Below are 65,379 nucleotides of genomic sequence, written 5' to 3' on the forward strand. Positions count from 1 at the left end.
CACCACCCTACAGAGTTTTCCAATGTGTTAAATATTCAAATGGTCTCCAGGGCTGTGTTCACCTGGAAGTGGAGGGTGGGACACAAGTTCAAATCTAAGTCCAAGAGCTTCAGCAGGAGAGTTTGAGGGACTCATCCCAGAATAGCCAATACATTGGTGATTCGGATACTCAGATGGGGGAACTCAGGCTGGGTTCAAGCCCTCCTCTGAAGGTCTCTGCCATCCCAGGTGAGTGCCTTCATCACTGCCTAGAAGTCCTGAGGTGGGCAGCATTTCTTACCCTCAGTTATTTGCCTATGTTCTCTCCCACGGGCTGTGTCTCCTAAGCCTGCAGTGAATGCGGCAGGGTTGTGCAGAAGCCCTTCTGTTGCTGAGTGCACATCTTACCAGGTGTGGTGGGAGCAAATGCTCCCCAGCTGCATAGCCATCCAGGTACAAGCGTTGAGAGACATTACCCGAGGTCTTCATGGTTGCTAGCCTAGCACTGCTACCTCAATTCAGCCCAGCCCTTCAACCTACAAAGGCCTTTTCTGAAAAATCTACATTGCCAGGATCATTATTTGTCTATAAAATACTCAGAAAACATGTCTCCTTCTATATGTCAGGAGGAAACCCAGAGAAGAATCCATATCTCCTCCCTGGACTCCTGGTGACTGCAGGCTTCAGTTTGCTCCTAGTCCTCCTGTTGCTGGTCTTCTGCTTCAGATGGCATATGGGTAAGTGGTCTTCCTTCCACACCTCACTCACTGCTGGCAATGCTTTCGATTCTGCAAAAATATTTTCTAATGAACAAATCCAAGTGACCCTCCCATTACATCATGTCCAGAAAAGTGCAAGATGCTACTGATCATTTGAGAGACCATGGGGAAGTTGTCACAAGACAACCCGAGGAACATGCATTTATGTAGGATTATCTTCCACACTGTCAAGATTGAGATTGACAGCATGGCTCCATGGCATCTGTAGATAAAAACATTCTGCTGGGGCCATGTAACGTTGTCTCCATGCAGTGACTCAAGATGCAAACTTTGGAGGGTTGCAGCTCAGTGGGGCTCTGCAATCATATATTGTGCCTGTCATGATCATGAGAAATGGCCAGCAGCCTGGGGACTAAGGGGTTAACATACCTAAGCCAGGTAGAGTCGGCCAATAGGAATATAGGTAGGAATTTCAAACTGGGACAAAGGAATTTTGGAGTTTTTCCCTCCTTTGTCTCTGGGGGCAGTTTCTTTCCAGCAGGTAAGGGGAACAGACAGAATCTCTCCCTTCAAGAATAGATGCTGTAAGTAAGGTAAAGTTTAGCTACATCCATTAGGTTTTATTGTTTTATGGTTTGGAAATGGGAATCTGATGTCTGTGCATTAAAAAACGGTTTTTGCTCTCCTTTGTAATTAAGTCTTGGCCCATGGCGGGTTCCCCTCATGAGTATATTAATTTGTGACTTTTCCATCTAGTCATTGTACTTGCAACAGGAATATTGTGGTGATAATAAAAAATCTTTCTCCTTTCTTTTTATTAACCTGGTATTGGTTAAGTTTTGTGTCCTGGTTTGTATCGTAGGGGGTGAGATTTCCCAAGTGATCTCTCCCCTGGTTTCCTTATCATTACTTGGGTGGTGGCAACAGATTTTTTTTATCCCCAAAATCTAGGTTTTTAAGATTTTGGGGGGAAGTTTTATACCAAAGCCTGGAAAGATAAGGCTTTGGGGTACTTTTGCGGGCCCCACTTCTGCATTTATTGTGCCAGAGTGGGGATTTAGCCTATGATAGTCCCATATCACAGATAATAATCGGTGATGTGCCTAGGGCAATATGGAGCCTTTGAAAATGGTGGGATGGAAAGTTGTGAGCAACACTTCAGAACCTCCTCCAAAAGGAACTGGCACAGGGAGACACTCATTAAGCCAACTGATTAAATCGTAAAGCCCATTGAAAATTGGAGTAATCCCACTGATGTCACTAGAGATATGTAAAACTGGTTTTAGTGAGGGGAAAAAAATCAGTCCCATAACCCTTAAATACCTTCCCATGACTCTTTCAGGAATCTGAGGTTAATTATTTGTAAATCATTTTCCCCCTTTTGCTCCCAGAACACATATACAGAGAAATCTCTAACTCAAGAGACAATAATCCATTTCTCTTTGCGCCAGTGATGCATGTCTTCTGTTTCAAAAATACATTGGGACTATTGAGTTCAAGCACTAGAAAGATGCATAGATTTATGTAAATCACAGAATCCTACTGTGCCTGTAAATATTAACTGTGCAAACAACTTTAGCAGGTGAAGTTCAGCAGAGGAAGAGAAGAATCATGAAGCAACAAGAGGTACTGTAAATCAGAATAAAACATGGGGATCTGGTTTCCACGCACAAGTTGCACTTCAACTATTATCTGTTTTTGCGCTGAGTTAAATGAACTGACATCAGTTCCTTTGTGCACACTCTTAGATCAGTTTACAACTGGGTTATGTTACTTTAGATTAATTCATTAACTCATCAAATTACACTAAATCAGTTAAAAATTTGGTTGAGAGCAATGGAACAGTGTTATTTTTGACCAGCTAGGGATTTGGCTCGTAAGGAATTTTGGGAGAATATTTAAAGAAAGCAAATTTTTAACAAATAAAAAGGATTTGCTTTAGCAACCTGGTTCTATTTGTCATGATCAATGTATCCAATCAAGGATTTTGAATGTTTAGAAACAACTGCTTGTAAGTAGCAGATGCACACCCTAGAATGACTTCCTGACAATATACATCGTTCACAGACGTACCAGAAGACAAACTCTCACCTCAGGCTCACTTGTTTTAATCTTTTGCTGTAAGTGCTCTAAGTGCCACTACGTGGGACAATGCACCACGCTAGGTGTGTGGGTTACACTGCGCAGCCGGACAGCCATGCAGCTGCCTAACAAGCTCTGGGCAAGGGCTCAAGGTGGCCACACAGAGTGCCAGCTGTGCCTGCCGGGCCCAACATAGAACTGGTGCAGCAGAACTGCCCTCTCTGGAACTGGCAGAGAGGACACCTCTTCCCTGGCTGCAGTAGTTCCATGCCAGGGCTGATGACCCTCCCAAGTCTGTCTCGGACATGGCCGCTCTGTGGTGAGGGTAGGAGAGGGGCATCTGACCTAACACTATCATAGCAAAGCTCATTACCGACATTAAAACACCAAGAGCTGAGCAGATGCAGACTGAAACAATGACTATAATAAATGCAAAGGGGGTGGCTGTCTTTGATTTGCACCTTTCTGAGTCATTCTTGACCTGTTCTCCCCCCCCCCCCCCCCCACTGCTCCAGACATGGTGACTGATAGTGAGGGATGGGCCTTTGGGGAAGAGAAACACTTGACTTTCATGCATGCTATTACAACCTGGCGACTGCTGAAAGCGTGGGTTTTCTGGCCCCGGAGGCACCTTCAGCAAACCCTGCAGCTAGCTAGACACAGGGTCTGAGCTATGACACTTCTCCAAAACCATCCTCTGGTTTGTGGCAGCATTTCTCAGAGCAAGCGCAGGTGCATTCACTAGAGAAGAATGCAGATATTAAGGGGAACTAAAAATTTCGAAGGGGAAGGTGAGTGGTTAGTCTGAGAGGCTGGTCAAGTCTGTCGTCTTGTGCCTGAATAACGGTAGTGATCATGGCTTGTTATTTAGTGTTATACCCTGGTAGCACCTCTTGGCTATCCTGCCAGGGACCCAACGGCCAGTCTCTGTAAAAACCTCACCCATTAGGGGTCTCAGCATTTCAGGGGTTCCCCACCTCTCTCTTTCTGACTCTGAGCATGTTCCCCAGCAGGCATGCTCTTGCAGTCCCTGACATGGTCCTTCTGGGCGGTGGTTTCCCCGTGCTGAGGGTCCATGTGGTTTCATGAGTTTCTTGCTATAGCTCGGCACCGTGTGGTTTTCTGCGCTTCCCCCACATACACTGGTAACGCCTGTCTTTGCAAGATTAAGATGTCTCCTGCCGGGGATGGAGGAACCAGCTCCTTTTAAAACCAAACCTACCTGAACTTCCACCCCTGTGTTAAGCACAAACTTGCACAAAGCACAGGTCAGCGTGAATAGTGAATCTCCCAGCTCTCTCTGTCTGTCCTTGCCTGTTGCCAAGGTCTCTCTTGCTGACTCTCATTCATCCCTTTACCACCACTTTGCTCCCTGTGACATTCACTGTGGTCAGTGATGGGGTGTCCTAATAGTATCTCCCTCCAGCACATGTTGACAAACGTTTGCCTGTGTGTATGTTCCTCCTAGTGTCTTGCATTTGCTCTGTGCAGAGAACCAGCACAGCAGACTCCGCGAACTCCCAAACTCCACAACTTCAGATGAAGTGTGATGGCACAAGGCCACGATTACTGTCAAACGAAGCACCATCTCCTGCCATCTGATGGAGTGGGTTTTACCCATGAAAGCTAATAAATGTGTCATTCTCTAAGGGTATGTCTACACAGCAAAGTTATTTCGAAATAACTTTACTAGCATCTGCACAGCCAAACTATTTCGAATTAACTATTTCAAAATAACGCTGTAGTGGAGTCATACCCTAAGGTGCCCCAGGACTGCTCGTTGTTCTCACAGTTCTGCTAGTATATGTGTGCCCCCGACAATGGACCAGCTCAGTCAGTGGCTGGATTTTCCACTTCTCTCCAGACAGGACAAGAGTCTTATATACAAGTATAAACCAGTTACATAGCACTCCTGATGTATCAGGGTGACACCCTCTGATGTACCTGGATACCACCTATTATCTGGTGACTCAATCATCACTATGCATCATGTGGTCATCTTCGACCCTGCCCCTGCCCTGGGTTAGTTTGTCCCTTTTATCTATAGAGAGTGTGTTGGTACCAAGATATCTCCTAATGAGGTGTTCTGTTAGCTTCCTCTGGCATGTGATTAAGACCTGTGCTAGTACCCCTTAGGTAGGAGTGTTTTGGAAATATCAGCCCACTTGATGCCAGATCCTGCAAGCAGGACCTGCCTTTTGCTCATAAACCAACTTTGCTTTATATTAGCAAAGCCTTGGTCACTTTTACCTAGCTCACATCAGGCCTGTGATACATGGGCTTATGTCAGGTTTCTCCTTTCTACATCCACTGCAGAATCATGACTCCCCGAGATACCTGAACAGTTCCACTGACCCACCTACAGAACAGGCCTTGACTAGAGCTGTGTAAACGACTCATCTTGAGCCACAAATAAGTTTGGTGTCCGGCCAGAGCAGAGACTGCCTCAGCCAATCAGCAGTGATCTGAGCTGTCTGTAGTAGCTTCTGTGATCTCTCCTTCACAGGCTTTATGCAAATGTGGACCTCTCTCTGGATATTTGTACCTGTGCCGATCTGATGTGCTACACACATCCTGAGTCTTTAGGGACTGGTCCATGTGCTTATTTCTACCATGTGCTTTGAGCCATGTCTCTGACTGACGGAGATTTTTTGGCATACATTGCTGGGTCCAGGGCCCCAGATCACCATACTTTTGCAATATGTCACAATGTGATTCCTGGGGTGCCATAAACTTAATTAATCCCTGATGATGTTGTTCTCAGGTGCAGTCAGCAATTCCCGGACTGACTTTAAGCTCAAGCGAGAAGGATGGAAAAGGAACACCTGCTGAGCTAATTGCTGCTGCGTGGTGTCATAGGATAAATAAATAAAAATAGATAGATAATTAGATAGATAACTATAAAATCAAATCTCTTTTTAATCAAGGCTGATCCCCAGGAATAATTTTCTTATCTCACGGGATTGTTTTGTCTGCTTATATCTAGGTCTCAAATCAAGAGGAATCTCCCATGGAAAGTTCAATGCCAAAGACAGTATCAACAATTTATGCAAGGATAGGAGAAGATGTTGGGAACAGTCAGCCCACTTTGGGGTCACAGCCTGAATATGCCTCTATATGCTTCTCTTAGCAGCAGCCGGAACCCCAACGTGGACAGCTGGTTTTAGGCATGTTCAGCACATGCAGTTACTCTGGGAGTCGCACAGTTCAAGAGCTCTGCTGTAAATACTCCAAAACATCCGACTTGTTGGGAAAGCTCCAGCCGTGGCAATGTGGTTCAGATGGATTTTCCGGACGGTCCACCTCTCCAGATGAGTGCATTTTACAAATGTAAATGGATGATGGATTAAATCTCAAGTGTCTTTGTGAGCTCAGGACCCATCTGCTCTGAAAGCAGCTTGAGTCCCTGATCCTGTAGATTATCATTATTGTCTCTTCGTACAGGGGGAGAGCCTGGAGGCCCGAGTCAGGGATCCAGGATCCCATCATGTCAGGCAATGAACAGACACAACAACATACAGATGATTCCTATCTCCAGAGCATGTGGGACATACTAAGTGCTACTATGGGTTCCATTAACATGTACCCTGTGTGTCCCTGTTCTAGTAGCTCTCTGGGTGTCTGTGATACTCAGTATGTGTAGCATTTGGAGCCACGGGGTAGGATGCAGAATAAGAAACTGACTGTAGCTTGTTGTTGGCTCTGCCATGGATGGTGTGCTCTGTGAAGATCCTAGAATGAGATGCTCTTTATTCATTCTAAAGTAATTTTAAAAATATGAAGGCTATGTCTACACTGTAGGCTTTTTGGACAAGAACAGCTGTTCTTGCGCAAAAACTTGCAGAGCGTCTGCACTGCACGCACATTCTTGTGCAAGTAAATTTATAGTAAAGTGTCAGAAAAGAGGGCTTCTTGCACAAAAGTTATTCCTCTCCCCACAAGGAATAAGCCCTTTTGCACAAGAGCTCTTCTGCAAAAAAGCTAGTGTGGACGGGCAACAGGGCTTTCTTGTGGAAGAAACCCCTATGGCTAAAATGACCATCAGAGCTTTCTTACGCAAGAGAGTGTCCACGCTGCCATGGACGGCCCTGCGCAAAAGCACATCTCTTGCGCAAAGCATATGGTAGTATGGACACACTCTTGCACAAGAATTTTTGCACAGAAACTCTTGTGCAAAACAGTTCTTGCACTAGAAGCCTGCAGTGTAGACATAGCTGAAGTGAAGATAAAAGCAATTGGGTGAGTGGGGTGTGGAATTGCTACTGATGTGGGGAAGGTAGGATCTTCCTTTTTGTAACCCTTTAAATGTTTCATTAGGCAGGTAGCTCATGCCCTTGGGCTCCCCTTAATTTGGGAGCCTGGAAATGTAATGGAGAAACTGAGATTCTTCTCAAATTTCTTTCCCCTTTCACTGAGAAGATGCCTTTGCTACATTAAAACAATCTGTCCTGATTGCTAGTGCTGAAAGTTGGTTGATTATTTTTCCTGGCACGGCACCCTCTCCATGGTCCATCCTCGAGCCAAAGAGGCCTGGCTTAGGGATCCATGAAAAATGTGACAACAAAACCCTCCATGTAACATTTGGGTTGAAATTACCCCAAACATTTCAGTGAGAATCAGTGAAATTGTTTCCCTCTTGTGGCTCATTGTCTTATGGGAGTCCCAGGTCGAGCTCCCATTGTCTCCCATGCACTGTTCTCCTGAGCCGCACTACATCTCCCAGGGGCCTTTCCTCTCACTGAGTGTTGTGGTGCATCATGGGAGTCACACAGCTGCTGGTTTTATTATGGAGATGTACCAATCCCCGTGTAGCGGATAGAGTTTGCGGGTGCCCTGCTGGATGCAACCCAAACCAGAGTCTCTCTTCCCTAGCCCAGGCTCCTAGCAATAAAGGACATTATGGAACAGCTGCATTTACCCCCTATCATGACAGCCAGATATTGTATGAGACTGCTGGGCCACATCGCGGCATGCACATGTGTGGTGCAACATGGCAGACTTGAGCTACGCCCCCTACAGGCATGACTCACTTGTACTCACAAGCACACAACACCTGTTGGAATTTTTTTGCTAATTCTCTTAATTTCCCAAAGTCTGACCTCTTGCAATCATAAACAGACTGATAATGTATGTTCCAAAGGTGAGTCAAACAATTCTTGGTCCAAAATTCCATCCTCCAGGTTTCATGCATTTGTTAACATTGGATATAAACTACACAGGTAGAACTAATACTCAAGCATTATTAAAGTTAGATTGTTTTTCAGAGCAGGGACTGTCTTTTTGTACATAGCCTAGCACCTTAGCCATGGTTGCAGATATACATGTTGCTGTAATCCAAAATAGCTATAACAAAGTGTTACATGTTTAGATTTATTTAAGCACACATCTACTTCCTACTTTAGTGCAAGAATTATTTTACGTTATTGTCATTTCTATATTGTAGATATAATAGTGAAAGAAGGAAAAAGACAAATTGCCTAGGAAGCTGCTGTTTTCTAGACATAAAATAACCCATCAGACATTCCATTCTTTGCAAACAGAAGTAGAAAGTAACCATTGGTCAACTTACATTTCAATTGTACGCTAATCTAATCTAATGCAGTTGCATAGAACAGAGCTTTATACGTATACAATTCCCTTCTCATGTGCTACAACAGCACTCCACAATTTTTCAATGATCTAGTTCAATACACTCCTGTTAAAATTACAGATCATCTACATTAAATTCTCAAACAGTAGGTAAGTTCCTAAATAGGTAACAGTGAGAATTATTCTTACTTCCTAAAGTGTTTCTCCTAAAAAAAAAGTGCTATGTTTCTTCCTATTTTGTTCAGTCACCAAGGCTATCCCAGCTGTCTAACAAAGTGTAGCTGAATATGCTACAAAGCTGCGGATCATAGACAGAACTGGCTACTCTATTTGCTACTAGGAACATCCTCTAAGAACATGATCTCCATTTTAGTTAGCAAATCATTTGTGAACTGTTCCTGATTTCTGCATGTTCATTATTTGTAAGTATTCATCACGTCATTTCTATGACAAACTTTCAGCCTATCAGTTACTTGCAAAATGTTCAATTGGTGTATCTGGCATTCAGCATTGGTGTTATATGAGTGGTTGCCTAAGTTGTGTGACGTTACTTGTGTGCCTTGATTTGTTGATTGAACGATTTTAAAATTAACTTCTGTAATAGGTTTTTGGAGTAACCACCATGGAGACTAAATTTTGAGAAACTCTTGGTTCCTGCAAGTATTGCCAGAAATTCCCAGCAGTCAGCGAAGTATTTGCAAGTGGTGACTAACAGGACTTCACACACCATATTGACCTAAACTAGGCAAGGCTTTTTGCTAATCAGGATGTTGGGTTTTGTCTTTCTCCTGAAGGATTTGCCCAGCTTTACAGCTAGTGCAATTGGCAAACTCTTTGGACTGGAGAAAACAACTGCTTCTGAAAATATTCAGGAAAAAATAGTCAACAAATATGTTTCTTCACTTAAAGAGAATAAAAAAATTAAGAGCAAAGAAGTCCGTGTAAATGCTCTGCGTGAGCTCATTACATGCACATACACCTCTTTGCTATTCTGGAGAGCCCAGCCATTACCACATGTGCGCTGTCTACGAGCGGCTGCTTGTGTGTGGGCTGAATCTGTGGCATCTGTTACTATCACAACATATTTGTTATTGCATTGAACTGCATGTTGGTCACCTTCAGGCTGCCGCCCCAGAAACTGTATCTGTAGCCGAAGTTGCTGTTGTGTACAACTGAAAATATTTACAGCAATGTGGGGGGTGGGCGGAAGGCACAAGATGCACATTTCAGGAAGGAAGGGGGACGTTAACTGTTCAGAATACTCGCGGGAAGCAGCCCCGTGTCACTGGCCTAGTGCCTTGTTGGAAAAGAAGGTTCAATCATGTGTCAGTTTGCAGTGTGACACAATATGGTCCAGAATGAAGTTGTGACTTTTTTGTCATGGAGTTTCACAGGCAATGGGTGTATGGTCAGCTCAGCTCTGGTTAACATCCAACTAGCTGGTCTCATCATGGGATGAGACAGGAGAATGTGACAGAACATGGGCTTTGAAACCTTGTCCGGTAGCTCAGAGTTAATCCCTTTGATAACCCCAGTGCTATTTACTGCCTAGTGCTATTACGAATGTAGTGTGTTCTTCAGGAGAGAATATCCATTGACCTCCCTTGACAGGCTTCTTCATCATGGCCTTGTCTACAGTTGAGTATATTTTACTTCCAGTGCCAAGGGCAAGCAACCCCACCAATGGTAACAATGATGGAGGCTCCAGCATCAGCTATTTGCAGGTGTTTTTACCACCTTCCCTGAGCAGGTCTAAATGACACACTTGAGGTATGTCTAGACCGCATCCCTCTGTCGGCAGAGGGATGCAGATTAGGTAGGTCGACATTGCAAATGAGGCAGGGATTTAAATATCCCACGTCTAATTTGCATAAAAATGGCCACCGCGTTTTGCCAACTCAGCACTTTGTCGTCAAAAAGCAGCAGTCTAGAGTGGGATCTGTCAAGAAAGAAAGCCTTTCTCCCTTGCAGGAGGCATAAGGGATCTGTCAAAAAAGGCTTTCTTTCTCAACAGATCCCCCTCTAGACTGCTGCTTTTTCCCGACAAAGTGCTGAGTCGGCAAAACGCAGTGACCATTTTTATGCAAATTAGGCACGGGATATTTAAATCCCTGCCTCATTTGCAATGTCGGCCTGCCTAATCTGCATCCCTCTGCCGACAGAGGGATACAGTATAGACCTACCCTTGGAGAAAATGTATATGCCACCTCCAAATCCCACCTCTGCCACGGCCAGTCCATCTGTATCTACTGGGAATAATTATGGGTGAGACAAAAACTCAAATGCAGACACAACCTAGATGGGAACTAGTGGGGGATAAAACCCAGGCTTCCACCAATGCTACATGATGGCTCAATTTTGTCTTTGCTGTGCCCAGTTGGACATACGGAGGTTGAAGGCACTATTCTGTTCCCAGTACTCTGCAGCAATGCCGTGGGAGGCCATGGCATTACTCTGGGGGGATGTAAGAGCAGATCAGGACCTGAATCTGTTACTGAAATAATAAAGTATGCCTGTGTGCTGGATAACAGAATACGTCTCTGTGAGCCCTAGCATGAAGTAGCACAAACACATCATGAAGAGCAGGTTTGACTTAGCTGTGTCCACTGGCCACAGCAGTGACAGAGATTGGGGAAGGTGATAAGAGGCTTTCCTCTCTGTTTCAAACACGTGGTGGTCACAGCTCAGTGCAAACACCGGAAGAGAGAGCCCATCTTTTCTCCGTCTCACGGACAGTGAAGCAGGAAGCGGGAGCTACTTTAGCTAAAGCAGAGTTATCATTGTGGTTAGTGTGGGTGTGTGAAGGGCTGTGTCTGAGTGTGGGGGCAATCATTCTCCATAGGAGGTAGGTTTGCCTGTACAGAAGTTCACTGGAAATAGTCACTGTCTTTTAAATTCAGTTTGCGGAAATATATTTAAATGTCATGTTCCCTAGGTCCCTTTCTGGGGGAAAAGAGGTTCTTCCTGGGACAATAAGAAGTCTCTGTGCAGGGGCTGATGTGCCATTTCATTCACTGCATGAAACTACGAGTTTGAGTCTCTAGTAACTGGGCCAAATTCCGCTGTCAGGTAAAACTAGCAAGCTGGTTGCAGCCCACAGGGTAGCAGTCACGCACTGATAACAGATGTTGCTCCTCTGGTTGAACCTGGTCAGTTCTATTTCAAATGAAGTCTCCTCCCCTTTAATATCAGTTTTGTGGCACCTGACATTGCCAGTTATAGACACAAATGGCCAAGGGAAATTATAAACAGGGTTTCAGTTCTATGGGGATGAGGATATGCCTTGTCTATTGGTTAGATGGGTTGACAGAATATTCATTAGTTCCTCCCAGAATTGCTTTCATACTTATACATTCTTGCTGTGTTTATTTAAAGCAGAACTGGAAGAAATTCTTTGAAACCTGGAGTTTGACAGTTTCTTATAGTGCCTTCTTAGTATTTATTTGGGGCCAGAAAGTTTCTGAAGTTAACAGCTCACCAAATGTGGGCAGCTGAATAAACTTTATGACGGGGTGAGTGGAAAATTTTCTATTCAAACTTTTTTGGGCAGTTTTTGAACAAATTATTTTTGTCAGTAAAAAGTGTCTGCTGTTCTAAAAAGAGTTGTTAGAAAAATTGAAAATGGAAAATATTTTGATTTCCAGCCGAGCTGGTTGGCAATTTTCCATCAGCATAAAAGAGTGAACAATAACTAGAATCTTTTTGAGTGTAAGTAAGGGTGCATCTACACAGCAGGGCTTAACTCGAAATAAGCTATGCAAATTGAGTTACATCAATTGCGTAGCTTATTTTGAAACTGGGAGCGTCTACACTGCGCTAAATTTCAAAATAACACACTATTTCAAACCATTTCTTATCCCACGTACAACGAGGTTTACCAGGATGGTGAAATAACATGCCCATTATTTTGAAAAGTATTTTGAAATATTGAGCAGCTTGAGTAGACGTGGGGTAGCTATTTCAGAATACCAGAGGTATCCTGAAATAGCCGTGCACTGTAGACGTCCCCTAGGAGTGAAATTGAAGATTGTTTTCATTGTGGATATGGAGGCCAGTTGGGCAACGGACCCTGACCATACCCTGCCTGGTTATGAAGCATGTTTCAGCTCTTTGATGAAGTGTGTCACGCGTCAGGTAACTCAGAGGGGAGATACCTGAGAACAACTTTAGGAAGAGTGATTTGTGTTGAACTGGTGTGACAGAAACTAAACAAAATGGTAACCTGGATAATTTCTTTTAAAAAGAGTTGGGTGAAGTATTGACATTAGGCAAAATCCATTCATTCCACTTTAGTGATGATTTATCTGTTGGTCAATCGTCAGCCATGACACCCGAGTGACACTAACGACAGATATTTCACCCGGGAGCAGTGGGAGAAGTGGCAGCCAGTGTGTGACAGAGGGACACAGCCCCTCACCTCTCCTCTTCCTTCACCCGGAGCTACCCCCTCCCTACAGTCTGGGCAGCAGTTTTCAAAATGTTTGAGCTGAGCCCCTGCCCCCTTTGAATCATAATTTTGGTTGCCCCTTCCCCCACCACAGCTGAGACAGGTGGGGTGTCCTGCTGGGGAATCGGGGTTGGGGGTGGCACTGCCTCCCTAGAGCCACCCTGTGGAACTGGCTTGAGCCTGCTGGGCCCTGCTCCCTAAACAGTCACCTTGTGCCCAGGCAGAGGAAGGGTCACAGCCCAACTGGGCCTTGGAGCCCGTCAGTCTGGGACTCACGTCTCCAACCCCCTCTGCTCTCTGAACTCCTCAACCAAACCTACAGCCCCCCAAGGGGGACACACGGGGTGGCAAGAGGGGGCGCACATCCCCTAAATGCCATAGGTGGATGGGCCAAAGGGCCAGCCAGCAGCCTGTGGCCCAGAGTGTCTAGGAATCTGGGGCGCTAGCAGGGGGCTGGCACCAGTAGCAGGGTGCAGCCCTGCCCCCACTCACTGGCTGCAGCAGGGGAAGCGGAGCCAGCAGCCCCAGCTCACACTGCTCTCCCAGCGCAGCACTCGAGGGAGGGGCTGGACCCCACACTCACTGGCGGGGAGCAGAGCGACGTGAGCCAGAGAGCAGCCTGAGCTGGGGCTACTGCTTCCTGGGGGTGGGGGAGAGGGAACATGACCCCGCTACTGGCACCGGGCTCCCCCCCCCCCGTCTTTGCTAGTTTCCCAGGCAGCATTGGCTGGCGAAAGAGACGGGGCAGTTGGGGAGCAAGAGTGGGGAAGATGCAGGGCCTGGAGCAGAGGGGGCCTTGTGGCCAGTGGCCCCAGTGTCACTCTTGCCTCACTACACCTGTACCTGAGCCCCCCATGACCCTTTCCTCATACTGGGCCCAGGAGAGTTATGGCATGTTTGGGAAGGGACACGGCATCGTTCTGACTGGAAGCCTTTGAACTCGTTTGACTTTGAGCAGTTTTACCAAGGGCCCCAGATTCACCAAAGGGAAACATGGTCACCCCACTCCACGGTAGCTGTGCGATACGGCGCCTGAGCCCAGTGGGTGTCAAATCATGAGTCAAGGGCCAGATTCTGCTCATTTACCCCAGTGCAAACCCATTGACTTTGGTGGAGGTACCGTGGACTGGCACCAGTGTATCTGAGCACAGGATCTGGTCTGGAACTGGCTTCCAGCCCTTACTTCAGTAAGTACGAAGATTAGGGAGAGACCAGCTAGATCAGGGGCGGCCAACCCACGGCTCGCGAGCTGCATGCGGCTCTTCAGAGGAAAAATTGCGGCTCCCGCAGCTTGGATCCCACACCTGCAGCTGTTCTGCGTTCCCCTGCTCTGACTTTTTTTCCTTGTCTGGTCAGGGTGCCAGTTGGGACAGCGGCAGACAATGGAAGCCTGCTTGGGCCACACACAGCTTTTAAAGGGGCATCAGTGTTTTTAATTTGTTGTTGTTTTGGGGTTTTGCTCAACAACTTCTTTCCTTCATCTCTTTGCGCTGCATCCACCACTGTTTTGGCTCTGTCTGTAACAGGTTGGCCACCCCGAGCTAGATTGTATTTCCACACTTCTACCGTTTTGCATACCTGTTTCAAGTGATGTGGCAAAAACCTGAATCACGTATAAATAAAGCCCTTTGCCTGTTGTAGAGACCCTGAGTGTGTCAGTGACTTCCTTCCTGGCTGAGATGACATTTCAGAGATGTTCACTTGGCCTGTGAGGTCAGTAGCGAGGGGCTCTCCTCCTGCACTGTCTCTGCTGTGGCCACACACACTGACTCTGAGGAGACATGAAGTCAGGCGGGCGCTGCTGGTCTATCCTGCTGTTCCTCGGTAAGTGTGGGAGGGGAAGGAGCTGGAAAAGCCTCACTGGAAATGTCCTAACTTGAACTTGACAGATCGGCTCTGTGTCGTTTCTAACGTGCAGTCAGCACTGACACGGTTTCACATCATGGGGGGGAAGGGAACTGTTTGGTCCTGTCCCCAAAGGTTTTCTGTGTGTGTTTGATTTAATGTAATAGCTTGTAACGGGTTAATTGTATTGATCAGTTATGCCTTGACGGTGCAGTTTAAGTATAAGGTGCAGTATATGATAAGGTTTTATAGCACAAGCATCCTTTCTGGATGGGTTCATTTGCTGTTTCTTACAACATACCTGACTTTCATTTCTCTGTAGAACAGTATGAAGGCTCTTGGAACCCCACTGATTTGTGTTGGTTCAGAGCTCACACACTGTGGGCAGGTTTCATGGCAGTAGGCAGAGGTTGGAGTTTGATTAACTTGAACTTCCTCCCCCAGCACCCATAACCTTCTTCCTTGTAATGTCTTTGGAAGGGAATGGTCCATCCCCAACAGTCTAGTCCTAAGGGATCACCGGGGTGTTCCAAGCAGTCTCTGCAACAAGCACAGTCTTTGGGGCCAACTTGGTACAAGCTATTACATCTCCAAGTCCTTGAAGTCTCTCCTGAGAGGCAGGATTCAGCTGCATGTCACCTTCCCTCTTTCTCCCAGTGCTGGTGCCAATAGACTTATCTCCCCAGCCCTTACTCTTTTTATGAAGCGAGTAAAAAGTAAAACACCTGAGAGCAATTTGGATTATTTTAAGGGAACCTGTTTTCCAAAATGATGAAGCCACATTTCCCGCTATTCCTGTCACCCCGTGCCCGTTACTGGTTCATTTGCTGAACCCCTGGAAACAGCTTTATTTGTGTAGCCCAACCATCTCATCAGATGCACACACGTAATTTCCACCAACTTCAATTGGAGCAGCCCCAGATGTCTCCGGAGATGAGCCTGGAGGTTTGTTGTTCATGAACCAAGGGTACTGTCTTCTCCTCACGTGTGGATTTCATTGTATTCAAATTTGCAAACCTCTGTACTCTTGGAAGGCATTGTTCTTGGAGCTTAATACAGCCATGGTTGTAGTAGACTATAATAAAATATGACATACGCAGCTAGAATATATCTCCGTGTGCTCCACTTGCTGTCTTGACAGCTGTGGGAAGCTCTCTTTAGCAATGGCATTCAGTTATTATTTTCCTACAGACACTAGGAATTTTAAAGGGAAAGTTTTCTCTGGTGTCAGGTGCAGCTGATTTGCTGATCTCTGTCTGTGTGTTTATTGCAGGTTCTTCCCACGCTCTTCTCATTGAGGTCCCTCAAGATTCAGTCAATGGGACTGTCGGCCAGTCTGTCCTCCTGCCCATCTCCTACTGGCTCCAGCCGGGGCCATTTCCCTCTCCGCTGGCCATCCAGTGGTATTTCAGTAATACCCCTAATCCACTGGTCAGCTGCACACTGACTAACTGCTCTGTCGGTGCTGAGGGGATCCCCACCCACTGCTCTGGGGATCATTTTACACGTCCCGCCTACCAAGGCCGGGCTGAGCTGTTCCCTGAAAATGCTTCTCTGCTCCTTCGGAACCTGCAGCTCAGCGACAGCGGCGTCTACAGCCTCACTTTCAATGGACCACCGCAACAAACTAGAAACATCACATTGACTGTGTCTGAACCGCACATGAACGATGAAAATGCAGATGCTAAAGGAAACCCAGGTGATGGTATGTATGTAACTTGGTGACAAGCAGTTCCCTCCAGTGTGCATCATTTTGTGCTTATGTGCATCATACCGCATTTACTCTATCATTACCCATCATCTAATTTACCTAAATCTGTCAGCAGTTCTTCAGTCTTCTCTACTCGTGTCTAAACTAAATATCTTGTACCATCTGCTAATCTGGGCACACACTTCCCAGTTCATTCCCTTCTCCAGATCATTAATACTGGCCCTAATCTGAATCCTTCAGACCAAAGCAGATACCATCTTTCTTGAGTGTTAAGAGCATGCCTAGTGCATATTGGGTTCTTTAATAATATTAACCAACTACACTATGTATTGAGGAGTTGTGTTAGCATTTTAATTTTATTTTAACCAGTGTCCATTATATGACAGAACTTTACCTCTGACTCCTACGCTATTTAATTGCCATAATAGCCTCTTGTATATTCTTTTACCATGCCCTAGAAAATTCTAGCTGAGTCAGAAGGCAAATGTTCCTTCCCAGGTGCCAAATTGTTTTTTCTCCATCAGATTGTATTAATTGTATCTCAAGTCATTTCAGTTTCTGCCACCTGATACTCAGGTAAGCATCGTTTCTCCTCTTGTGTGTTATATCTCTAGCTGCTGCAAGAAGCAATGATGTGCAGCTGTTCCTGCAAACTGTCTCCATGTGTCATTTGCCTAGATGATCCTCAGTTTGCTGACGTTATCTGCCATTGCTGTTTCCCTAGATTTTGTGGCTTCCTTGATCTGTTGTTTGTTCTGCAATGTCTATCGCTATCCTGACTAGAAGGCCAGGAGTATGATCCATTCCCGCCATTCTATGCCAGTCAGGTGGGATTTGTAGCCATACAGGTGATACTGAAAGTCCTATCCACTCAGAAATGCTGTCTCTTTAGAGTCAATTGGAATTTTTAGGGTACAGGGCTTGGCTCCCAAATTCACAGGCAAATCTGTCTTCCTGTATAAAATATTCCCACGTATTCCAGTATCCCTTTGGTTGTGGCCATTCTTACTGCCATTTTGCTTATGGCAATACTACTAGGTCTTTTCCTGTGGTTTTAGAGCAGGAGTGGGGGACCTTTTTTGGTTTGGGGGCTGCTGACCCAAAGAAAAATCAGTTGGGGTGAGAAGCAAAAAAAATAAAACCCAACCCCTCACTGACATGGCCCCTGACTGAGAAGAAGAAAGACCCTCCCCACATTCCCCTCACACACCAGAGCCAAAGGGGCCCCAGGCTAGTAGATTTTGTGTACTTCAGCCCCACGGAGGGACTGCGGGGGCTGGAACACTAGCACAGTCTCCCTAATGCTGAAAGGGAACCCCAAGCCTCAGGGGCCAGTCCAGGCAAGCCGGGGGGAAAGGGGTGGCTTAGGTTCCCAAGCCCCTGTTTTAGAGTGCTCTCTTCCAACAAAGTAGCCAGGAATTTCATGTACTAAACACGTAATTCACTTTTATCTAGAGCTGAGCCTGAAACTAAACCATGCATACGAATACCTCCCATTTATTAAGTGCTCTCCATAGAGTGGTCCAAATGATTTCTATAATTGCATGGTAAAAATGAGTAAGTAAGCCGTGTTTCAGTAATAGCGTGGCTGTGACCCATGAGTAGTGAGAGGTCTGATTTGGTAAGCAAGTAGTTTCTAAGTAAGGAGAAATTTGAAGATGTTAAAAATATCAGACTCCTGAAAGGGGTACAGTAGTCAAAATCTGGGAACCACTGAGCTGTGCTCTCCTATCACACCTTCCTGAGATCAGCACAATCCTGTAATCTGCCAAGACCACCTCTGAAAAATGCACATTGGCCAGGATGGGTATTTCTTTAGGATGTACTCAGACAGCGATCTCCTTTTACATGTCAGGGTCTCCGAACCTCCTCCTTGGACTCCAGATCACTGGAGGCTTCAGTTTTCTCCTGCTGCTCCTGTTGCTGTTCGTCTGGTGCAGACGGCATAAGGGTGAGTGGCTTTGCTCGTACACCTCACTCACTGCAGCGGTGCTTTGGATTGTGCAAAAACACTTTTTAACAAACAAATTCAAGTGACCCTGACTGGCGTCTGTGAAGTCCACATGCTGCTCTCCCAGCCAGCGGGATGCCCTCCCCCATTATATCACAACCTGAAATGTGCGTGATCCATTGGGAAACCACAAGACAGCCCGAGGGACATGGGTTTATGTAGGGTTATCTACCACCCTGTCAGGATCGAGGTTCCCAGCACGACTCCGTGGCATCTCTACATAACGGCATTGCTGGTGCCATGCAACATTGTCTCCATGGAGTGACTCAAGGTGTAAATTTTGGAGGGCTGCAGCTCAATATCGGGGCATTGCAACAATGTGTTGTCCCACATCACAGACAATAATTGGGGATGTGTCTAGGGCAGCGGTTTTCAAACTTTTTTTCTCATGACCCAGAGGAAGAAAATTGTTGATGCCATAACCCAACATCATTTGATGAGAGTGGACTCTGGAGTGGGGCTGAGAGCTTTGGGCACTGGCATTGTGGGGGAGGGTCAGAGCTGGGGTAGGAGAGTCTTAGCTCAATCAACTCCCAGTCGGTGGTACAGCGGGGGGTGCTAAGGCACCATTGACCACGGTGAGCCACAGAAGCAGCCAGCTGCAGAGTCCCAGCCAGTGGGAGTAAAGAGATACGTGGAGCACAGACCGTCGACTGTCCCTGTAAAATATTAACTATGCAAACAACATTCACAGGTGCAGTTCGGCAGAGGAAGACGAGAATCATAAAGCAACAAAAGGTACCGTGAATCATAGTTACACGCTGCACAGGTTTAACTAAAATCAGGTCTTAAGATGAGTTAGTTAAACTGATATAAGTTCCTAAGTGGATGCCCTTAGATCAGTTTACAACTGACTTTTGTGACTTGTACATTAATTAATTAACTCAAATGATGTTAAATCAATTAAAAATCCAGTTGATTTCAATGGAACACTGTTAACTTAGACTAGGTAGGAATTGTGCTCATGAAGGAAGTTTGGGAGAATATTTAAGGAAGGCAAATTATTGAGCCACCAAATACAAGCATTTGCAGCAGCAACCTGGTTCTTTAAGTGATACAATCCAGGTGTCTGATCAAGAATTGTTAATATTTACAATAATCTGTTTGCACATAGCCTGCACATCTTGGATTACTTCCTGACAACATACATCATTCACTGGACATAACAGAAAAAGACAACTTCTAAAATGATTTAAAGATGAAAAATTTACTAAGCTTTCAAATTAATTCAGATAATTAGTAATAATAATTTTAGGTTGCATTAGTGAGCTTTTTCTACTTGTCATGTGTAGCTGATAATTTGAACACGTTTTTATTTAGATTTTGAGGAATAACAAAAACAGGTAAGTATGCAAATCAATTTTCCACTTCATCTTTTCCAACCACGTGTGGTTTTTTCCATTCATGCACAGAATACATTTTTATATGTGCACCAAAGTATGTGTGAATGTGCACCACCAATAGAAACAAAAATCTAGCTGTGGGCACCCATTTGAATCTCTCTTGAGCAGCTGCACAAGTGCACAGTTTACAGGGAACACTGGTGCAAATATAATCATACAGCTGTGCATGCAAAATTCAAATGCAAATTGTTGAAATGACGAGAAAATGGGGTACAATAACTTCTTACTGGTCCAGCTCTCCCTGTGACTCCTCCATGTTGCCAGCTGTTTCTACATGACGGTAGCTTTTCCTTGCAATGAATGTGACCAGCATCAGTAGCAATGTTGATACTGCTGACAACATTTTGGGATTCTGATGTAATATGACAGCAAAACTCATTACAGAGATTAAATACCACGCACTGAGCAAACGTAACCCTGGCCATAGTAAATGCAAACTGCATCGCATCCTGCAAGGCACTAGACGCTGGCCCTGATGGACTGAAAAGGGAGGGGTTGCCTTTGGTTTGCATCTTTCAGCGAGTCATTTTTGGCCTTTTTCCACAACTACAGAAGCTGAGTTGGAAGTTCCCATCTATGACCAAACACCAACCCCTTTTCTTGTTGTTCTGCTGCTCTCCCTATAGCACGCTGAACCTCTGCCCACTTGGCAAATAAGGGAAATTATTTTCATTTTGTGTATCCACACAAATGAGGCAATTCTACTCAGCATTTCACTTATCACCTGCCTCTCTCTCCTAACCATCAAGTAATTTACAACACTGCAAACATCACTCCTGAGCTGTGCTAGTGGCTACTGGAAATTATAGAGCTACTGCTTGGTTAATCTGGGAGACAGACACCAAAGACAGGCAGCTAACTCCGTATTTTCTGCACTCGGGACTTGATTCTGCAACCCTTCTGCACAATGTCTGTTTGGAGTAAGAAAAGAGGTAATTTAAAGCATTTTAAAACACCATATACTGGGCTGAGCGTAGCACATTTAACACATCAGTGGGAAGCTGCTGATTGATCATGAAGACAGATCACATTTTTAAATATGCTGATCCCTGTCCACACTAACAGGTTAGCTAACATGTTCTGAACCGTGACCTGTTTTCCTGCTCTAGACATGCCCACTGGATGGTACTTACACGGCTATATGAGGCTTGCAGATAGATGATGTCTGTGCTGAGATGTAGGAGGATATTACATTGGCCCTTAACTCTCTTCCCTTCCCCCCAGACATGGTGACTGATAGTGGGTGGGCATTTGGGGAAGAGAAACACTTGACTTTCATACACGCTATTAAAACCTGGCGACTGCTGAAAGCGTGGGTTTTCTGGCCCCGGAGGCACCTTCAGCAAACCCTGCAGCTAGCTAGACACAGGGTCTGAGCTATGACACTGCTCCCAAACCATCCTCTGGTTTGTGGTAGCATTTCTCAGAGCGAGCGCAGGTGCGTTCACTAGAGAAGGACGCAGATATTAATGAACATGAGAAGTTGCGAAGGGGAAGGAGGGTGATTAGTCTGAGCGTCTGGTCAAATCTGTTCTCTTGTGCCTAGGAAATGGTGGTGATCATTGCTTGTTATTTAATGTTACACGCTGATAGCACCTCTTGGCTATCCAGGCCAGGGCCCCAACTGCCGGTCTCTGTATAAACCTCCCCATTAGGGGTCTCAGCATTACAGGGGGTCCCCATCTCTCTCTTTCTGACTCTGAGCATGTTCCCCAGCAGCCATGCTCTTGCAGTCCCTGACATGGTCCTGCTGGGCGGTGGTTTCCCCGTGCTGAGGGTCCATGTGGTTTCATGAGTTTCTTGCTCTAGCTCGGCACCGTGTGGTTTTCTGCGCTTCCCCCACATACACTGGTGACGCCTGTCTTTGCAAGATTAAGTTGTCTGCTGCCGGGGATGGAGGAACCAGTTCCCTTTAAAACCAGACCTACTTGAACCCCCACCCCATGCTAAACACAAACTAATATTAAGCTCAGATCCGTGTGGATAGGGGGTCCTCCATATGTGACCACCTCGCTCTCCCAATGCTCCCTCTGTCTGTCCTTCTCCCCATTTCTCACCTCCCACTGACAGAGGCGACAGGTTTGTATAATTTTGGTGGCACCCAGAGCAGGTCCAAATCCTGCCCCCTTCCCCCCCCCCCCCCCAACAGCCTTGTAAGGTGTGTGGGGGAGGGAAGACTCTTGCTCTGGGGTGCGGCTGGGGACTAGGGGTGATTTGGGCATGGAAGCAGCTCAGGGCTGGGACAGAGAGATGCGAGCTCTAGGGTGCAGATGAGGGGTTTGCGGTAAGGGAGGAGATGTGGCAAGGGCCACATTTCCCTCTTCTCCTCTCCTCCCCTTCCCCCCCCCCCCTTCTTCTCTTGGCAGTACACATGACCACCAAGCCCCAGATGGGCAGGACTCCACTTGGAGCTGTTGGGGGAAGGTGCCATGTGCCTCCTCCCTGGGCAGACGCAGCAATCAGCCTGCTGCCAGGGCTGTTCCCACAATGCAGTGCAGCAGCTAGCATGAGAGAGCTCATGTCAGGCAGCCAATAGGGATGTTTGGGGGAGGTAAGCAGAGGCTGGCCCCTCCCCTCTGACATTGTTGGAGCCGGGCTCCCCGGACCCTTCCCATCAGTGAAGCCTGGGCACTGTGAACCCCTACAACTCTCCGCCTACGCTCCCCCCGCTCTGCATTGCTGGCTCTCATCCTTCCCGCTACTACCTTGTGCTCCCTGCCGCTGTGTGATCACGGCTCCCCTGGACGTTCAGACCACTCCACTGGCCCCCCCGCAGGACAGGCCTTGCCGACAGCTGTGCAAACGACTCAACTGGCCAATCAGCAGCGCTCTGAGCTGTCTGTCATAGCGTCTGTGCTCTCCCCATAGGAGGCTTTATGCAAATGTTGGCCTCTCTCTGGGTATTTGTGTTCTGTGCCGACCTGCCGTGCAAGGCACGTCCTCAGTTGGGGTCTGGTCTTTAGAGAGAGGTCCATGGAGGCAGATCATGTGGGAAAAATCGCATGTTATTCCTATCTTGAGCTTTGAACTGTGTCTCTGAGTGGCTGCGCCTGTTTTGCATACATTGACTGGTCCGGGGCCCCAGATTATGGTACTCTTGCAGTACGTCGCAAAGTCAGCCCCTTATGTTGTAGTTCTCAATTGCAGTCAGAGGTTCCCGGCCTGACTTTAAACTCAAGGGAGGAGGATAGAGAAGGAAAAGTTGCCAAGCCAATTGTAGCTCCTTGGTGTTATAGGATTAAAATTTAAATAGATAAATATAAAATCAAATCTCTTTTTGATCAAGGCTGATCCCCAGGAATATGTTTCTTCTCTCACTGGATTGTTTTGTTTGTTTATATCTAGGTCCCAAACCATGAGGACACTCTCGTGGCAAGTTCATTGCCAAAGACGGTATCAACAATTTACGCAAGGATAGGAGAAGACACGGGACAGAGGCACTCCAGATTAGAGTCACAGACTGAATATGCCTCTATATGCTTCTCTTAACAGCAGCCGTAACCCCAACATGGACAGCTGGTTTTAGGCATGTTCAGCACATGCAGTTACTCTGGGAGTAGCACAGTTCAAGAGCTCTGCTGTAAATACCCCAAAATATCCTACCTGTATGTAAAGCTACAGCAATATCAATGTTGTTCAGATGGATTTTTCCAGATGGCCCAGCTCTCCAGACGAGTGCATTTTACAAACATAAATGGATGATGGATTAAATCCCAAGCGTCTTCGTGAATTCAGGACCCATCTTTTTGAAATCAGCTTGGGTCTCTGATCCTGTGGATTATCGTTATTGTCTTCAAGACTATAACACATAGCTGGTATCACGAGCTTTCATGGGCAAAACCCACTTTGACATCATCTGAAGAAGTGGGCTGTGCCCACGAAAACTCATGATACCAGCTACATGTTCTGTTAGTCTTTACAGTGCTCCCAAACTATTCGTTGTTTTTTAAGTTTTTCCTGTTACAGCCTAACCTGGCTACCTCCTGAAATTATTGTCTTCCTACGGGGTAGGAAGGCCCGAATCAGGGATCCAGGATGGTTCCTACCCTCAAAGCATCTTAAGTGGGACATTTTAAGTGCTAATCTGTGTTCCATTGACATGTGCCCTGTGTACTCCTGCTCCAGTAGCTCTCTGGGTATCTGTGATGCACAGTATGTGTAGTACTTGGAGCCATCAGGTGGAATCCAGAATATGAAACTAACTATACATTGTCCTAGGCTCTGCTTTGGTCTGTGGGCTCCATGAACATCCTGAAATGAGATGCGCTTGATTCAGTCTAATGTAATTTTGAGACCATGAAGTGAAGACCAAAGAAAAAGGGTGAGTAGGGTGTGGAATTGCAGCTGATCTGGGGAAGGAAGGATCTTCCTTTTTGTAACTGTTTAAATTAAAACTTGTGTCTCTGGGCTCCCCTTAATTTGGGGGCCTTGGAAGTGTAATGGAGAAACTTAAATTATTTTACACTAAGTTTCTTTCCCTTTTGAGTGTGAAGATAACCTTGCTATGTTAAAATGATAAAACCTGATAGCTAGTGCCGAACGTTTTGTTATTTATTTTTCCTGGTACCACAGCCTCTCCATGGTACAAAAAGGCCTGGCTCGGGTCTCAAGGGTGCCAGACAAGGGGAGTCCAACATGCTAGTTATAAAACAAGCATAATTTCTCAGGGGACCACTGCAATGGATAATATTCTCCATGTATATTCTGTGGAATGGGTCTTGGTATATTACGTTTAATGGTGTTTGCTTCAGAGCTGTACATCTGGGCATAGAGGCTGTTTAACTGCAGTGTAGATATTTAGGCTGGAACCCAAGTTCCAGGACACTGGCGTGGGGGAGTCCCAGAGCTAGGACTGCACTGAGCCCAAATGTCTCCCCCACAAGTAAACAGTCCCTTAGCCTGAGCCCCACAAGCTGCAGTCAGTGGCCTGGATGTTCCCATAGAGCAACCAGAAGCGTTTAGTTCAAAGCCAGTTTACTGCACCACAGCCTGTGGAAATGCTCCAAAATCCGCCTGCTCACTCTGCTTGCCTTTGAAACTGCAGAGCCTCATGGGAATCCAGGGCGGTGATTTAGCATGGGATTCTTGGCCCACCCCCGAGAACAAATCAAAGGAGCAAGTTTTAATACTCCAGGTGCTCTGCAACCCTGGGCCATAATGAGATTGCCATCAAAACTGTGTTCCACAAGCTGGTCTTGCGAAGGCTCAGGGGGCGTCTGTTGAAATGAGTGGGACAGTTATCACCTTTTGTGCCTGACCCACCCCCTTCAGTATTCCCACAGCTTGTCTCGGCAGAGGACATGGCACTTGAGCCTTCCAGATACGGAGCGCTGGGGACGCGGCACGTGGGTGCAGGGGGTGAGCCGGTCCTTATTAAGGCAGAAGTCACATTTAGGGCAGGCTTTGTGAACGCCAGGTGGCTGCTCCTGCCTACATTCAGCCACTTCACTGTGCTAGAGAGACCTCACCAGAACTGCCAGATGTTAATCCCCTTTGGAGCAGAGCAAACCTTAACTCTGCATTAACAAAGTGCTGAGGCAGAGAATTGAATATACATGCATATCTCTAGGTTAAAAACAGAAGATAAAGTATAAAAGCCAACAACTTATTTCATGCATCTTAAAAAAGCAACAAAGAGCACAAATAATGTTTCTTTTACTGTGCAGATCACTTTGAATTATATATTCCTTTTGGTTTTGGACTCTGCCCATTTCTAAGAAAAACACTGCAACACAACACAACCCACACTGTGTCTCACTTCATTTGGCTGCCAATTGGTCAATGCAAGATGGATCCAGCTGAGCCTTTGTTGAAACTTTATCAACATCGCCTACTTCTGGGCTTAGTTGAACCAGAGAAGGGAAGTAAGAAAATCTAAGATTCTCCTCCAAAGCCAGGCCTGGACCTCTACATTCTCAATATTATCAGGGGAGACCAAAAATAGAAGGAAACATGTTAAACACACACACACACACACACACACACACACACACACACACACACACACACACTCTAATATAAAACCAGAAGTCTAGTAAATGGAACAAATAATAGGAGGAGACCCTCACATTTCTCTCCTAGTTGAGTTCCATCCCCAAAAGTAACAGCGCTCATCACGGTAAAGATCAGCCTGCTATTCTGGGAGTGGTTTGGAAAAAGCTAGTAACATCCTACCCTTCCATGTGAGTGAAGACAGAGCCCTTTCCCCCCAAGACAGACAGACTGACAGACACACACTCTCCCTCTCATGCGCAAAGCCTCAGGCAGGATAGAACTATGTGAAATGTCCTTCATGCAAAGTAAAAAGGGAGAGAGCGCACTGATGCAATGTTAACCCCATTAACCACATCGATTGAACATGAAACACCTGCTCCTGGAAGCAGTGCTGGCCCTTGTGGTCAAGGTGCAATAACCCACAGCCCCTGCAGTGTACGCTGTGTGTGGGTTCAGTGCTCTGTGAGCACCTGAGAGGAACGGCTTGTGCTGGCTCAGACCCACTGGTGCAACTTACATCATTGCTAGTCTCTAGGGTAGATGCAGGCTTTTGTAAGAGATCTCCCTCTTCCCCCCCCCACCCCCATATACTTCAAAAACTGGGGAGCGTTGCTATAGAACCTACTGGAGTCATGATAATTATTAAGTGACTGGGAAATAATAAAATATATAGAAGATGGTGCTGAGCTTTGCCATCAAATGTGTGATGTTTTGTGTAGCAGAACCTGGGTGCAATTAAATAAACTCTTTTAAATCTCAGTAGACAATGGTCCCTGTAGAAAAGCAACATTCAGGTAGAATGTTTACGCTGGCATCAGGGGCTGGTGATCTGCTGGTTTCTGTCTCTGTTTATTGCAGGTTTCTTCAGGCCTCTCTTCATTGAAATCCCTAAGGGTATGTCTACACTACAGCACTATTTCAAATTAACTTAATTTGAAATAGTTAATTCGAATTAAGCTAATTCGAAATAACACATTTATACACAAAAACTATATCGAAATAGCATTTTGCTATTTCGAAATAGCATGACCACACTGAGTGGACCCTGAACCGAAGTTCAGGCTGGCCGGAACCAGTGCTGGCAGGGCATCAGGTTAGGACTTAGTGTGTGGGGCTGCTGTCTGAGGCTAACTGAGCTCAGTGCTTAAAGGGACCCTACCCCCACCCCAGACAGACAGTTCTCAGGGTTCCCCGCTTGCTTGTCTACCTCGATGAGGGACAGCAAAGCAGTCCTGTTTTGGAGTGCCCTGAGTGCCCGCACTCGGGACACCACAGCACTCGGCCACATGGAGCCAGAGCTGCCCCTGGGCATGCCGGTGCATCTCATGGGGTCATTGCCATCAGCCCAGCTGCACTTGCTGCAGGCTGCCATCTGGGGGGTTCCATCGGGGGGCTGTCAGAATCCAGGAGGCCCTGAGGGAGAGCGTTCACCCCGAGAAGCCCTCAGAGCCTCCCTGGTCCTGCCCACCAGGGGCTCGTGCCCCATTCCTCCCTCACGTCCTTCCACTTACCCCTCCCTATCCCCCCTTCCTGATGTCAAATAAAAGACACGTATCTTCAAAAATAGAAACTGGGGGGGGGATGAAACTCTGGGGAGACTGGGAAAAGGAGTGGGAGAGGGGAAGAGAGAAGGTGGGAGAGGGGAGGGGGAAACCGGGGAGGAGGGAGCTGGATGGGGAAAGCAAGGGGAAGAAGGGGGAGGGGAAGCTCAGGGCTCAGGGTTGGGGGTCTCGCCGGACCAACCTGACTTTCATGCAAACCTGCTCCTGGGTTCGCATGTGGCCTTTGGTGGCCAAGCTGGCAGGTATCCTGCCATAGACGGCCGCATTCCACCATCAAGTGCGGAGGTCATGGATGTTGGGGGCATCCCCCCAAACCTGAATAAGGTCCATGATCTCCACCCTGGACCAGGAAGGAGCCTGCCTTCTCCAGCCCCTGTCAGGCTCCTGCGAGCTGGAAGACTGCTCCTGGGGAGCGGTGGAGGGCTGGCTGCCAGTGGCTTGCTGGCTCATGTTTTGGGGCCACTGGGTCAGGGGTCCCGGTGGCCACTGCTGGCTCTGGGCTGGCAGGCTTGTAGCTGGCACAGGCACTGTGGCCAGGGTCTACCCCTTTAATGGCTCTGGGGCTGGGGGAGAGGAGAATAAGTTTTCCTGGTTGTGCCCAGAGTGGCCACCAGGGCTCCCTGGGAAGGGCAGGAGGCCCCCTATTTCGAATTTAGTCTCTACACAGCGCTTAATTCCAAATAGCTATTTTGAATTTAGTGTTACTCCTCGTAGAATGAGGTTTACCAAATTCAAAATAAGGGCTCCACTATTTCGAATTTATTTCGAAATAGCAGTTTGCCTGTGCAGATGCTATAATTCGAAATTACTGCTGTTATTTCGGATTAACTTTGTGGTGTAGACACACCCTAAGAATAAAGTCAATGGAACTGTGGGTCAGTCTGTCCTTCTGTCTGTCTCCTTTCAATTCAGTTGTTTTTGTTTTTTTCGGCGGCATTGCTGTAACACCCCTGAGGCACTCACCAGCTATACAGTGTCTAGGTGCTCTGTCCGTGCTGAGGAGATTCCCACCCGCTGCTGTGGATAGCACACACATTTCGCATACCAAGGCTGGGCTGTATTTTTCCCTGAAAATGCTTCTCTGCTCTTTCAGAACCTCTGGCTGAATGACAGCAGCGTCTACAGTGTCACCTTCAATGCATTGCAGCAAACCAGACAGCATCCACGCCTCATTTTAACCATCAAAACACAGGTTCCAGTGAGTTTCCATTTCCCTTAACTCCATTAGCCGTGATTATATGTGATGCAGGCAACGCTTTCTTGACCCATCTCTGGTAAATATATCAACTGATATTAAATAAATATGAGGCTGGTGAGGACCATAGCTTAGGGGGTGAAGTGAAAGCTTCACAGGCGCTTAGAGATCCCAGCAGCAAGTGTATGAAAATAAGCTCCCGGATGGTTGGTTTCAATTTGGCTGAAAATTTGTCTCCTAATATCCACAGCTTGTCTTAATACTGAGGCATCTTACCTGCAGTTGTCACCTATTTGATATTAACACAAATGCCCAACTGGGGATCCTCTGTGGGACATGTATGTACAGCTCTCTGAGTACTAATTTCTGAAATACAAACCCAGCATGTTGTCTGTCCTGTGTCAGACAGCGAAGGAGAAAAGAAGGATTCCCGTCTCCACGGCATTGCCTTCGTCACTGTTTTATCCTGCTGCAGATGGCTCAGACGGTGAGTGGATCTGCTCTTGCTTCTCGCTCGCTACTCTTGGTGCTTCTGTTTATTGATTTTTCAAAACATCTGAGTGACAGCAGCTGTCCCCTGACAGGTCTGTGCTCTGTCTCTCTCCCCCACCCCATCCACAGTTCAAGTTCTCAGTGCCATACTGGCCTGAAATCTGCAGGACCGGCCAAATCATGGGGCAAGCTGAGCTCATAGGGAAGCTAAGAAGTCGAGAGGCTATTTAGATGTTGTGATGCAACTTCAGAAAACAGACTCACAATGTGAGTTGCACCAATATACACTGATGTCAGGGCACAATGGGATGGCAAGTGTGGGAGAGTTGTGACTCTATCTAGGTAGTGCAACAATTCTGCCTGGCCTTGGTATGCAAGATCTGTGTAATTATAACCAGAGCAGCGGGTGGGAATCCCACAGCAGGGACAGAGCAGCTAGCCGCTGTCTAGATGGTGAGTGCATCGGGGTGTTACAGCAATGCCACTGAAAAAAGAACAACTGAATTGAAAGGAGACAGACAGGAGGACAGACTGGCCTACAGTTCCATTGACTGAACTCGCAGGGATTTCAGTGAAGAGAGGCCTGCAATAAAGAGAGACAGAGACCAGCAGATCACCAGCCCCTGTTACCCAAGTAAACATTGTAACTGAATATCACTTTTCTATAGGGACCATTGTCTGTTCAGATACAGATTAGTGGTATCACTGCTACAACAAAGGACCTTTAAGGGTGGTAACTGTAGCATTAACTGGTGAGGTTTCTATAGGATACTCCTGGAAAATAATATTATAGGGAGACATCCCCCTCCAAAGCCTACACATCTCAGTTGTTAAAGACTCCCTGGAAACTGGTTATTCAGGAAATTGATGCAATTATTTTTAAGTACCGTTTTCTTATTTTTCTCCCAGAATGTATTTGTAGCAATGTGGGCAAATACAGGCAAATAGATGCTTATCTGTAGGTCTCCAGCTGGGGTTTCTGTGTCAGCAAAGCTAATAAACTCACAGAGACATAAGTGGGGCATTGGTAGCACAGAGCATCTGACAGGAAAATATTAATTATTCAAAAATGCTCACAGCTGCCATGCCGCAGAAGAGGGTCAAAACCAAAAACCAACGAGAGGGACCAGAGGAGTCACTGTGATAGTCTGGAACTTTGAAAAAAGAGTGGTCCTGTGGCACGTTAGAGACTAATGAAAATAAAAATAGAGGGAGGGTAGCATGAGCTTTCATGGGCAAACCCCGCAGAAAAAGAAGGGAGAGGGGGAGAAAAGCCCCTTTTAATTACTGTGCCCCTGCTAAATGAGGCTAATAGATGGGGCTGTGAAGGCCCCGGCTGGCCAGATGCTGGGGCCAGCACAGGAAGGCTGGCAACCAGGAGAGCAGTCTGGACTGGTGCTCGGGAGTGCAGCCCTGGTCGAGGCCAATGTGGGAGAAGTGTGGCCCTGGCAGGGCTGGGGACAGTAGGGCCAGGGATCAGGGACTACAGCCAAAAGGGGAGCACAGACCTTCCCTGCTGCAGCAAACTCTGTACAGGCTGTGTCTAGACTGGCATGATTTTGCACAAATACTTTTAATGGAAACGTTTAGCCACTGAGCTTTCTTGCGCAAGAAATTAACGTGGCTGTCTACACTGGCCCTCTTGCGCAAGAATACTTGCACAAGAGGGCTTATCCCTCAGCGGGAGCATCAGAGTATTTGCGCAAGAACCACTGATTTTGTACAGTACAAAGTCAGTGCTCTTGCGCAAATACTCGCAGCCAGTGAAGACAGGAGGCAAGATTTTGCACAAAAGCAGGTGCTTTTGCGCAAAATCTTGCCAGTCTAGACGCACCCTGTGGGTTTGGGACAGCTCAGGTCCCAAGGGTGCTGGAGCAGAAAGGTCCCACCATTACCAGGCAATAGTGCTGAGCGGATCAACACACAGCTGTATGTTACAATATTCTTCTTCTTAAAGTTCTACTAATGATTTGTTGATATTCAATTCATCTCATTCCCTCCCTCTTTCCCCACATGGCGCAGGGGTTAGCGTATTACAAGCCACAAGGCTCTGCGTTTCTCTTAGTTCTTTTATTCCTTTGAATCGCATTTCTGGTCTTGTTCTTTGTTTTTAAAATGTTGTATGTGTGTTGATGATACAGAGCCAGGGAAGAAGGTGCCACAAACACAAATGTGTGTGTTTGTTACGAGAAACTCTTGGCATCTTGCAGCTCCACAGTAACAGCAGCCTGACTATTTTTTTAATATCTTTCTGTGGTTTCTTTTAGCTGACATTCCTCCTGCTGTCTGTGGTACTGTTCTCTCCTTACCGTCATCCTACTGCTTCAGGGGATAGCCGAGTTAGTCTGTTACGGTACGTCTACACCTGCCCCCTAGTTCGAACTAGGGAGGCAAATGAAGGTGACTGAAGTTGCTAATGAAGCCCGGGATTTAAATATCCCACGCTTGATTAGCATAGTCGTGTCTGGTCGCCATTTTGGAAATTGACTAGCCCGATTTAACTTGCCGCGTATAGAAGGGGTACTCTGAGAAAAACCCCTTAATTCGAATTAACTGGTACACCTAGATAGGCTCATGAGCTTTCATCTGAAGAAGTGGGCTGTGCCCACGAAAGCTCATGATACCAGTGACATGTTTTGTTGGTCTATAAAGTGCTACTAGACCATCTGTTGGTTTTTTCAGTCACCCTACTGCCAGCCATAGCCTTTGGCCCTGCACTGCTGATATTCACTGGCTGAATGAGGGGTTCCTGGTGTTGCCATTAGGCCTACTGGTTACCAGTGGAGCTGTTAAAAAGCTGGCATTTCCCTTCTGCTGCACAATTTTACATTCCAAATTTCTTACTTCAAAAAGGGGGAAAAGTAGAAATGTTGAACATGTTTAACAAAAAATATTTAAAAAATGAAACTGGAAATGTCAAAATGGAAAATTAACCTTTTTATTTCAACAACAAAAAAAGACGTGTCGAGAACTGACCTTTTTGCTTCAAAACCATAGTTAGAAATGGAAAAATATCATTGCAAAGACTATTTCAAAACCCACATTTCCATTTTCCTTTCATTACTTGAGAAGACTCGAAACTCAACAACCCACATTTCAGGGGCATTTTTGGTGTGTGAGGGAGAAAAGCAGTGACCACATCTGTCTTTTGTTGATGTTGTTAATTATAATTCCTTGTTTCTGTGGCTGTGCGGTGTTTCCTATTTCAAATGTATCCTGATTGCTTTGTCGGGAAATTTCAGGTCATTTCTAGCCAAGGCTTTAATTGAGTTTGCCTGAGGATTTACACCAGGGGTGAGCAAAAGGGCCTCGGCAGGCCAGATCCCGCCCACCAAGCGGGTTGATCCGGCCTGCGGAAGCTCTGCCACACCCCCGCCCCCAGGCCAATTAAAGTCTGGGGGCGGGGCAGCACACAAAGCTTCCTCCCGCCCTGCCAGGAGCGCACGGCGCTTTGAAGCACCATGCACTCCTCTCGGGGTGGGAGGAGACGTCACTTACATCCCAGCCCCCAAGCCCTGATTGGCCGGGGGGCGGGAGGGGCACGCAAAGTTTCCTCCACCCTTCCCCTCCCCTGCGAGAAGCGCACAGGGGCAGGGCGAAGGAAGTTTTGTGCAGCTCCCCCGCTCCAGGCCCTAATTGGCCTGGGGACAGGGAAACGTGCAAAGCCTCCTCCCATCCTGCAAGAAGCACATGGCACTTTGAAGCGCCGTGTGCTCCTCACAGGGCAGGGGTAGGGTGGAAGGAGGTTTTGCGTGCTCCCCCACCCCCAGGCCAATCACGGCCTGGGGGCAGGGGAGCTGCGCAAAACTTCCTTTGCCCTGCCCTGGCCCTGCAAGGAGCATGTGGCACTTCAAAGTGCCACATGTTCCTTGCAATGCGGGAAGAGGCTTTGAATGCTCTCCTGTCCCCAGACCCTGATTGGCCTGGGGATGGGGGAGTGTGTGAAGCCTCTTCCCACCCTGCCAGGGATACAGGTGCCTAGTGGGAAGGCGGAGCAAAGGGGCTCCCCCCATTTCCAGACCAATCATGGTCTGTGGGTGAGGAAGCCCAAAAGCATCCAGGCCCCGCCCCTTCCAAGGTGACCTGGGGCCACTTAAAAAAAATGTTAAGTGGCCCCCAGCCAAAAATTATTGCCCACCCCTGATTTAGACCCTAAGAACTATAGCATGGGGCAATGGAGAAAGCACCACAGTAGAGACACAAGACCTGGTCTCTGCCACGGTTCTACTGTGGTGCCTATTTCACATCCCTCCACCTCTCTGCCTCTGAAATAGGAGAATATTTCATGTCTTTAGTAAAGCCCTTGAAGATGTCTGGCTAAAAGCGCCATCGGTAGGGGAGAGCAACGTAGTTTTGTTCTTCCCTTCATCTCCTCTGACACGGGAGGCTTCCAGGTCTGTGTCCCGGCTTTGAAGTTTCCACGGGCACTGCTCACAAAGGGCTCCACAGGCCCCGCTTAGACGCTGATGCAGGGTGTCTGGGGGCAGCTAGATCTTACTTCCTCAGCAGGATTCAGAGCTCTCCTGGGTGCAGGCAGCAGGGCGCATGTCTGGGGGAAAATGGAGCCGGGAATGAAAGAAGTCAGGGAGGGGAAGATTTGCTGACTGACTGATTCTGCAGCCCTATACTCATGGGAACAAAGGGGGTGGAAGTTTTCCCATCAGCAATGTGGCCGAGGAGCCCAGCGTCCCCTTGCACACCGCTGTCCTTATTTATCTGAGTAGCTGTGTATTGCTGAAGTTGGAACTGTTGCTAAAAGAATTTCCATACTGAGTTGTATCAGTGATCCATCCAGCCCAGTGTCCTGTTTCTGACAGTGACCAATGCCAGATGCCCAAAGGGAGTGAATAGAACAGGGAACCATCAAGAGATCCCTCTCCTGTCACTTATTCTCAACAATTGGCAGTCAGAGTCCTACTGTATAATGTCTCCAGGCATCGGTATTTCAGGGCAACTGGAAATACCTTATTTTCTTTCTCAAGTATATAAATTAGTGTTTTGTATTAGTTGGCAATTGATCTTGTGTTCCAAAAAAGTACTGCTGAGTTGGAATCTGGATGTGATATTAGCTTGTGGAGAAATGTTGCCAATGGCTGAGAGCTAAGTAGTGGAGATACGTAGATATCAAATCTAATATCTGTGTATTCTGGAAATGTGCATCGGTATATCTGACTGTCTGTGAGTCTGTTTGTTCAAGAATTCCTCCTGGATGGTAAGAGGTAGGGACATCAAATTTGGTGGGCAGCTTCCTCTTATCATAACTTAAAGCAAGGAAAGAGTTTGGTTGTGCCAGGAAAATGGAATGTGCCTGGAATTTGATTGTTTCTCATAAAATGGAAAGGGAGGAATGTGGTAGGTGGGAAAGTTATACTGTAGATTGACCACAGAGGGCAGCAAGGGACCAGAGATGGACACCAGGACAACTATAACCCCATTGGACCAGCAAGAGGCAGGAGTGGAGAAAGGGACAGCTATCTGCTATGTATTGCAGAGTGTTTGTGTGTCTGTTTGTCTGTCCCCAGCCAGGGGACTTTTACCCCTTCCCTGGCTGTGCCTGCAGCAGCTGCAACAGCCATGACCGTGTCTCACCTGGCCCCAAGCTGTGGTGAAAAGGGGCTTTCCCCAGGGCAGCCTGCACCCTGCACCGCTCCTCCCTGGCGCCACCTCAAAGCAAAGATTTAAATGAAGACAAACACAAATTATTCGAGTTAAGGAATCGAGTAATGCCTGGTAAATCTTCTAGTGGGAAAAATGTGTGTCTATCAATACAGGTTTTCAATGTACTTCCCTACAGTGCACTGTCCCTACTAGGGCTGTAATCGTGTAGTCGATTAACCAATTAACCAATAAGCAAAAGCTTATAGGTTAATGCTACAGACGACATGCATTTCCCAACTCCCACTTTGCCAGTAAATTCTGTAGCAAGCTGGCCAGCAGCCCCGGTTCAGTGCTGGCTCACACCAGGTCCGGGACCTACCCCCACTGAGGCTCTGCATTTAACGTGTATTAGGAGCCAGGGGGACAGGCAGCCCAGCTCAGTTCCAGCTCACGCCGGGTCTGGGAGCTCAGCCCCCGCCCCAGACAGGGGCTGCTGCCACCCCGTGCTGCTGCTTCTTTATCAGAGGCAGCAGCGCTGGGCGACAGGCAGCCGGTCCATGAGGGGAGCTGGTTTTTAAACTGGCTTCTCTCGCGGACCAGCTCCCGCCTGGCACCCTGCGCTGCTGCCTCTCATAACGGCCTGAGACAGAGGCAGCAGTGTGGAGTGGCAGGGGGCACCTCAGGAGTGAGGCCAGAGCACACTGGCTGCCGACCCCGCCTCCAGGAAATAGAGAATAATCGAGTAGCCAATAAGAATTCATGAGGTGAATCGATGATTCAATTAACCGATTTTGGACATCCCGAGTCCTTACCTCAGTGTCACAGAACATGCACTAGAGAACCCCCATCCTGCCCCAGCACAGCTGTCAGCAGCAGTGTAGATGGTGAAGCAGGGCTTAGATGAGTACAGATACACCAGCCCCGTAGGGTACGTGCCCTACGCAGCTCTTCACACGCCTACACAGCGCCTCACTCACCTACCCAGGTATTTTTAGCTGTGCAGTGTCCTATTGCCGGATCCCTTCCAGGCCACAGGGAAAGACTCCAGAAGCTTCCCCCCGGACAAAGCCTTTTACTGCCACATATAGTGACTCACTGCAGTGCGACTGTAGCCTGTTTTCCCTGTGGTGTGTAGCTACACTCGTACTGTCTGTGCCTGTGACAGGGCACTCGCCCTGCACTGGCCCTGTAAGGGCAGACCCCGGCCTGAACCAGGGACGGGGAATTTAGCCCAGCTGAGGCTGTACTAGCCCATTAGGGCCCAGCTGGGTGCTATAATAGAGAATGGGCTGCTGCTGTGGGAAAGGCAGTGAGAACCTGGCTGCTGAGGGAGGAGGAGGCTCCCTGAAGCTAGGGCAGGGCTGGGGGGAGGCCAGGCAGGGCTAGAGGAGCTCTGGCCAGCAAATCCCCAGACTGCAGGGCTTGAAAGAAGGCCCGCTGGAGGAACATCAACCCCCGGAAGGGGGGCTCAGAGACAGACTTGGGCACTGCCGGAGGGCAGTGTGGCGAAGAGGACGCCGCAGCCGGGAGTAAAGAGGGGAGACACCACCCCAGAGAAGGCACCCTACCTGCCGAGGGAGCCAATTCCTGAGGACAGACGGCAGGGGGGTCACGGTGGGGAGTGAACCCCCTCACAGTGCCCCACACTGCTGCGGTGTAGCTAGGCCAGAGTCAGAAAACTGTCACTGGGAGCAAGGGGGAGGGGCACGCACCAGCCATGTGCGGAAGCAACCACTCCATTCCCGTGGGCCGACTTCTCACCATGCTCTTCCCTCCGTATCTCCCCCTGACTCCTGTTCACGCCCCAGAGGAACACTCGGTGCAGCAGGAAAGTGAAGCCCAGAGCTCCCTGAGGGTTGAACCATTCACGGATTGACTGAGCATGCTCACCGTGTATGTGAAATGCAGGAACAGCACCAGGAACAGAGCCACGATGGTGATGGCGCCACAGAGCAAACACACTGCAAATATGGTGCATTCAGCTTGGGACGTGCTGTTGGCTGAGCAATGCAATTGGAGACAGAGGGTTAATGTTTGAGGTTCTGCACTGGCTGGTCACTAGTGCCACTAGGCGCCTTTCTGGTGGGGGATTTCGAATGCCTTTCCTGAGTGTTGTGTGTCGTGTAATTGGGGTTTCCTAGGGGCTGTAAGTACCCGCAGCTCTTTGCTTTCCCAGGGCTGAGAAGTACGAGGTAAGGAAACAGTGGGGGATGTGAATGTGCGGTTCAGGAATTCCAATAACCTGCTTCCATGAAAGCTAGTGGGATTTGGGTGGGGTCCAAAATCTACGACTGGAAATGGAGCTGGCGCCTTTTCAGGAGATGAATCCAGAATTGAGCCTTTGTTCCAAGCTTCACAACAGGGTCAGTGGGATTTCTCGCTATCCTGCTGTGGGCAGAGGGGATCAGACTCTTGCCTGGCTTCCTGGGCCCCCTGGCTGTCCCTATTGCTGATGCTGGGAGCTGGGTCTATCTGTGACATGATCTGCACTGTCCTGTGTTGAGCGGAGGCCTTGGGGATGGATCAGGGCCCTTCAGCGCCGAGCTGGTCGCTGGTCACATACCCACCCGCCTCTGGGTTTCCATTAGAATCTGGGATTCCATGGTTCACGGGCGGTTCAGACACAGTCACTGTGATGTTTCTAGCTTGTTGCGATCCACTGAAGGTGAGGCTGTAGAGGCCGCTGTCGCTGAGCTGCAGGTTCCGAAGGAGCAGAGAAGCGTTTTCAGGGAACAGCTCAGCCCGGCCTAGGTAGGCAGGATGTGTAAAATGATCCCCAGAGCAGTGGGTGGGGATCCCCTCAGCACCGACAAAGCAGTTAGTCACAGTGTAGCTGACAAGTGGATTAAGGGTGTTACCGAAGTACCACTGAATGCCCAGCGGAGAGGGAAATGGCCCCGGCTGGAGCCGGTAGGAGACGGGCAGGAGGACAGACTGGCCGACAGTCCCATTGACTGAATCCTGGGGGATCTCAATGAGAAGAGAGTGGGAGGAGCCTGCAATAAACCGACACAAACAGAGATCAGTAAATAGCCCCCCCCCCCCCCCCCCCGGTACAGCCAAGAGAACGCCGCCACGATTGCTCTGTCCCCACCAGTGGACACGACAGACCTTGTGACTCCTGACTGACAAGGCTCCCCTCCCCCGTGCAGCGCCCCTTTGCTCTGTTCCCTCTGCAGCGGGAGCCAGGCAGGGAGTGGGAGGCCCATGGTGGATCTCCACACTGCACAGCTCCAAAGGGGACAGGAGGTGACAGAGGGACCCTTATAAAAGAGACCTGGAACAAACACTGACAGACACAGATGCTCTGGATCCTCTTCCCCACACATTTTGCCCTGGCCAGCCCAGGTGTTGGATCCCCTGGAAGCTGGAATCAATGCACGCGGGAGAGGGTTTTATCCCTACTACTCTTGCCACTGCTGGGTGGGTTTTGCACCTCAGCTCTCTCACTCTTCGGCTTGGGTGAGGCTCCAGTGCAACCCAGCCCGGTTGTGAGCTGTGCCGGACCACTCCTTGCCTAAACGCTGCAAACTGGGATAGGTTTGTGCTGGAAACAGTTCCCACGGTAGCTATTTCCTTCTCCCTTCCTACTGGCGGCTCGGCCTGGGGGAGCTGCCCAGCCCACAAGATTCAATGCGATGGGCTCAACAGGTCAGAGCCCCACAGAGCTCCTCTCTCTGCGGAATGCCAGCTCCAGCTGCAGGCCTCAGTGCCTCGACCTCTGAGTATCGATGGAAACCGTAGGGCCTAGAGATTGGAGAGCTCACTACTGCCCCCTGTTGGGAATAGGGGGAAAGCAGCCCAGAGCTAATGGGGACAGAGCCTCCAAGGGCGGGGAGCTCTCTGCCGGCCTCTGTTGGTGACCAGGGCAACGCGACGGAGCCCGGCCTCATTTGCATTTAGTTCCCTGATACTCTTGACTTTAGTGACACTCCGATAAGTTTTGACTCAGGGACAAGGAGCTTTCAGTGATCTGCTTGGGTGACAGGCGGGCAAGAGAAGGGCACTGAACAGGCCGTGGGTCCGGAGTCCCCCTGCACAACCCCTCGGTCTGGCACAGGGGACTAGGGGAGCCTGGGCACACGCACGACTGAGGGAAAGGGTGGCTGATCGCAGGGGCCCTGCACCCCGGGAGCCAGGACTCAGCTGACGCTAAATACGCCGACGATCTCTGTGTGGGACACGTGTGGGACAGGCGACAGTGGGGCCTTCCTCGGCCGTGGGGGAGCAGCAGAGCAGAAGGAGTCTGATGAGTGGCCCCGATCTAGCACCATCCCAGCTGCAATCACCGGGGCTGGCTTAGGGGGTGGAGTCTGTGAACCAGAGCAGGCAACATTTTACCTAGGAGACGGGCACAGATCTGCTCTAATCGGGGCTTTTCCTACCCCTGGACAACAAAAGGCAAGTGGGGAGGGTGAGAGTGACCAGGAAAGGGTCACTGCTTTAACGGAAGGAAGTCCACATGGGCAGCTGAGGGTCTGAGCTAACAAAAATACCAGTGTGTGTGGGGGGGGTTGTATTTAGTATCCAGTTCTGAGCTATTATTGCTCTTTTCCCTCATTCATACCATGGCCCCTTTCCCCTTAATCAGTGTCTCTTTATTCCATGCACTCACTCTGTGCTTGTGAGCAGGGAAATTTTGCCTGTTCATGAAACCCAGGGATGGAATTTGCTTTTTCCCAGGTTTCAGGGTCAAGTGGGAGGGTCAAGCCAGTGTGTTTATTAATTTGAAGAGGAACCCCATGACTTTTAAACCTGCCCTGTATGCTGCTGGCAGCACCTGGGAGAAGGGTTATTATCTAGAACAATGTTTCTCAACCTTTTTTTTTATAAAGCACGCTTCTTAAGAAAAAAGCGCCCCTTTTTTCCATATATATATATATATATAAGTACCCCTAGTAACTACCGTTTTCAGACAAACACACACTTTTTTTCTGCCATTACAACACATTTGTTTTGACAACTTAATCGTAGCCGGGTGGGCGATTACATTCTTGCGTGTAAAAAGCACAAAAATAATAAAGCGCCATAAAACTTAATGCAAAAATTCCATTTTCTCCGATTTTCAGTTGTTGACGTACCCCCCCAGTCGTCTCTCAAATCCCCCGAGCGTACCCGTACCGCTGGTTGAGAAACACTGCTCTAAAACACCGGCTACCAACCCCCATATCTGACCATCCCCAGCATTTGGGAGCATTCAGATTCTGATCTAAGTTCCGATCCAAGTTCACAAAGAGCTTTGGGGAGAGTTGGAGCAAGCCCCATCTCTGAACACCCCCAGGGCTTTATGCTATTTGGCACCTTAAGCCCATCTAGGATGTTAGCACAAATATTTCCAGCTCGGCCCCGTTCCCCAACTCACCGAGTACGAGAAGGATGCAAAAGCAACTATGGATCCTTCTGCAAAACATGGTGTAGCTCCAGCCTCTGCCTGTGGACCCACGCAGAGGGAGGGTGATGTGGTACTGAGCGCACGAGTCAAGCAAATGGCTCTCAAAGTCCCCTCTGTGGAGGAAGGAAGCTGTTACCACTCAGAGAGCTAACAGCCTTTTAGCCCGTCTCCTCTTTTACAACCTGCGAGTGGCTGTTCTCATGGCTGCAGAATGTGTGTGAGGTTGTCCTGTGTACACTGAAAGGAGTCTCCCATTGCCCTTGGGGTGGAAGAGAATCCCCTTTAGGTGGGTAGTATGGAGTTGCTGGCACATAGCTGTGTCCTAATTCCCATCTGGCCCAGGATGTATATAGTAACTTACAAGGGTCTGGTGTGCTCCATTTCACAAGACTCTTGCATCCCACTGCAGGGCTGATGTCTCACGCTCATTCTGCTCACATGGTGAAGCAGAGATATAGACATCTGATTTTTAATATTCAGAGCCCAGAGTTTCTAATTGTATTATATTAAGCCTATGGAAAACTGTAGCAACGATTTGAAGTAGGAATAAGGAGGGAATTCACCCCACATAGCCCAGTTGTTAACCTATTACAAGCCAAGGATCTTTCAATTTATCTTAATTATTTTTTATTTTCTGAATCATATTTCAGGGGACTGGGGCTTTTTGTTGTTCTTTATTTTTAAATGTTGCGTGTGCATGTATTGATACAGAGTTAGGGAACAAGGTGCACCAAACACAAATTCTATGTGCTCATTAAAAGTAGCAAAGTTAAATTGTTTAACAAAAAAAAAATGAATAAAATCAAACTGGAAATGTCACAATGGAAAATTCACTTGCTTATTTAAATGAAAAACCTGGCATGTCCGTTTGCTTTGAAATCATATTTTGGTACGGAAAATGTCATTTCAAAGACCATTTTAAAAACAAACAAAAAATCAAGTTTTTCGTCAAGAGTCTGAATTTATCAATGCCACAATTTCAGGGGGGTATTTGGCGTATGCAAGAGAAAAATAGTGACCACGCCTGTCTTTCCAGAGATGCTGATAATTATAATCCTTAGTTCCTTTTGCACTGTAACCTATTTCAAGTGAATCCTTATTGTTTGGTCAGGAAAGCTCCGATCACTTCTAGCCAAAGCATTGGTGGAGTTTGCCTGCAGTTCGGGGCACAAGAGATGTAGCATGGACCGCTGGAGGCATGAGGTATGATTCCATTATTGTACCTGTGTCAGCTTCACTTCACCGCTTTTTGCCTCTGCTCCAGGCTCTAAAATAGGTAATGTCTTAGTAAAGGCCTTGGGGGTGTCAATCTGAAAAGCACCATCGGTAGGAGAGAGCAACGTAGTTTTATTCTTCCCTTCGTATCCTCGTACCTGGGAGGCTTCCAGGTCTGTGTCCCTGCTTTGAAGGTTCCACACATGCTGCTTACAAAGGGCTCCACAGACCCCGCTTAGAAGCTGATGCAGGGTGTCGGGGGCAGCCAGCGCTCATTTCCTCAGCAGGATTCAGAGCTTTCCTGGGGTGCAGGCAGCAGGGCGCATGTCTGGGGGAAAATAGCCAGAAATGAAAGAAGTCCGGGAAGGGAAGATTTAGGCCTTGATATTGCAGCCCCTACTCATGGGAGCAGAGGCTGCGGAAGTGGGCCCATCAGCAGTGTGGAGAGGAATACAACATTCACTTTCAATTTCCCGTCCGTATGTATTTCAGTAGCTGTCTATTGCTGAAGTTGGAACTATTGCTAAATGAGCTACGACTGCGAATATCAACTGGCCCCAAAGACTGTGAAGGTAAGAACATGAGAACAGCCGTACTGAGTCAGATCTCGATTGTCTGCCTTCCAAATAGCGGTCAGTGAAGGAAATGAACAGAACAGGGAATCATTGAGTGATCCTGTCACTCAGTCCCAACAACTGACAGTCAGAAGCCTGTATTGTAAAGGTCACATGCTCGTATTTCCAGGAAACCGGACACGTCAATTTCTTTCTGAGGTCTATAGATCAGTTTTTACTAGTCTGCAATTTGTTTTGTATTTTAAAAGTGCTGCTGAACAGGAATGTGGATGCAGTATTAGCATGTGGAGACATGTCTCCAGAGAGAGAGCTAGGTAATATAGATACACGGGTATCAAATGTGATAGATTTGTCTTTATCGATATCGGTTTTCGATGTACAGGCAGCCCCCGGGTTACATGGATCCGACTTACATCGGATCCCTACTTACAAACAGGGTGAGGCAACCTCGCACTAGCTGCTTCCCCCCAGCAGACCAGGGAGACGCGGAGCGGCTTTTCTCAGCAGACACCTCAGCTTGAGAATAAAGGACTGAGGGAAGTGAGGTGTGGGAGAATAAAACTGAGCTCTGGAGAAATGTTTGGCTAGAGTTTCCCCTACAATATGTACCAGTTCCGACTTACATACAAATTCAACTTAAGAACAAACCTACAGTCCCTATCTTGTACGTAACCCGGGGACTGCCTGTACTTGTCCACACTGAACTGTCCTTATGGCAGTGTCACAGTACATGCCCTTCAGCGCCCCCCACTGTGTCAGTAGCGTAGATGAGGAAAGACACACCAGACCCTGAGGGTACGTGCCCTACACAGCTCCCCACACGCCTACCCAACGCCTCACTCGCCTACACCAGCATTTTTAGTGCAGTGTCCTATCGCCGGTGCCCTTCCATGCCCGAGCCTTTCACTGCCACGTGTAGCGACTCACTGTAGTGCAACTGTAGCCTGTTTTCCCTGTGGTGGGTAGCTACACTCGTACTGTCTGTGCCCCACACTGCTGCGGTGTAGCCAGGCCAGAGTCAGAAAACTGTCACTCGGAGCAAGGGGGAGGGGCACACACCAGCCATGTGCGGAAGCAACCATTGCATTCCCGTGGGCCGACTTCTCACCATTCCTGTTTCCTCTGTATCTCTGCCTGACTCCTGTTGATGCCCCAGAGGAACACTCGGTGCAGCAGGAATGTGAAGCCCAGAGCTCCCTGCGGGTTAACAATTCACGGATTGACTGAGCATGCTCACCGTGTGTGTGAAGTGCAGGAACAGCACCAGGAACAGAGCCACGATGGTGATGGCACCACAGACCAAACACACTGCAAATATGGCGCATTTGGCTTGGGACGTGCTCCCGGCCCCCATAGCCTCTGGTCGTGAGCAATGCAATTGGAGACAGAGGGTTAATGTGTGAGGTTCTGCACTGGCTGGTCACTAGTGCCACTAGGCGCCTTTCTGGTGGGGGATTTCGAATGCCTTTGCTGAGTGTTGTGTATGGGTGTGATTGGGGTTTCCTAGGGGCTGTAAGTACCCGCAGCTCTTTGCTTTCCCAGGGCTGAGAAGTACGAGATAAGGAAACAGAGGGGGATGTGAATGTGCGGTTCAGGAATTCCAATAACCTGCTTCCATGAAAGCTAGTGGGATTTGGGTGGGGTCCAAAATCTTCGACTGGAAATGGAGCTGGTGCCTTTTGAGGACATGAAGCCAGAACTGAGCCTTTTGTCGGAATACGTTCCAACTGGGTCAGTGGGATTTCTCGCTATCCTGGTGTGTGCAGGGGGGATCAGACACTCGTCTGGCTTCCTGGGCCCCCTGGCTGTCCCTATTGCTGATGCTGGGAGCTGGGTCTATCTGCGACATGATCTGCACTGTCCTGTGTTAAGCGAAGACCTTGGAGATGGGTCAGGGCCCTTCAGGGCCGAGCTGATCGCTGGTCACATACCCACCCGCCTCTGGGTTTCCATGGTTCCCGGGCGGTTCAGACACAGTCAATGTGATGTTTCTAGCTTGTCGCGATACACTGAAGGTGAGGCTGTAGACGCCGCTGTCATTAAGCTGCAGGTTCCGAAGGAGCAGAGAAGCGTTTTCAGGGAACAGCTCAGCCCGGCCTAGGTAGGTGGGATGTGTAAAATGATTCCCAGAGCAGCGGGTGGGGATCCCCTCAGCGCCGAAAGAGCAGTTAGTCGCTGTGTAGAGGACGAGTGGATTAGGGGTGTTACTGAAGTACCACTGAATGGTCAGCGGAGTGAGAAATGGCCCCGGCTGGAGCCGGTAGGAGATGGGCAGGAGGACAGACTGGCCGACAATTCCACGGACTGAATCCTGGGGGACCTCAATGAGAAGAGCGTGGGAGGAGCCTGCAATAAACCGACACAAACAGAGATCAGCCAATCGCCCCCTCCCCCTTCCCCCGGTACAGCCGAGAGAATGCAGCTGCGATTGCTCTGTCCCCACCAGTGGGCACGACGGCCCTTGTGACTCCTAACTAAAATGCAGGCTGGTTTTGGTCCCTCTTGCCGTTGTGGGACTGAGCCAGTTCAGTTTGCCAGAGAGAAAAATTCTGTGCTCCTGGCCCTTGCAGCCGTGGTGTGTGCGGGGAGAAGCTGCGCTAGATCACGTCTCAGCAAGGAACTGCAGAAGGGAATGAGGTTCTACCAGAGACACTCTCGGTCCGTAGCTAGAGCCTTTTCCCGTCCCAACAGCTGCCTGGCCACGAGAGAGCCTCAGGGAAGGACTAGCTCGTTCTCACTGGCAGTGCACGCCAGCGGCCATGACTTCAGGGAGCTAGGTCTGCTATGGGCCTCTTTGTGTGGGAGACTTTGTGAAGCGCTGAGGCGGAGGAGAGAGGTGGCCCGGCGCTGCAGCTACAGGGGGGAGGCAGCAACGATGAAAGTGTTTGGAGAGGGCCCCCCCGAGCAAGCACTGTGGCAGCTGAAATCACACTGGCTGGCTTGGGGGAGGGAGCCGCAGCATTTCGCCTAAGAGCTGGATACAGAGCTGCTCGAACTCTGGACATCAGCCGGGGAGTGGGCTGCAGCCGGGGGATGAAGTGACTGGCAAAGAAGAGCTGTCTTGTTGGCTGTTTGCACCAGCACCTGAGGAACCGAGCTACCGGCACTGTGCGGCTGTGTGGGGGGGTGAATTTACTATTCAGATCTGTGCGTTATTATTGCAGGTCTCCTACATTTGCTCTGTGTCCCTTTCCCACTAATGCGTGTCTCCTGTTCCATGCACAGACTCTGTGCTTGTGAGCAGGGAGGTACTGCAGGGTCGGGAGTAGGTTTTCCACAGCTTTCGGGGTGGGGTCAGGAGGATGAAGCCCGTGCATTTGTTAATTTTAAGAGGATATTTAAACTCCCATGTTATTGAACAGCTGGATATTTAACCCAGCCTCTTATAGTGCTGACAACACCCTGAAGAGGGGTGATTATCTAGAACCCCTGCTGCTGACTCCCCGTCTCTGACCACCCAGATTCCGATCCCAGTTCCCAAAGAGCTCCTGTCTTTGGGGAGAGCTGATGCAAAGCCCCAGCTCTGAACATCCCCAGACCTTGGACCGTTTGGAATCTGGATCTAACTTCGGCACCGTAAGCCCATCTAGGATGTTAGCTCAAGTATTTCTGGCTCGGCCCCATTCCCCAACTCACCGAGTACGAGAAGGATGCAAAAGCAGCTCGGGACCCTCCTGCAGAACATCGTGTAGCTCCAGGCTCTGACCTGGGATCCAGCACCACCTCCGCAGGGGCAGGGTGATGTGGTACTGAGCGCACGAGTCAAGCAAATGGCTCTCAATGTCCCCTCTGCGGAGGAAGGAAGCTGTTACCACTCGGAGAGCTAATGGCCTTTTAGCCCTTCCCCTCTTTTACAACCTGCGAGCGGCTGTCCTCGTGGCTGCAGAATGTGTGTGAGGTTGTCCTATGCACACTGAAAGGACTCTCCCATTGCCCTTTGGGTGGAAGAGAATCCCCTTTAGGTGGGTAGTATGGAGTTGCTGGCACACAGCTGTGTCCTAATTCCATCTGGCCCAGGACCGGCATTTTAATTTAAGTGGGTCTGCAAAGAATAACAGCTCACTAACACCTTGACCCACATGATCAGTCACGGCCTCAGTTCCAAACATTTCGTCTCATCGGATGCAGGGGAAAGCTCGAGTCAAATGGGACCACAGGACACCGCTTGTCTGGACTGTGCAGATGGAGAAAGCACCGTGTCCGTGAACAGCCACAGCGCTACAGTCACTCAGAGCGGTTGTCTCACAACCAGCCTCCAGCTCTACATTTCTGTCACTCATCTCATCCTGGCCGCCCCCCTCAGCAACAGGAAAAAGTTCTCTGCAGCGAGACATGGTGAAAAGACTCTCCCCTTCGTACCACAGAGATCTCCGGGGGGAGCAAGGTAGGGGAGAGGAGGAATTAGCAAGGGACAAAGCACAAACCTACCGTTTGGTTGACCAGCCGCCACACTGGCTGGCTGTGTGTGGATAACCCCGTTCTGCTCTCTGTTGCACTCTGTAGCTAAGGGCAGAGTTCACTGCTCTGGATACGAAAGTTCAGGTGTATCTGGGGGGTTCAGTCTCAAAGCACCAGTGCAGGACGTGTGACTGTGTAAGGTCACAGATGTGTCATGGCTGTGGTTGGCGTAGCTCCTGGAAGAGCGGGGGCTTACATCATTCTGATGAGCGCGAGGGATGGGGGGTGTCAGGCACATACCGAATGGGACAGGAAACGGTGCTGCTTTGAAACTGTTAAACTTTGAATAATATTTCAACCGTTCATTCAGAGGCCTTAACGTTCCTGCGGCCGTGCTGGGCCTGCAGAGCCTACGCTGGCCTTGCTACGCTGGCCTTCTCCCCTCGCGTGGACACAGAGTTGCTGACCGCAGGATGAGTTTGGCTGTGTGGGAACAACTCCACCCCAGTGGAGTTTAGCTGTGCTGTCAAAGCTTGTGGCTGTCAACACGGCTGTGTCGCACTGGTGTGTGTGTGTGTGGGCCGGGGGGGGGTTTGACACCTAGCTGTGTTGCTAGGGGATGTGGGTTTTTCCACACCCCTTGCTGAGGTAGTTGTGCTGGTATAAATTTTAAGTGTAGTCCAGGCCCGAGAGCCCCGTTGGACCCTGGAAGCCCTGTCTGCTCTTTCACCAAAGGCATTTGCGCTTTGAAAACTAAGGGCCTTTCTGGCCTGTATTTAAACCCACTCACCCGGCCAGCTGCCAGGAGTGTTTAACCAAATGCTACACCGTAGTTTCCTCTATCCTGCGGCCAGTAAGCAAAGGGCCTTTGATTGACCTTCATGGAGGCTGATGGAAGTGCTCCAGGCAGAATGACCTTCCCCCGCCTCAGCGATTCCTGATGACCTGCCTGTTTAGGGTTGTGTGTGTGGCAGGCACTTTTTGCATTCGCCGTGCAATGATTTTAACACCCGCTCCTCCTTCTCTGGCTCTGTACGCAGTGACTTGTCACTTTCAGACTCGATCCTCTGTCTTACCGGCAGCGGAGGAAATCACTCACAGGTGCTAGCAGGGGTGAAAGGTTGAGGGAAAAACCACCCCCAGAATGAAAGCAACTTCCTTCCTGGGAGGAGAGGGCATTTCAGACCTCAGTAGCGAGCCCATCTCCTCCCACAGACTCGCTGCCACTGTCTGAGCGCAGAGAAACATGTTCCAAAGGAGCTGCCAGAACGTCTTTCCACTCCTCCTACTTATCGGTAAGTTCGGGGACGGGGTTAGAGCTGAGAATGCAGAACGGGAGCCCGATACATCACAGTGACTAACAGGGTAAAATGGAGGGGAATGGGCACAGCAGCTCCTGTGTTCCAGTCCCAACTCTGCCCGTGACTTGCTGTGCAATATTGAGTGGGTCGTCTTGCTCCTCTGTGCCTCAGTGTCCCCAGATTCAAAACGGGCAGGATAATTCTTCCCTTGAGGGGGTGTCATGTGGTGACTTAGTTAATAGCCGCTTGACACGGGTTACTCTCTATTCGTAATGCCGCTTTTAAAAAACGGAGATGGGCTGTAACGGATTCTTTGCTTCACACAAAAGGGGGCTCTCTCCGAATCTCTGCGTTAGTGTTTAATGGGTGGTCAGTGTTGGCTTGGTCTGTACAACGGGTGTTACACTATTGAGCTCTGGCTAGAATTGTGAGGAGAAGTGTATAGTGAGATTAGCGCTTACCCAGCGCGCGAGCACGGCTCTCTGTGTGAGCAGCAGACGCGGTGAGTTACAGCCCACGGAAGCTGGTGCCCAAATCAATCTGCTGGTCTCCTGGTTGCTTTTGTTGTGCTACACGGAGCTTTCTGATGGCGGGTTCAAGCTGCACAGTAACTCTGTCGATCCGCCTGCTAGTACCGTCTGCCCAGGGCCGGCTCTAGGCACCAGCAAATCAGGCAGGTGCTTGGGGTGGCACTTTGCCAGGGGCTGCATTTCAGGTAAGCAGCCGGTGCCACCCCAGCAACGCCTAGCCCTGCCCCGCCGATTTAAAGGGCCGCGGCCGGGAAATGCCGAAAACACCAAAGCTGCACGCAGCCAGCTGGCAGCATCAATGGCCCTGGAGCCTGCTGGCTGCCCCCGTCTCCTGTCCTGCTCCTCCCCTCCCCCGTCAACGCCTAGCCCCGCCCCGCCGATTTAAAGGGCCACCGCCCAATATGGTGGCCACCCCCATCTCCTCTCCGTCCTGCTCCTCCCCATCCCCAGCAACGCCTAGACCCACCCCGCCCCGCCGATTTAAAGGGCCACCACCCAATATGGTGGCCACCCCCATCTCCTCTCCGTCCTGCTCCTCCCCATCCCCAGCAACGCCTAGACCCACCCCGCCCTGCCCCGCCCCGCCCTGCTGATTTAAAGGGCTACAGCCCAATGAGCCCTGGAGCCTGCTGGCCGCCCCCATCTCCTCTCTGTCCTGCTCCTCCCCATCCCCAGCAACACCTAGCCCCGCCCCGCCCCGCCCCGCCCCGCCAATTTAAAGGGCTGCGGGAGATGCAGCAGCTGCGCAGCCATCACTGGCACCATGTGCGCCTGCTGGCCGCCCCTGTCCTGAGTCCTGCTCCTCCCCAGCAGCCGCTACCTCCTCCGGGAGCCGCTACCTCTCCACTCCGAGAGCATCAGCCACCCCTCCGCCTACATCGTATGGAAATCCCAGGTAAGACGCCCCCTTTCCACCTAGGGTTGCCAGGTGTCTGGTATTTTCGCTTCCTGTCCGATAAAAAAATCAGAAAATACCAGACACCTGGCAAACCTACAAACACTCAGCCTGCTGGCCGAGCCCCCAGCCCCCGACAGCCTCAGCCCCACGGACCCTTTGAAGTCTGTTCCTAGTATATTTCTCTTGTTCATGTTTGTAGTAGAAGTAGAACCAAACAAGGATCCAGCGCGCGCGCACACACATACACACACACACAGAATATTAACTGTTCTACACTCTTCAAAGAACCACACATGGTGTTTCATAGATATTTCTTTAAAGAATTAAACTTTGTTGATCTGGGTAAACTTTTGTGTTTGATGTCTCTAAGGCAAGCTTCATTCCATATATAGTTGTATTGGGCACATACAACTCTCCACTTCCTCTAACACTTCATAAACTTGAATATATAATGGCTACTAAAAAGAGGGATACACAAAAATAATGTGCATATGCACACCCACTGATCTCAGTTTATCTGATAACATAGATGTGTTAGAGCCACATAAGGAGCCACTGCATTTCAAAACAAATCTAGTTTAACAATACAACTATTTATTGATGTAGTTTAGATGTCTTATGTGCTATAATTATCATAATTGGTTGACAAGTATGTTAACACAGCGTGGTATTGTTAGCTGATTGTAATTGGTTTGAAGATTGATTAAATATAGCCATAAACTACTTGGCTACATCTACACTGGCATGATTTTCCGAAAATGCTTTTAATGGAAAAGTTTTCCGTTAAAAGCATTTTCGGAAAAGCGCGTCTAGATTGGCACGGACGCTTTTCCGCAAAAGCACTTTTGCGGAAAAGCGTCCGTGACCAATCTAGACGCGCTTTTCCGCAAAAAAGCCCCAATCGCCATTTTCGCGATCGGGGCTTTTTTGCGGAAAACAGTACTGTGCTGTCTACACTGGCCCTTTTGCGCAAAAGTCTTTCAGAGAAAGACTTTTGCCCGAACGGGAGCAGCATAGTATTTCCGGAAAAGCACTGACGATCTTACATGAGATCATCAGTGCTTTTCCGGAAATTCAAGCGGCCAGTGTAGACAGCTGGCAAGTTTTTCCGGAAAAGCTGCTGATTTTCCGGAAAAACTTGCCAGTCTAGACACAGCTCTTGAGTTTTAGATGTGGCACAAGTTCTTCCTTCTATTTTTGGTACTTAGTTAAGGAAAGATAAACTATTTGTGTGAATAGTTTTTCATGCATTCAAACCACAAGTAAAAAGTAGCCTATTTCTATAAGAACAATACAATAGAGTTTTAAGGTACATTTCCCACTCTTGAAAAAGAGCTTTGTGTGAGCTGGAAATCTTGTCTCTGTCACCAAAACAAAACAAAAAAAATTGTGAAGTGCGAAGCCAACAAAAGGGGGGGGACAGCCAAAAAATGTTTTGCTTGGGGCAGCAAAAAATCTAGAACCGGCCCTGCATCTGCTGGGGGACACAGCATGAGTAGGAGCCCCTCTGCCCTGCAGAAGTGTTTGGGGAGCTGCCAGGCCATGGCCGAGAGAGGAAAATTCTAACTCCCATGGAGAACCCTGCCCCAGGCCTGTATTCTACACCTCACCTGGAGGTCCGGCGTGGGCCTTCCCTTGAGAAAACAGAACCGATCAGTATACTTGCGCCTGGCCTGTGGGTGTTCTACTGAGAGCCTAGGGCTTGTCTGAATCAGGGTATTTGCTGTTATAAAGGAACCAGAGTGGTAGGTCCTTCCCCTGTGTACACTGGCTCAGAATTCATTGTCCAAGGGGATTATAACGCAGCCCCTGTGTGACTGGTACAGAGCAAAGGGGCTGTGTGAGACGCATGAGACATGAAGCTGGCCTTTACCGCATTTGTACCTCGTTTTGTTTTAACGGGATTTATTGTGACTTCTCTCCAGAGATGAGTGTTTCCCATTACAGTGTTTGCCAAATGGCCGCTTGCCAGTTCTCCCCGGTTTTGGCTGACGCACTGGTCTCTGTGCATGTTTTGCAGGTGTCTCGCAAGCTCGTGTGACAGAAGTCCCTCAAGAGTCAGTCAATGGAACCGTTGGACAATCTGTGCTCCTGCATGTCACCTACAGCTTCCCAGTGTCACTTCGCTTTCCTTTGCCAATTCAGTGGCGTTTCAGTAACACCCCTAATCCACTCGTCACCTATACAGCGAATAGCTGCTCTGTCGATGCTGAGGGGTTCCCCACCCGCTGTGCTGGGAATCATTTTACACATCCCGCCTACCAAGGCCGGGCTGTGTTTTTCCCTGAAAATATTTCTCTGCTCCTTCAGAACCTACAGCTCAGCGACAGCGGCATCTACAGCGTCACCATCAATGGCATGAGAAGGAGAGAAATTTCATTAGTGGTATCAACCTCTCAGCCGACCAACAGCAGCACAGGTAACCACTCAGCCATCATGTATAACATCCACAGTGCCAAGGGAGTCGGGCCTGTTGCTGGTGCCATTGACACAGTCACATGGAAATGATGGTTTTTTTCTACCATGTGCAGAGTCAGGGAACAGCATGAGAACCCCGATAATGTTAGTCTCTGAGATAAGTGAATCTTTTAACCCCTGCATCCCCTTCCACCCTCCAAAGATCCCAGATTTATGGAGTATTTCATGGCTCCAGGATTACGCAGCACACACAGAGAATACATTCTGATGCAACTATCATAAAACAGGGTGGTTGTGTTTTGTTTGGATGTTTTTTTTTGCGGGGGGGAGATACATCGCTAGCCTCCCTGGGAAAAGTTAACTACTTCTGAAGTCTCCACAGTTTTTAATCTTCCTGCTTGCATTGCACTGGAGGTTTTGTTCCCTGGGTTTTATATTGATTAGTAATTAGTGTGAGGTAACAGGAATATGGTCTTTGGCTGAGCATGAATCGCATTGAGAGGGGCTGGTCCATTTCTTTTTCTTTTTAGTCATAGTTTTGGAACCTGGTAATCCTTAAAGATCGTATTTGGTCTCTTGGTCAAATTAAAGGTGTCGAAGATGGCTAGCTACTTCTCTGTTACAGGTGATCTGTCCTTTTAACTAGAAGAACCAATTACAATCATTACTCTAAACCGTGCTATGCCATGTAACAATATCCAGGTCACCCTAATCACGTCCCAACCATTTATGATTCTTTACTGTCAGGTTACCACGTATAACCTAAATATGATCTCACGGCAAACTCCTCTGAGAGCCAGATGTGACCTGCACACTTTGCCAGACACCAACGATAAACGTTTACACGATAATGCAAAGACTCTTGGCTACCCCGCTTTAAACCAAGTCAGTGCTAGGATTCCTATCATTGTGAGAGAGGTCGGGTCAGATTTTACTGTCCATGTGCTGTATACCAAGGATCAAACTCTACTGGCCAGGCCTATCTGATTCAGTTACATAGGTTCTTCTTACTACTGTGTGTTAAACATCTAGAATGTGCTTGGTAAGGTACGTGCCACATAAAAACACAGGGTCTGCCCAGAGGAGCCCAGTGTGCAAAAGAGAAACACAGACGAGACAAGATCCATTGAGAGATCTAGGAGAAGTGTTAGTTTAGGATGTCTCCTTCCTTTGTGTGTGTGTGTGTTTTAGATATACTTTCCTTCCTGTTTTTTCCTTCCCCTCAAACAGTGACGGGGTGGAGAAGGTATTTTATTGATGTGAGCGGGGCCTTGTGAATTAACCTTTAAACACTGCAGTTGTACAACACGTGTAACTCACGTGTGCATGCACTGGAGTACATATCATCGCCATGCATTAGCTCATCAGAGCATGGGGCCTGGTATGAGCCAGAAACTAGTTCCATGAGAACGGCTAGCATGGGCTCACGGTGTATCTGAGCGGCCCCAATGGCTCTCTTCCATGTGTGCCCTTGGCCCTCCCCATGCGAGTGGGTCACGCCGGATGGCAGAATTCTGCGTCCAGACACATAACAAAGTGTATCAGATCCTGGAGCAACATGTCCTGTAAATTGGCTCCTACTCCTTCCCAGCGGGCATGCCTCTTTCAACCACGCAGCGAATCTGCATCATAATCGCTGTGCAGGAGTGGGGGGAGGAGCATAAAACGGCTTTGCTGCTGACTCCATGTGTGCAAATGCCCACCCTTAATGCATGATAATCCCATCCTTCCGCTCCTCTCTGCACTGCAGAAGGCCTGAGAGGAGCCCTGGGCTAATGTAATTAGAGGACCTATGAGCCAGTCTGGGCGGGTTTTCCCAGTTTTTTGCCAACTGCTAAGTACAGAGCATTTTGAGGCAGTGATGGGAAACGTGAATGCAGAGCTGCATGCAGCCCATCGGGGCCTATGAGTGGTCCACGAGACATACTGTTTGCTGTTGCCCATGCACAGGGTTGCCCGAGCCTGTTGGTTTTCAGCAGCGTAGTTTTCTTCCTGCCCGTATTGCAAAACGTGACATGCACATAAAGCCGGGGCCCGTGAAGTGAGGGGTGTGCTGAATGCACGTTGATTGTGAGAGCCATGCACTCCCTCTGTGTCCAACCACAATGATGCCATGGTTCAATCCACCCATGCCACAAATTCTAGGTAGCTAAGCACAGTGAGCAAAACCACCCTATCCTGGGAGACCTTCTTGGATACGACAGTCTTGCAGCTCCCTGAGATGAACAGAAGTCACTTGCACGGCCCTTCACTAGCCTGGTTTGCCCATCGCTGTTTTAGGGCAACACTCGGTTAATTTCTCCTAACTTCAGAAAAGCCACTAGCCACGGCACTCAGCAGTCTGAGCCAAAGTGCTTCCTGGCCTCTCCTGTAGTAACTTGCAACTGCTTGTGCCACGAGGCTAGACTGGCTGGCACTTTTCCTTTGAAAAATTGTGTGGTCCATGCAAACTGTAGCTGCCATTGGATAAAAGACCCAGATTGCTCCTGCTCTTGTATTTGTCAGAGTCCGATGACCCTACTGAAGATGACGACCCTGCCATCCCTGTGTACCCGCTGGAGTACATTGCTGGAGGTTTCTCTATTGTGCTCCTGCTGCTGCTGCTAGCGTTCTGCTACAGTTGGTGCCGGGGTGAGTCAATCCGCTAGATGGTTTCACTTGCTACTGTTTGTGCTTTGGGCTCTTCTAAGGAGTTTCTTAAAGAAAATTCAAAGCTGCATTGCTGTGTTTGTAGGGTGGTGGCATGACTCATGGTCACAGTCTTGGTTGCACGACTTCTTGGATTGTCTGAGCTTTTGTCATTACTGTCAATTAAGCAACAAAGGTTTTGTCATTCACAGGGTGCATAAGCCCCCTCCAACTCTGAATGCCAAACGTTTTGTGGGACAAGTACAGGTTGGACCTCCCTAGTCCGGCACTCTGGTTTGGCAACATCCGTGGTCCAGCATGATGATAGTTAGCTGGATGTCCACTTATCACAGGTGTGGCTAAATTTCCTGCAGTTCCATAAAGCTTGTTTACATCCACCAGTCCGGGTCTCGGTGTTCTGTGCTGTTATTTAGCTCTAATTTACCCATACACGTTTTCTAAGCACCCAGCAAGCAGTGGAACTGTTGGTAATGCTGCTAGACAATATTGACATCCCGTGGTCCAGCAAATTCTCTGGTTCAGCAGTGGTCAGGTCCCCGGGGTGCTAGACTAGAGAGGTTCAACCTAAATTAGTGTAAAGATCGCTTTGTCGGCAGGACCCATTTTTCATTTTGTGGAATTTTTTCACTGATTCGTGTACGTTTTTACTGAAAATGTTACTGCAGGGAGAATCGCTGTGGTCGCTGTAATTGTGCTGTTTACTCAACACCCAACTGTATGAGAAAAATGTCGATAGCCCTTTTGATGCATTTTTCTTTTAAAAAAATGTTTACAATGTTACAAAGTCAAGTCTGACCCATTGTCCCTGTCCCCGTCGGGGGGGCGGTAATGCTCCATTAAATGCTCACTCAGAGATCTCATCATCGTGAGCTGGTGGACAGCAGTCCCGAGCCCCTTCCAATCGTGTTCCCTTCACCTGGGGTCCTTCCCAACTCTGTATTAAGTTATTTGCCAAAACGACTAGTCCTTTGGCCCTGACTCTGGCTAACAGTTCTCAGTTTTTGCATCTGAAGTTCGCAGAGGGTAGGGGGACCTGGGCCCTCCCCCACTCCGGGTCCCATCCCAGGACCCTAAGAGCAGGGATACAGCTCCTCTGCTCAGCTGGTGGGGACGTGCCCCATAACTCACCAATCCACAGGTTCCAGTGAGGCCTTCACCACAGCCCAACGTCTGCTTCGCCCCTTCCTGGGTTGATTCCTACCCTCAGCTCGCCTCCTCTCCAGGCTGGTGTAGGTGGCCACCCTCCGCAACATGGTTGAGCAATTTGTATCCGGCTCCTCTCTGAAGGCCACTCCCCATGGGCCGGCCAACGCTGGCAGGTCTCCCTCTCTTCACCTGCTCCAGCCCCTGGAACCCCCTTCCCTGCCGAACTCTGCCCCCTTATCCCTGCCGGCGCGGGCTTTTGAAACCCAGCGCTCTGCCACTGGAACGCCCGCGCAGGCGCTGTCCTCCCGGCCCGCGTGCTGCCCCCGTGCACTTCTGTGCATGCACCAGTGGTGGCCTGGGAACAGCCCCGTCACCACCGCAGGGGAACCGCTTTGTGGGCCCAGAGCATCTCCGCTCCCCTACCCCCAGTGCAGGGTTCAGGGGGCGCCGATCCTCAGGGTCCTGACACCCCGTCACCGTCCCCAACACATTCATTTTCAACACAATAGCGTTTTTTGGAGGGGCATTTTTGAGCTTCCTCCGGCTCAAAAGTCCATGGATGTCAGTGGATTTGTTCCTGATTCACACTGCTGTGAGAGGAACAACCCCAGTCACAAGCTTTCATCCCAAACACTTCCCAGTCCCCTGTCACTGTCGACAACACTCCCTTTCTCTGTGCTCGACAGACCCACAAGATGGAGGTCTTCTCTGATTCCTCCCTGCCTTTTGGCCCACCTATCCGGGCTAAATCCCCGTCCCATTACTTGTTCCTGCATAACACGTCTAATATCTGACATTTTTTCTGTCCCTGTTGCTAACATTTTCATTCAGGCTCTAATCAGCTCCCATACCGATTGCTCCTTCTCCTCCCAGGAAACACACGTGATTAATTTATTCCTTTCTGGGTATAACACAGGGAGGTATATTCAAATTATTTTGCCTTTGAGTCCCAGAGTAGCTTTGGCAAATTGTAACATGAATGCAAAACTTCACTTTCCTTTGTGTCTCTGCATGAAGCTCTCATAAATTTCAGGATGATTAAGAGACTCCTCAATAATTACCAGCCCTCCAGGTGTTACTTGTGTATACAACACTGAGGGCACCAACGGACGACATGTGTACAATATGGAGGCCACAGCCTCACTGATCTCTACTAACTCTTAAAGTGAACTTTGCAGGTGCAGCTGGATCAAAAGCAACCAGGATTACAAGGCAAGAGCAGGTAAGAAATAATAAACCGATGACCTGGTACATCTGAGTGGAAAAAAAACCCACAGCTTGTGAGAAGACAGAAAGTCAGATCTGATTCTAGCTGAATAGAAACCACACGGGGGAAATTTATTTTTGTGGCCAGAACATTAATGTGCGGTTGCACTAGGAAAATGAACTCGGTGGAAATGTGTTTGTGGGGGTCCCATGTTAATCTATCTTGGTCATTTCTTTATTGGCTGTGCTCAGTTCCCAATAACTTTCCTAACACTAAGCATCAAGCGAGGCTCTTTCCAGCACGTGCATCACCGCAGGTTTTGTAGGACAATTTATACTCTTGGTGCCACTCCTGGAAGTAGACCCTTGATCAGTGAAACCTGCCCTCCTACCCGATAGTCTGTTTGGATAGTCAGCATGCGGGCTCGTATGGAAAGAGGGAATCTTAATTCATGGCTGGCGTGGCATCCATAAGGGATTGTCAGGATTTTCTTGAACTGCACCCGGGGAGGGGCCAACAGATTTGCTGGGCCCCATGGCAAGGTGGGTGGGAGTGCCAGCTCCATGCTTCTGGAAGGGGCGGGGCCTCTGGATGAAGGGGCGGGGCCTCTGGATGAAGGGGCGGGGCCTCTGGATGAAGAGGCGGGGTTGGGGGTAACCAGCCCTCTGCACTGCCCAGAACGCAACACAATCCCATCCCCGAGGTGCTCTGGCGGTGATTTAAAGGGCCAGGGACACCAGCAACTGCTGTGGTAGCGGTAGCAGCACCTGGGAGCCCTGGGCCCTTTTGAATTGCCAGGCCTGAGGGCAACTCCCAAACCACCACCTCTTGTGGGCAGGCCTGCCTGCACCCTCTCCTTTTATGGACTGAAGACCGGCTGGGGAGTCTAAAAACGGTCCTGGGTCTGGGAGCAGAATACTGGCGCGATGTGTTAATGGCCAATGGGAATTCTGGGCCAAGGTGAAGGAGACACTAATATCTGCACTATATGCAATAGGGGACAGCGTGGGGAAAAGTCTCTTTCCCATCCTCCCCCCGCCCCCAGACTCCACAGCCCCACAGGTGCAGACAGAGGTTCTAAGATGGGGAGAGGGGAGGCAGGGGCGGGGGAAAGTGCATTGCACTGACGTGTCTTGGTTGACACTGTGGCTGTGGCGGGCCTCAGCATCAAACCCACAGCCGTTCTCTCAGACCAGCGATCAAAGCACGATGGCGCTTGCCAGAGCGGAGCTGCCGAGCTAAGCCCCGACCAGAAACGCGGCTTCCTGCGGACGTCACAGGGGCGAGAACAAAGAGGCCAAAGGCTGAGACGGGGAAATAACGGAAATTTTGTGTTGAAGGAGGAAGGAAAGAGGGGTCAGATCAGAGCTGCTCTTTGAAGCTGCGTCCCTCTCCTCCCCCCGCTCCCCTACACCCTCCTCCCCGGCTTCTCTGCTCTCCAGCTCAGCCCTGCGCCTCCCCCTCTGCTCCCTGCATGCGGGTCCCTGCCTCAGGCCTGCGCTGCAGCCTTCGAGACCTCCTCAGCCCAGCTCTGCCTGGCAGGCGCTGACTCACCTGCTTGGGGAAGCGGCTGCTCCTGCCGGCTGAGGATCGACGTGGTTTTCCTCCCAGCTGTGTGTGGTTCCCAACGCTTGTGCTGGGCATTGTCATGCTCTTTCCCACGCGCTCTGCCTGCAAGAGCGGCCTGCTGGGGACAAAGCGCTTCATTTGTTAAAAATCACCACAGCCTGAACCCGCCCCTTTGCGAAGCCCCCGGAGCGCCCCTCATTCCGGTGCATTACCGTCTGACGAGGGCGTCTCTTCCTACCTCCACCACCCCCACCCATATCCCCCCGCTCTTTGGCCTTCCCTCTTCCCAGCCCTTACTGAACGAGCCACCTCCACAAGGCTGGTCTTCCTCCAGACACGGTTTGCGAATGAAGCGCTGCTTTCCACGATTACACGTCATTATTTAAAGATAGCCCCGTCCGCGATCGACCACGCAGTGTAGGCTCTAGGCCAGGGTGGGGAACCCTTGTCTGGATCCAGCCCCCTGCCAATGCTCCCCCCATCCGGGGGGCTGGAGCACACAAAATCTTCTAGCCAGGGCCCCCCTAGGCTCAGGTGTTCAAGGGGAATGTGGGAAGCGTCTTTCTTCTCAATCCAGGGGCCATGTCAGTGCGGGACTTTGCGGGGGAGGGTGTTTCTCACTTGTGTGCGGCCCCCGACCGATTTTTCTGTGGGACCCAAAAACGGCTCCCGGCCCTGCTCTGGGTAGAAGTCCCTTAGAGGGAGACAAACACCAGCCCTGCTCCCCACAGGCAGGCCCCAAGCGCTCTCCTTTTATCCAGACTGACTCCCGGGCCTCAGCGGGTCTCGCTCTCGATTTGTACTCTAGGTCCGGAGTCCCGAGGACCCCTGCACGGAAGATGCCCTGGACTTGCCAAGCCTGTACGCCAGCCCGCAACGAGCCCGAGAAAAGTCTTTCACCCAGTCTGAGCCACTGATTGAATACGCGACCCTCGGCTTCACGGGACGCTGACAGCCGCTGCTGGGGGGCGTGAGAAGGCCGTGCTCCTGCACTACGGAAGCCACGTGGTTGGTGGCTCGGTTGGAAACAATGGAGGGGTTCCTTTTCAGAGGCAGTAAGGACTGAGGTCCCATGATGCTGGGTCCCTGCAGTCACCCAGGCCTGCCTAGACCCTTGCCGGATTTCCCCTTTCCCCAGGGAAATGTCATTTTCATACAGTGGGACCGACGCTGAAGAGCTGTCGTGATCTCCAGGAAGCTCGAGATTCCCAATTCTGAGCCTAAGGCGTGTTGCATGTTTTTGAGCTGGATACTTCAGGAGCTAAAATGACTTATGCTCCCCCGCAAGCCTCAGTTCTCACAGAGCCCCGAGGGCCTGGAATATTCCGCAAGCTTCAAGGACAGTCAGTCCATCCATGAGCCATATTCTTTGTTCAGTAGCCTGTAAAGCTGCCCATGTAAATCTAAAAGTGGTTACCGTGTTTTACCGTAGATAACCCACGGGTTATGCAAAGTTTTACAAACCCCGCCCCCCCTTTTCCCCGCAGGCTATACTTGTCCGCGTGTAATACAGGGGTTTTTACTTGGGTGCCGGTTGAGGTGCCGAATCAGAATCACTGTCGTAGCCTGAGCAGCTGCCACAGGGAGGGACCAAGCAGGCAGAGCAGAGGGGGACGAGAATTCAGGGAAGAGGTAATTGCTGTGGGGAGGGAGAGGAGATTCCCCTGCTGTGGGAATACCCAGGGACCTTCTTCCCTCTGTTGCATCTGTCCGAGAAAGGGGTGGGGGTGCTCTGTTTAAAGACACAGCTCCTTTGCTCAGCTCCTGGCTCTGCCTGCCTGGGGCAGACAGCTCACCCCGGGGGAGTGCACAGCACGGGCAAAAGGCATTTGGGGAGGGTTGGAAACAGTGCGAAGGGTAAGCCCAGTCACCTTCCCTTCCCATGCCGCCTGGGGCAGACAGCTCACCCCGAAGGAGCTAATCTGTCTGCCCTGTCGGGCTGTGGCCATCTACTCTCTGCTTTGGCAGTTCTGTATCTGGGAGCTCAAATGCTTCTGTGCTACAGGTTCATGACACCTGAGTTAATTACCCTCGTTATCTTTCAGTAACAGTACCCGCGATTCATCTCCCGCGGGCTATCCACGTGCACAGGGTATGTAAGACACTTTTTACTCAATCAGGAAAAACCGTGGGTTATACACAGGTGTGGGTAATACTCATGCGCGGGTTATATACGCTAATTTACGGTAAATCTAAAACGAAGTAGTTTTCTTTTTTCAGTGGACGGGACAGTTTCCTGAGGCATATTTCTGTACCGTTCTTTATGTTTGCCCGTTCTTGTGATTTTACCACAGCTGTCCCAATATTTGGTGGCCCTCTCAAAGCCCCTGCTCCGGCAGTCCTGTGAAGGTGGAAGAATCTCAGTTTTCAGGTGAAAGAAAGAAAAAATGTTTCTAGCTCTCAGGGTGGTGGACAAAAAGTGACCCTAGTGTGACCTAAAGGATAACAATTCATAGGTCAATAAAAAGAATTCCAAGTGTATCTTTTTTTTTTAAATCTCAAGATTTCTATTCCATTTTAGGATTTTTGACTGTTTGGGGTTGGTAAGACAGTTCCATTTTCATCTCCTTGACTATGTCTACACTGCAGGCTTTTTGCACAAAAACAGCCGTTCTTGCACACAAACTAGCGGAGCGTCTACACTGCACGCGTGTTCTTGCACAAGTAAATTTACAGTAAAGCGTCGGAAGAGAGGGCTTCTTGCACAAGAGTTATTCCTCTCCCCATGAGGAATAAGCCCCCTTGCACAAGAGCTCTTGAGCAAGAAGGCAGTGTGGACAGGCAACAAGGGTTTCTTGAGCAAGAAACCCCTATGGCTAAAATGACCATCGGCGCTTTCTTGCTCAAGAGTGTGTCCACACTGCTATGGACACTCTTGCACAAAAGCACATGTGCAAGAACTCTTGCGCAAAACAGTTCTTGAGCAAAAAGCCTGCAGTGTAGATATTGCCCTTGTGTCCTTGGGAATAGAGACAGGGATAGATGGGACCGGGATATCTATGCTAGAGGACAACAATAAAGTGTAAATTAAACTCTCTCGCAGCAAAGGTGCCTTAAGCATGTACCTAACTTGGAGCAAGTGAATAGTTCGAAGGAACTCGTAGGGGAAATTGCAGAATTGCTCACTGTCATATGTAACCTTTTGCTTAAATCAGAATATGTCTAGACTGCACTCCTCTGCCGGCAGAGGGATGCAGATTAGGCTGGTCGAAACTGCTAATGAAGCGGAGATTTAAATAGCCCGCACTTCATTAGCATAAAAATGGCTGCCACTTTTTTTCGGCACGGAGCTTTGTCAGAACAATCGACAGTCTAGAGGGTGATCTATCGTTAAAGAAAGCCTTTTCTGATATATCCCTTATGCCTCGTACAACAGCCGGCAGAGGGGTGCAGTCTAAACATACCCTCAGTTTCTGTGCGGGTGACTGGACTATAGCTAACATGATGCCAATTTTTTTAACTGGCTCCAGAATATGCAATGGCTGTCTAAAAAAAACCCCTACAAGGCTATTAGGAACCTTTAGGAAAGGAAGAAATAAAATAAAATGGATCTATCATATTGTCTCTGTATAAATCCATGGTACACCCACACCTTGAATAGTGCTTGCAGTTCTGGTTACTCCATATATCAGAAAAGATATATTAGACCTGGAAAATGTACAGAAAAGGACCACAAGAGTGATAGGGGTAGGGAACGGTTGCAGCATGGTGAAGAATTAAAAAGACTGGATTTTTTTCTGCCTGCAAAAGAGATGACTAAGAGGGGATATGACAAAGGTCTATACAATCTTGACTAGTATGAAGAAAGTAAATACAGAAGTGTTTTTCACTCCCTCACATACCACAAAAACCCACGGTGACCCAATTAAATTAATGAGCAGCAGGTTTAAAACAAACGAAAGGAAGTGCTTTGTTGCGTGGAGAGGCTGTGAAGGGCAAAACTATCGCTAGATTCAATAAATACCTAGGCAAGTTAAATGAAGATTGGTCCATCAGTGGTTGTTATTACGATGGTCAGGGATATGACCCCATATTCCAAGTGCCCTTAGCTTCTGTTTGCCAGAAGCTGGGAGAATGGACTATGTGAATGATGATTTCTCTTTTCTGCTCATTCCCCGTGACTCACGTGGCACTAGCCACTGTTGGAAGAAAGGATCCAGGGCTAGGTGGATTTTTGGTCTGACCCACTGTGGCCCTTCCACTGTGATGGGGAGGACGGGCGTTTTATTGAATCGGGGCTGCTGAAAATTTAAGGAGTACCCACAGTTTGAAAAATCACATGGTCATCTGAATAATATCTACCTACAATTGTTACCAATAGCAACCAGGACAGCTGCCAAAGAAAAGGTCTGGGGAACATTGTTTATCTCTTCTAATTGTTCACTCTGTGTGTGTTTGCAGCCTTTGATTTGGTCATTGCACTGAAGTTATGATAGTGGACTGTCCGCACATAAGGCCATGTACGGCTCCAGGGTAGATCACACCTGAGTTCTTCCTCAGGCCCCAACAGAAAAATCTTTACTAGCAACAACCTTGGTAAAACTGAAACTGTAGAAAAGACAAGCAGCAGCCATGTACGCAGAGGGAGGTACCGCAGCCTGATGTCGGTTGCAGCACGCCCCAAATTACTTAAAAAACAAAGAGGCAAAAGGCTTCAACCAGTTCTGAAGAGAATTTCAGGACATACTGATGAAAGGGTGTTTGATAGATATGACTAGGGTCCTACCACATTCCTGGCCATGAAAATGGTAGGGATGTAAACTCCTGTTTAATCCGTTAACTGGTTAAATGGTTAAATATAACATTTAAACAGGGCCAGGCCAGGCCCACCACGGATTGGGGCTGTTCCATCGCCCACCGGGTAATCGTAACCAGTTACCCATTCACATCCTTAGAAAAAGGCATCGTGGACTGTAAAATCGGGTCTTGCCCATGAAATCTGGTCTTCTGTGAACTTTCACCCTATATTTCAGGCTAAGATTTTGCCTCATTTTTTCTTAGTAAAAGTCATGGACAGGTTATGGGCAATAAACAAAAATTCAGGATTTGGCTGTGACTTTTACTAAACGTACTCACACAAGCCACAGGGTCAGGAGGCAGCCCCAACTGCAGTCTCTGTCAGAGGCTGTGTGGGGCAGCAAAGCTGAAAAGAAGGAAAATAGGGAAAGTTGTAGGTCAGGACAAACAGGAAAACCAGGCCTCGGGCTGTGAGCACATGCTGCAGGTTGGTCCTCCCTGGCCTGGCACCCTCCGGACCTGACCGGTCCTGAGCAAAGTAGTTTGCCGGATCAGGGAGGTCAGTTCTGGCCCCCTGTTGCAGGCCTCCAGGTGCTGGCCTCAGCAACTGTCGTGGTAACAGTCCAGTGTTGTTATAGGAGCCATGTGCCAACCAGTATAATCCTGGTGCAGACCGGGCCTCAGCTACACTTAAAGGCTCTGTTGCCGAAATATGTCTGTTCGGGGTATGAACTACGTTGGCAAAGGGGTGCGATTTTTTTTCCTTAGCTGCAAGAGGACACTAAGCTAGGGGGAGAGGTAGATACGCTTAAGGGCAGAGATAGGGTCCAGAGTGACTTAGACAAATTGGAGGATTGGGCCACTAGAAATCTCATGAGATTCAACAAAGACAAGTGTAGAGTCCTGCACTTGGGACGGAAGAATCCCAAGCATAGTTACAGGCTGGGGACCAACCAGTTAAGTAGTAGTTCTGCAGAAAAGGACCTGGGGGTTACAGTGGATGAGAAGCTAGATATGAGTCAACAGTGTGCCCTTGTAGCCAAGAAGGCTAATGGCATATTAGGATGCATTAAGAGGAGCATTGCCAGCAGATCCAGAGATGTCATTATTCCCCTTTATTCGGCTTTGGTGAGGCCACATCTGGAGTACTGTGTCCAGTTCTGGGCCCCCCACTACAAAAAGGATGCGGACGCATTGGAGAGGGTCCAGCGGAGGGCAACCAAAATGATTAGGGGTCTGGAGCATATGACCTACGAGGAGAGGCTGAGGGACTTGAGTCTGTTTAGTCTGCAGAAGCGAAGAGTGAGGGGGGACTTGATAGCAGCCTTCAACTTCCTGAAGGGAGGTTCCAAAGAGGATGGAGAGAGGCTGTTCTCAGTAGTGACAGATGGCAGAACAAGGAGCAATGGTCTCAAGTTGTGGTGGGAGAGGTCCAGATTGGATATTAGGAAAAACTATTTTACTAGGAGGGTAGTGAAGCATTGGAATGGGTTACCTAGGGAAGTAGTGGAGTCTCCATCCCTAGAGGTGTTTAAGTCTCGGCTTGACAAAGCCCTGGCCGGGTTGATTTAGATGGGATTGGTCCTGCCTAGAGCGGAGGGCTGGACTTGACGACCTTCTGAGGTCTCTTCCAGTTCTGATTCTATGATAAGGGGATGGTTGGATGAAATAACATGATCTTGGTAACTAATTGACCATTCATTTCCAGTTGGAAATAGGTCAATGGAGGGATGATAGGAGTTGCTATAGGGAACTTTCTGGGTGTCTGGCTGGTGAGTCTTGCCCACATGCTCAGGGTTTAGCTGATCGCCATATTTGGGGTCAGGAAGGAATTTTCCTCCAGGGTAGATTGGCAGAGGCCCTGGAGGTTTTTCGCCTTCCTCTGTAGCATTGGGCACAGATCACAGCTGAAGGACTCTCTGCATGTTGGGGCCTTCAAAGTATTGGAAGGCTTCAATATCTGAGACATAGGTGAGAGGATTATTCTAAGAGGGGTGGGCGAGATTCTGTGGCCTGCACTGTGCAGGGGGTCAGACTAGATGATCATAATGGTCCCTTCTGACCTTAAAGTCTATGAGTCTATGAGTCTATGAGGACATAGCAAGGCCAGTAAAACTCTGCAGTATGTGGCAGGCTGCGTCTCATACCCAGCTAGCAATTCCCCAGATGGGAACGGCTAGCGTGGCACAGTGCGCCTTTATTCAAATACTAGCAGATGTACTCGGCATGGCCTGGGTCCTTCAGGGAAGGGAGCTGGTGGCGTGGGTGGTGCAGGAGTCAGGGCAGGGCCTTGGGGAGGTGTGGGGGCGGGGCAGGAGACTAGGGATGGGGGGGCTGGAGTCAGGGCTCAAGGCAAGACTTGAGGATGCGGAGGATGCAAGAGGGTTGGGGGGTGAGGAGGAGCTCAGGCTGGGGGGGGTCCCATCCAGTGGGGCTTTCTCCCCAGCTAGCGGGACATTTCCTCCCCCCTCAACCTTCCATCAGCTACCTGACAGTGCGCCCTAACGCTTCCGCGCTATCAGTGTGAGCGACTTCATTGACAAAACTGGTTCTGTGGACAGTCAGCCGGTAAAGTCCATGGGCCGCCCCCTGGAGACACCCCTGAACATCAGCCTGGCGGGAGGCGATCGCCGTACGATTCGGGCAGGGGAGCTGACAGCTTCTGCCGGCCTGGGGGGCGCAACATGCTCCCAGAAGGGGCGGGGCCTCAGGCAGGA

The 65,379-nt window shown here is 49.1% G+C and overlaps 2 protein-coding genes across 4 annotated transcripts; both read left to right on the plus strand.

Annotated features, from left to right (window-relative positions):
* The first annotated feature begins 14,597 nt into the window (after positions 1-14,597).
* LOC149523669 (HEPACAM family member 2-like) lies at positions 14,598-23,275 on the plus strand. Its single transcript, XM_089781714.1, has 5 exons — positions 14,598-14,640; positions 15,935-16,366; positions 18,228-18,323; positions 19,078-19,121; positions 23,132-23,275. Exons 1-5 carry the CDS (start codon positions 14,598-14,600, stop codon positions 23,273-23,275), a joined length of 759 nt encoding a protein of 252 aa, XP_089637840.1.
* Positions 23,276-40,698: 17,423 nt separating this feature from the next.
* LOC102451412 (uncharacterized) lies at positions 40,699-60,406 on the plus strand. 3 transcript variants are annotated; one of them, XM_089781670.1, is made up of 6 exons: positions 40,699-41,222; positions 41,727-41,806; positions 50,957-51,355; positions 53,860-53,985; positions 56,328-56,371; positions 58,734-60,406. In XM_089781670.1, exons 1-6 carry the CDS (start codon positions 41,218-41,220, stop codon positions 58,875-58,877), a joined length of 798 nt encoding a protein of 265 aa, XP_089637796.1. In that variant the 5' UTR covers positions 40,699-41,217; the 3' UTR covers positions 58,878-60,406. The 3 variants fall into 3 exon arrangements, with proteins under 3 accessions (XP_089637796.1, XP_089637797.1, XP_006118175.3); XM_089781671.1 differs by having other exon boundaries at positions 41,730-41,806; XM_006118113.5 differs by lacking the exons at positions 40,699-41,222; positions 41,727-41,806 and adding an exon at positions 46,975-47,502.
* Positions 60,407-65,379: the final 4,973 nt, after the last annotated feature.

This window comes from Pelodiscus sinensis, chromosome 13 (assembly GCF_052426305.1).
Source record: "Pelodiscus sinensis isolate ZL-2025 chromosome 13, ASM5242630v1, whole genome shotgun sequence".
Lineage (NCBI taxonomy): Eukaryota > Metazoa > Chordata > Testudines > Trionychidae > Pelodiscus > Pelodiscus sinensis.

Coding starts and splice junctions, on each gene's coding strand:
- LOC149523669 (XM_089781714.1), top strand. CDS start 14,598: ATGAAGTCAGGCGGGCGCTGCTGGTCTATCCTGCTGTTCCTCG. Junction 18,324..19,077: donor CTGGTGCAGACGGCATAAGG/GTGAGTGGCTTT, acceptor CAACATTCACAG/GTGCAGTTCGGCAGAGGAAG. Junction 19,122..23,131: donor GAATCATAAAGCAACAAAAG/GTACCGTGAATC, acceptor GTTTATATCTAG/GTCCCAAACCATGAGGACAC.
- LOC102451412 (XM_089781670.1), top strand. Junction 41,807..50,956: donor TGGCCCCAAAGACTGTGAAG/GTAAGAACATGA, acceptor CATGTTTTGCAG/GTGTCTCGCAAGCTCGTGTG. Junction 53,986..56,327: donor CTGCTACAGTTGGTGCCGGG/GTGAGTCAATCC, acceptor TGAACTTTGCAG/GTGCAGCTGGATCAAAAGCA.